At 33.1% G+C, this 72,089-nt stretch overlaps 2 protein-coding genes across 3 annotated transcripts; both read right to left on the bottom strand.

The window, feature by feature from the left end:
* Positions 1–40,653: 40,653 nt before the first annotated feature.
* Positions 40,654–43,248, bottom strand: LOC140014011 (purine permease 21-like). Its single transcript, XM_072064290.1, has 2 exons — positions 43,101–43,248; positions 40,654–41,861 (listed from the first exon to the last, which is right to left on the bottom strand). Exons 1-2 carry the CDS (start codon positions 43,135–43,137, stop codon positions 40,747–40,749), a joined length of 1,152 nt encoding a protein of 383 aa, XP_071920391.1. The 5' UTR covers positions 43,138–43,248; the 3' UTR covers positions 40,654–40,746.
* Positions 43,249–50,092: 6,844 nt separating this feature from the next.
* LOC113709234 (protein REDUCED WALL ACETYLATION 1-like) lies at positions 50,093–63,039 on the bottom strand. Of its 2 annotated transcripts, XM_072064973.1 has the most exons (16): positions 62,601–63,039; positions 61,447–61,538; positions 59,721–59,858; positions 59,577–59,633; positions 59,415–59,487; positions 56,287–56,445; positions 55,870–56,019; positions 55,484–55,739; positions 54,665–54,780; positions 54,490–54,576; positions 54,261–54,349; positions 54,111–54,173; positions 53,912–53,968; positions 51,211–51,307; positions 50,943–51,100; positions 50,093–50,499 (listed from the first exon to the last, which is right to left on the bottom strand). In XM_072064973.1, exons 1-15 carry the CDS (start codon positions 62,634–62,636, stop codon positions 50,945–50,947), a joined length of 1,626 nt encoding a protein of 541 aa, XP_071921074.1. In that variant the 5' UTR covers positions 62,637–63,039; the 3' UTR covers positions 50,093–50,499; positions 50,943–50,944. The 2 variants fall into 2 exon arrangements, with proteins under 2 accessions (XP_071921074.1, XP_071921075.1); XM_072064974.1 differs by lacking the exon at positions 61,447–61,538 and having other exon boundaries at positions 62,601–63,038.
* Positions 63,040–72,089: the final 9,050 nt, after the last annotated feature.

Genomic DNA, 72,089 nt, shown 5'->3' with positions numbered 1-72,089 from the left:
TCGAGCTAACTATCACCGAAAAGCCAGGAAGCAGGTAACCTTCTCCAATCAATCATGTCACGTCTGTGTTTTCCAACAGAGAAGAGAAAAAAAAAAAGGTGAAGGACCACCAAACTTGCCACCAATCTCCTTTTGCTGCGTCACCAGCAAGCCAATCATTTTATGTCACATGGGCAAACAACCAAATATTATGTGGCTGGGTTCCTTCACTCTACCACTGGAAACCAAGTAATAAAAACTTAAAACGAAAACACATTTTCGGACGAACACTCTCCAGTAAATCACACGTCGCCACGTCAGCAACACAAGCACCCTCTTTTATATATAATACTAGGAGGATCGCGCGGTGTAATTTTTAGGTTCGACCAAAAATGCCCAATTATTTAAATTTACATATTAAGTATGAAAAGTTACGTAAAGGTATACTAATATCTTAGTGATTTTGTAATTTAATTAAGCAGTGAAAATAAGTAATTTGTTGAGAAAACACAAGACAATATAATAAGAAGATTATTGAGATCATTATGGTGTTCCTTGTTTCTACATACAATGTAAGATGTTCCTTGTTTCTGCATAAAATGTGAGATGCAACTTCTTTTTGCAAACAATGAAAATCGAACAAACAAAAAAGACATATAATCAAGGTGGAGCAAAATCTTCTGAACAAAGATCTAAAATTGATACAGAGTTGAGACCAAACATAGTTCAACCTCTACCACAAAAGTTGCCTAAGGGATAACCACATACAGATGTACACAGTTCGTAGATATAGTAATAATCCTTTCAAAAAGTTCCAAGCAATCTGTCAAATCTAGAATGGCAAAACAAGAAGACAAAAACTATCAAGTTCGAGTGGTACAAAAGTTGAATATTATGAATTTAGCTTAATCTTGTTTTCTTGGTGGAGTAGCTGTACGTATTTTAAGTGTCATTTCCTTCCACATTATCTATATCATCAAAATTTCCAGCGAGCTGAAGGCAAACTTTTGACGAGCCATTGGCTTCTCCTGCAGTCATGAGTTTCCCTGCAATTTGCTTTTAGGAAAAGACAAGTATGTATTACAAGTTCATTTGAGTGTTTATCTGCTTGGAGTCAAGAGCTCCACAATCTCAGCTTGATGCTTAAGTGACACAGAGTCATTTTTTGCGCTAACTGCTAACTGGACAGAAGTGGCAATGTCATTAGTTTCAGAATACTTTATTGCAGTGTAGTGCTGCCTTGCATCTGTTAATTGTGTTTGCATTGATTTGATATGCACCAGAATGTCTTTGCTTTGAGTCGCTCATGAACAAATTCAAGAGGAACCTCAAAATTCTGTGAACAATACTCAAATATGTCAAGTAACAAGTCCTATAGAGAACTTGGACCTTTTTTCAAAAACCACTACAGAGCCTTATCAAGGACAAAAATGCTTCATACCATCCCCTCTTTCATTTCAGCTTCTTATCTATTTCTTATTGTTGCTTCTCTAAACACTCGTTACCTGATTTCTAATTACTATTAGGATGTGGCAGTGACATGGCTCCTGAAACCTTCTAGCAGAATGTTTATGTTAACGGCAAAAAAGGTTGAAACAGCATGTATGATACTACTAACAAAAAGTTAGCCATTTCATGTCAAAGTAAATCATATCCACTCTCTAAGTGTATAAGACTAATTCAAAATTGCAAACTGACATTCACATGTTCTACTTTGTTGTGTATCTGGGCAGTAATGGAGTGATTTAATCTTAGAAACCTCATTAACTCTGACCACAATCCAATCTATAGCTAATATTCCCCCAGCTGCTAGTTGGTAGCATTTGCTCTAAGAGCAGAAATTATTGTGTATGGGACAAAAATAAAGGGAATGCTGCCACTGCCAAGTAGGCAATGCAGATTTACTTTTATTTAACAGCTTAGTATTGCTCAAAGCAGTGGTTATTGCAGATACAAGCCTCACTCACATGGGAATGTCCAATCGGTAGGCATTTAATGAAGTACAAAAGCAACAAAATGTTTGTTAATAAGCTAATGCTTTGTAACTTTTTAACTTAATTGTTTAGCTTAAAAGATAAGCAGCTGAACATTACATTTATTATATGGCAGGTTAGAATACATCAACAATTGTAGTTGATTACAAGTCCATTTAGGCTGGACTTTTTGCATGATATCTGTGAAAAAAAATATTGATTTAGCAACTACCCATTTACCTAGTCTTTGAGGCTCAAACTAAACAACAACTAATAGTCAAACAGCACAATTAATTGCATGAAACTTTGATTTTTACCTAGCTATATTTCAGTTTAATGAACTTATTTTGGTCTACAAATTTTCTGATGATTTCATATTGGAACAAGCATAGCAAAAACCTAAAATGGAAATTCCTAAGAAGTTCAACTCCCAAAATTTACGTCTAAGCATAAAGTAACAAAATATATGCAAAACAACTAAAAACAATGGGTAGCAGGATAAGAAAAAAATGCTAGAAGAACTGACCTCTATGTATAGAGGAGCAACCAATGGCAGAACTCAAGCATAGCTAAAATTCCCAAAACAAAATGATGCTGTAAAAGTTATTGACGTTTAAGATATGAGTTCAAAGTTTTAGAAAAGGTAATAAAATTTGAAAGTTGTTTAAAAAAAATGTTGACATTGGTACTCTTGAGAACATATAATGTTAGTTCATACCTCACTGTAATTTGTTAGTGTTACAGAATCAATACCACTTTATACCACTTCAAAATTATTTCCTCATAACTATTATTTCATCTGCAATTTTATTCTTTGTATACCAGTGAAAAATACAAAGGCAGAGACATGAACAAGAACCAAGAAATTGATTATTTCAGTTATTTTGGAAAACTCAAGCAACAACTAAACAGGCGTTGAGAAATTTGAGCATTCATTGTCTAGAAACCGTAAAAAATTCTTTGCCTTCCAGTAAGGACCATTCTCAACAAATCTATGATATGTGACAGATTTAACTGAATTCTACAATTTTTTTTTGAAATTGCTAGCTTTATAAGTATTGAAGCATCCTAACAACATAGAGCTCTAATCAAAGATACCCATAAAAGATACTAAAGTCCATTCAACATGACTAACCTTCTTCCATTTCTACATGCTCAGCCTTATGAAAGCAACATATAACCAAAAATCATCATTTTATACAATCAATTTACATGGGTTTTGCAGTAAGACCAGGGGCATAGAGAAACTTAGTAGAACAAATCATCATAAAGAAACTTAGCAGAACAACTAATAGGCACTGAGAGAGAGAGAGAGAGAGAGAGTAAGAAAGCAAATAATAAGCAAGTGTAAAGTGAAAGTCAATCAAACATATTCATCTTAAAAATTGGTCTTAAATTTTGTTTCAGGGTTGCTTTTATTTAATATTCACAAAAATTATATGAATTACAGAGTTTTCTGGTACTACTTGTTTAATCAAAGTTTTGATATCTATTCTATTCCGATTAAAAAAATATTGATCCAAATCCAAGAAAGAAGGCCCCAATATGTAATTTCACCCACATGGCCATAAAATGTTGACCAAAAAGTATAAAATTCTGGTTGTAAAAAGACAAAAAAAATGTCAAAATCATTACCAACTAACAAAAATAATTTAAGAGAAACAACCAATCCACACCCTTGTACTCCGAATTTCTTGATTGTGAAGAGTTGCTGGAAATGTCAAGAGGAAACTAAAACTTTCCAAGAATATGAAAAAACACGTTAAACTATTTCGCCTAAGGAAATAAGCATAAGTTCCAATGCAAGGGTAAAGCATAGAAAAAAAAGGAAGAAACTTTTGAGAGCTAAAAAAAGAGATTATTCGAACAAACATGAAAAAATGCTTCATTTCTCTAATTCTTAAAAATCCATGGAACCAAAAAGAATGCTCTTGAGCTATGAGTTCAGCAAACATTTCTGGAAGAAAACACACGAAATGGTTAAAAAGAAAAACCTGCCATCAGTTGCTGTTCATTCTTCTTCTATCATATAGAAGCCATTAAAAGAAGATGCAAATGGGTTTTAGAAGACCCAAAAAAAGGGGAAAAAAGAACTGGAAAAAAATGACTAACAAATAATCACACGGTGGGTAAAATGAACCTTTGAGGTTAATGTTTTCAGTAAGACATCTGGAACCATAGGGAAATGTCAGAACCTCCATTAAAATCACCTTCACTTCCTCTTCAATTTTCATCATGGTAATGTCTTTCACAATCCAATAAGTCTATGGTTGGGTAAAACTCATTCAATTCTTTGCACGGTACAATAGAATAAAAATTTGAAGTGTTTTTCAGAACATGATCATAGTATGTATAAAGAAAAAAAAAAGGGAAAAAAATGTCAGAGCTATTTCAAAAATAAATATCATACATATTTGAGACAATTTCGAGGTAGACAATTCAAAAGGTATCCACCATTTTAAAATAATGAATGCATGCAAATAATGAAGGACCTAAGGCTGATATTAAAGAACCACCCTATCCAATAGTGACCATCCTTCAATGCAAAAGGCAAAAGAAAAAGGAAAAATACAACATTTTTAACTTAAAAATTTTAGTATTCCATGAACTGGTTTTAGAATGATTGAATCTTGATTTGTTCATGCCTTTAATATAGTAATGTATGTTAATAACATAACCAAAAGTATCGAAAAAACATATAATTTAAGAAAATAGGATTTGAATGCAAGCGAATCCTAACATCTTCTTGTTATTTGAGCTGCAAATAATTAACTATACCTTTTTAACAAATGAAAAATTGGAAAGACCAACATATCATACCAGATTTTTTATTGCCTACAAAGATTGAAACCATTCTAGGGACCAGTAAATCTACTATAATTAAGGCAACATTCTCAAAATGTTATCCCCATTAGATGATTGGAAGCCAATCATAGCTTCTTAGAACCAAATCAACACGAATTTTATTGAAAAACATTGACAGTTTTGTAAACTAAAATAAAATAAATAAATGATGTTCTCGTAAAAGAAAAAGGAAAGGCAACATCTCTGCAAATACACAAGGAAGAGGTATTTAAAACAAATATCTAAATTAATAAAGCTCTATGATCACTTACAGTGCTATTAGATGTTTGTCAAAGAAATCCCATAAACTAAGAACACACAAAATATTTTCTTGTTAAGGATTCAAATATAGAAAGCCTAGAAAATTACAACCACAACTTAATTTAACAAAACAAAACATGAAATTTATCAACTTTTCCCACCTGCAATCACAAAAAATGGTCAAGTTTAGATCAGATAAGTAAAAGGAGAAAACAACATGAACAAAATATTTAATGAAAAAAAATATCAAAATATTCAGATTCAAAACCTAAAAGGATTTCAAATTTGTCTGTACCACTTGCTCATCACATACATAGATAGGAAAAGAGTGAAAGAAAGAAGAGAATTTTGACAAAAAAAAATAAAAATAAGAGAGAAGAAAAGGAGGGGAAGACAACCAAGCAGAGGCAAAAACATCTAGAGGTCTTATATCCTGCAATATAAAAAAAAACAACAACATTAGTTTGGTCAAAAAGCTACAACTAAACCCCCCATTTCGCTAACAAAAAAAGGGAAAAAACTAAAGGGCTAATTATTTTTGGCAGAGGAAGAAAAAACCTTAGAGCAAATTATTTTTCTTCTTACCATTTGTTCTCACCTAGATAGATAGAAGATAAGAAGACGAAGATGATGCTGATGCTGATGATGAAGATGAAAGGATGACGGGCGTTTTGGTTGAATCAAGTTCGCTCTTTATCTACTTATGTTGAAAACAAGATTTCTTAATTATTTTTAAACATCAGTTGTAAGTACTCATGTTATGCACGCATAATTCAAGTTAACCAGAGACGTAACATGTATATTGAGAAATTTTATTCACAAATCCTCATGTCTCTCTTATTATTCATATAACCAAAGAAAATAATCATACCAGTCTACTTTCAATGTCATATATCAAATGTTTTACTCCAGTAGCCGCTGAAAAACCCAAAATTCTCCTCATTTTAAGCAATGGTCCACATGGATACTATTGATGCAGCTAATGCAGATCTGCAAAAAGTCATAATAAAAATTTCTTTGTCCTGTCAATCAGAGAGTCATAGAGAATACAATTTATCTGCAATTCTTCAAATTTCAGTCCCAATTATAGGGCAACATCACTATATTTTGCATGGTAACACTCAGTTATAGATAGCCTTAAGTTCTATTGTAAGATCACCATAAATTGGATGAAATTTTCACTTAAGACATTTTCTCAAACTCAAATGCAATACACAAAATCACAGGATTCTAAGGCTACAACTGAGGGACTACTCTAAGGCCATAACTAAGGTAAATAACAATCTATCAAAAGCTATACCGCATCACACAATACTAAATACATCTACCATTATCAATGTCTTCAAAGAAAAATCTCCAAACACTGTGTAACCCGAGGCATATCTTCTATCACTATCTCAAACTTTATCACAATTCCATGAAAGCCTTCATAATACATATACCATAGCTTTAATAAGAGATTATCCATTTTGAAAAAATGCAGTTCAAGGGATTTTGAGAAATTTGAAAGAATTTATTTTCCATGAGAACAGGGAAATTGATTAAAACTATCATGGGCATGCGATTAGTAGTTTTCGAGTACTCTTGGATCACTTGACGTATCTGTGAATGTTTCCAACTGGATAGGCAAAGACAACACAAACAGCAAGCTTTCATAGACTTTTCACTATAAATCACAATGCAAAAGACAAATAATTCATGTATTGAAATTCAATAGTGAAAGATGAAGAATTAATAATACATAAATAAATAAATATATATAAGCAGAAGAAAAGAGCTTGATTATATTGGATTCCACAACTAGATGTTTCAGTTAACATTAGTCTATATGTAACTTTTGTTTGGTTGACTTATCTTTGTTCCGTACAACCAAGTTTAAAAATAGATAATTAATTCAAAAAAAAGCATCGCATTGGAAAACCCACTAAGAGGAAAATATAAAGGGCAAACCAACTATGAATGAAATTAGCATTAGAAAGTTTTGGATGATGCAAAATGAAACCAAACGTGGAAACTTTCGACCGGCAAAAAAAACTATCCACAATAACAAAACTCAAAGATCACAAACGCTTACAAATACTCTAAGGAAAGCAATGCCAAAGTAAGACTACGAGCAGCAGCAAAACCAATAACTAAACAAGACATTAAAACCTTTAACCTTCAATAAAAAGGAAAAAAATGAAGAGAAAGTAGAAACTTGGAGATCTAGTTTAGCACAGAATTAGAAAAATGATTGAAAAATAAACTAAAGAAAAACTCCTTGAAATGTTTAATCTTTTTTCCTCCTTCCCGTCAATTCTCCTTCCAAAAATAAAAGAACCAGGTTTATCTTCCTTTCTTTCGTTGTGTAAGGATCGAAAATAACCTAAGAGGGGGGTGAATTAGGTGGTTTTAAAAACTGGTCAAGATATGAGTCATTTTTTTGAGATCTTGCCCTCTTTTTCTAAAGGACCACACAAGGAAGCAATTGATGAGAAAACACAAGTGTTTAGAAGTAGAAGAGATAAACAGTTTATATTGCAATACAGTAAGTAAAAGGATAGAATAGCAAACCAAGTTTCAAACTCTACTTGAGTTTGAATACCACTTTATATAGCAAGTTTTTTCAAGTTGATCAACTTACAACCAATCTCTTGTGTACAAAGGAAGGATTACTTCCTTCTCGCTCCAAGCCGCACTTGGTCAAGCAAGGAAGTTTTACTATTACTCAGATAACCCTCACAAAACTACACTATTGAAGAAATACAAACACACTTGAAAAGCTTATTGAAAGTTCCACAACTAAGAGTACAAATCTTCTTTAAAGAGTATTCTCACACTTGAATCACTCAAGATCTGATGTAGTCTCAATGTGCAAAAGTTGTTTGAAGTGGTTGACTTTTTCATTTTTATAAGAGACCAAAAAATTTTTCAATTAATGTTACCAACAGATAGAAGGCAACTAAAGAATTAACTAGCCATTGGTGATGTCGGATTTTCGGTAGGCTAGTTTTCTACGTCCGAACACAGGCAGTGAGTTCAAGAAGTTTTCTTGAAATGTTTAGGACGTCCGGTACCTCCAGAATATGTGTCCGAAGGTATGATGTAAAACTGGAAATTCTCCTTTAATTCGTTCGGACGTCCGGTGTCTCCAATGTTTTGCGTCCGAAGTGTCATAACGTTTATCGGACGTCCGGTACTCAGGTGTTGTATGTCCGATCGAGGTCAATTAGCTTGGCTTATCATCTTCGGATGTCCAAGAGTGGGTTCTACTCAATGGTTGTCAGACGGCCGATGTAGTCTTTATGTGCGTCCGACAGATATTTCAGTAATGTTAGCCTTTGAACCTGTTTGCTCCAATTCTAAAAAGATCTAATCAGAAACTATTAGTAACATCCATTTTTTGTAATCATCAAAAGTTACGGATTGAGATAAACAATCTTCCCCTTTTTGATGATGACAAAATAATGGATGAAGTAAAAAGGTTTTAGGTACCGCTCCCCCTAATTTAATGCATTCAAGGAGTATTCACAACTTCCCTTCAGAATAATGTCCACTCATGATTATTCACAACTCCCCCTTAAAATGACTCCCTCTCACATATAGATTACATGTCCATATCTCCCCTTTTTTGTCATCATTGAATCAACCAGTAAAATTATCCATATTACTAACAATATGGTCGTTCATTGTCTCACCAATATTATCACCAGGTATTATCAGCAACACACATCCAAGCTGAATTTAGCAAAACAGTAAAACAGATTGAAACTAATATTGGCAGAACACAGCAACACTATCCATCTAGAACCAAAATCAAAACATTATCAACCAGAAACTAATATTTGCAGATAAACTGAAATAAGCAACATTCAATATAAAGGATAACTAAATAGTTTTACAGACCAGTAGAGGAGTAAAATCCTTAAGACAGAACGCACCAAATGTTTTTAAGTGCAAAAGATGCAAAAACCTACTATAAACTATTATCCTAATAATGAAGTGCGGTAGCCTAATAGTGCCTATATGGTGATTTTAGAGGATCCAGGTCTTCTTCTAACCAGGCGAAATTGGGCAGGGTCTTCTTCCTCAGTGTCCTCATCCTCATCATCATCATCATCCTCTTCAGTCTCTTCTTCAATTGCCGAAGCTTTTCCCTTGTCCTGTGGTTGAAAACTGGAGGCACGGTACTCTGGGGTAGTTTCAGTGGTTGGCTCAGTTCTAAGCTCCTTTCGGTGTACATTTTCATTTTTTGGAGGAATGGGAGGTACAAGCAGATTTCTTTTGGCAACAAATGTGGCTTGTTGTTCAAAAGTCATGGTCATCATCAAGCCATCTTCAAGAAGTAGGATATGTTGTTTGAGGTTATCAAGCAGAGAGATGACCTCAAGGTTAGATGAAGCATGCATAGAGGCTGACCTTCTAGGATGAATGGTGAAGGGTGTCACATACATAGACTGGTCTCGAGGAGTTCCAGGGGTTACAGGAGTTTCATGAAGATTTTTTCTCCTAAACTCAGAGACAGTTTCTTTGTAGCACCAATGACCCTAAAAAATTTTCAGATTTTTTCTTTCAAAATAAGCCTTTGAAAACACAGTTGATGCACTCTCTTTTAGAGATTTGCCAGTAAAGGAAATTTCAAAATGAGTAGAAATAGGAGTCAGAAATTTTTCATAGGACAGTTTTCTACGCTGTCAGTGTTGATTTTGAACAGAAATTTGCACATAACAAAATCAAAATCAATTCAGAATTTTTCAAGAAAATAGTAGAACAGATAAAGTTCCATTTTATTTGCATCAGTTCTGTGACCATTAATGGGCACCAATAGATTTGAAATTATGGTAAAAATGATCAGGTTTTGAGAACTAAGATCTTTTAATCTTGCCTCAGCAGGAGTATTAAAGTGAGACTAAAAATAGGTCATCAATTTTGCAACATGAAAGTGATGGTATGCAGAGGAAAATTCTTCGTAAGAAAAGAAATTTACAATTTTGCCTTTAAAATCATCTTCAATTTTAGTTTCCAAAACAAAATTGATAATTTCAGAATTCAGTTCTATGTTAACAGAATTGACACATGAAATGAGATCAGTATGTGATTTACCCTTTTCAAGGTTTGTAAAAAACTGATAAAGCATGTCAGGATAATAGGTGTTTGGAATGGTCAAAAGATGGGTCCATTTTTTTAATTCAAAAAGGTTGAGAACAGATTCAAGATCAAACTTACAGAATTCGTAGGGAATGATGGTCCATTGAGTGATGAAACCTTTCTGCGAGATCCATTCAAATCTCTCCCTGATTTCATCATCGATGAACTTGGACAGGGGAGTTGGTTCAACAGCAGTTTGAGTCTCTGGTTGTTCATTTTATGGATGCTTTCTTTTTCCACTATGCTGAGTAGTTGGTGCAGTACCCTGGACACTAGACCTTGTCCTTGGTGACTTCCTGGTAGATGGTTCATCAGTCCGTTGTTCCTCAGTATTTTTCTTTGCATCCTGCTATTTCCCAAAGGGATCAGCAGTTTGCCTTCCCTTGAGTTGAGCAATGCTCTTTCTTTTGACAGTCCTTTTTGCTTTCCTGGGTGATTTCGTGGTGGTTACATCTATATTGATAGGCTGCTCCAGTTCCTCTTCATTGCCACTTACTAGATGCCCTTCAGATTAATGCTCTTCCATCTGCTTATCGGATGGTTCAACAGATGGCTCTCTAATATGCGCATTCTGCTTTTTCTTTGCAGATTGCTTTGTTTTTCCACCACGATTTACAGTTTTCTTTTTGGGTGGTTTGATGGTAGGTTCGATAACTTGAACATCTTCATCCTCTACATCACGAAGCTTGAAGGTGCATCTGGCACTCACAGATCCTCCTCTAATTCTCATCATAATTGCAATGCAGTGTGATTTTGTTGTGTAATATGATACAAATAAGTATCAAACAATGAGGAGTGCAATATGATCTACAGTGGATGCACGAACTGTCCACAGAGGAAGAAATTTTTGTGATTAGGGTTTCGGGTAAGAATTGAAATTTATAGTGCAGTTGACGGTTGGGGGAAGTTATGATGCGCAATAAACTCGCAATAGGTATGTAAAGGTATCGGTCAGAGTGATTTCTTGGTACTTGTTCTGAGAGAAGATGAATTTGAATTTTAAAATTGAGGGAATATGAAGAGTTGCGTCCAAGACAAAAGGGTAAGAATGAACTGAATAATGCAGGGGGCTTCCTTATAAGACACAATTTTTGATTGTCAGACGGATGAATGAAGTAGAGCGTCCAACACCTTCGTCCGAACCAAAATTTTTTGGGTAAATGATCAAGAACACTGTTGGACGTCCGTTCTAACACATCGGACGTCCGATAAAGAGTGACCAGAAAATTTTTTGAGAATTTTTTCTAAAACGCCCAATTTTATTCTCAAAAACACAAATTGATCTAGTGGTAAGGTTTTTGTGAGAATATCAATAATTTGATCTTTTGAACAGACATATTGAACACAAATTTCACCCTTATGGACAAGATCGCGAATGAAATGATGCTTTATGCCTATGTGCTCTATCCTAGAATGTTGTATGAAATTTTTTATCAAATTTATTGCACTAGTGTTATCACAATACATAGACACACAATCATACATTAATCCAAAATCATTCAATGTATTTTTCATCCACAATAATTGAGCACAACAAGCTCTAGCGACAACATATTCAGTTTTAGTTGTAGATAATGAAATAGCATTTTGTTTTTTGTTAAATCAGGATACTAAGCAATTTTCAAGAAAGTTATATATACCTGTTATACTTTTTCTATCAACCCTACAACTGCCGATGTCAGCGTCAGAGAATCCACACAAAGGAAGTTCATGACACTTAGGATACCATAGACCAAAATTCAAGGTTCCTTTTAAATACATAAGAATTCTTTTTACTGCATTTAAATGAGATTCTTTTGGACAAGATTGAAAACGAGCACATAAGCAAGCAATAAACATGATATCTAGTCTACTAGCAATTAAGTAAAGCAAACTACCAATCATACCTCTATATTTCTTTTCATCAACTTTTGTACTTTTTTCATCCTTGTCAAGTTTGGTAGATGTGCCCATAGGTGCTCCGACCTACTTTAAATCCTTCATTCCAAATCTTTTAAGCAGTTCCTTGGTGTATTTTGCTTGGTTGATGAACGTTCTATCTTGGGTTTGAACTACTCGGAGTCCAAGGAAGAAAATTAATTCTCCCATCATGCTCATTTCAAACTCTTTTTGCATGATATTGGAAAAATCCTTGTACAAACTCTCATTAGTAGCACTGAATATAATATCATCCATATACATTTGCACAATTAAAAGATCACATGAACTTTGTTTAGTGAAAAGAGTAGTATCCACAATATCTCTTTTAAAACCATTTTCAATAAAAAAAAAATCACTCAAGCATTGATACCATGCTCTTGGAGCTTGTTTTAATCCATACAAAACTTTTGACAGTTTAAATACATGATTTGGATAAATTTGATTTTCAAAATCAGAAGGTTGATCAACATACACTTCTTGATCAATAAATCCATTTAAAAAAGCACTTTTAACATCCATATAAAATAATTTAAAGTTCTTGAAACATGCAAAGGCCAAAAACATTTTAATTGATTCCAACCTAGCTACGGGTGCAAATGATTTATTAAAATCAATTCCTTCTTCTTGAGTATATCCCTTGACTACAAGTCTGGCCTTATCTCTTACTATCTCACCTATGTCATTCATTTTGTTTCTAAAAATTCACTTTGTGCCAATGATAGAATGATCTTTTGGTCTAGCAACTAATGTCCACACCTTGTTCCTGTCAAATTGATTTAGCTCCTCTTCCGTAGGTAAAATCCAGTTCTCATCTTTCAAAGTATCAACAATATTTTTAGGTTCAAAGTGTGAAACTAATGCAAAATTATCCATTAGTTGTTTAGAGGAGGAACGAGTTCTGACCTTCTCGGATGGATCACCAATGATGAGCTCCTTAGGATGGTTTTGAGCAAATTTTCAATCTCTTGGAAGATCGTTAGATGTACTAGTGTCTCTGTCATTGTCTTCCCTTATTGGACTGTCTTGAGTTTCATCTTCCTTTGAATCATTTTCTGATGAAGAATGCCTTGGTCAGTGATTGTGAGTTTCTTTAGTTCTTCTTGAAAACCTGCACCATCATCTTCACCACTACGTATGAAAATGTCACCATTAGATTTATTAAAAGTGATATGTATAGCTTCCTTTATAACCAAAGTCCTTCGATTGTGGACTCTGAAACCTTTTTTATTTTCATAATATCCTAAGAAAATTTTCTTATCAGATTTTTTATCAAACTTTTCGAGATGTTCCTTGATGTTTAAAATGAAATATTTGCAACCAAAAACTTTAAAGTATCCAACTACAGGCTTTTTATCAAACATTAGCTCATAGGAGATTTTGTTCAAAATTAGTCTTAAAAAAACTCTATTCATGGTATAGCAAGCTATATTTATAGATTCAGTTCAAAAGTATTTTGGTAAATTACATTCACTTATCATGGTTCTAGCAGTTTCTTGAAGATTTCTATTCTTTCTTTCAACAACCCCATTTTGTTGGGGAACTTTTGCAATTGAAAATTCATGTGTAATACCATTGTTGTTACAAAATTCTGGAAAGCCACAAAAACGATTGTCACTTCTGATTTTGATGATTTTCAATTCAATTAGATTCTGAACTTTTGCAAATAGTGAAATAAAGTTTTTGAAAACATCATCTTTGTGTGCAAGAAATATCACCCAAATGTATCTATAATAATCATCAACAACAACAAAACAAAATCTTTTGCCACCTAAGTTGGTGGTTTGTGTGGGACCAAATAAATCAATATGTAAAAGTTCTAAAGGTTTGTAGTAGAAACATATTTCTTGGGTTTAAAAGATACTTTGACTTGTTTTCTAAATTGGCAAGCATCACAAATTCTGTCCTTTTCAAATTTGATCTTTGGTAGTCCTCTAACAAGTTTCTTTTTGAAAATTTCTTTTAGCAGATCCATATTGAAATGACAAAGCCTTCTATGCCACAACCACGAGTCCTCATTTGCAACTTTGAGACAACTAAGGCTAGAAGAACCAACTTTTTTAAGGATAACTACATAGATGTTAGTAACTCTTTTTCTTTTGAAAACAGTGTTGAATTTAGAGTCAAGAACAAGGCATTCATACTTTTTAAATAATACATACAGATTCCTATCACACAATTGACTAACACTTAACAGGTTATAACTCAAATTGTCAACTAAAAGAACATTGTGAACAAAGGTTTGACCATTCTTACCAACATCACCAATTCCAACAGTTTTGGCTTTGTTGTCATCTCCAAATATTACCTTTCCGCTTGCTTTTGATTTGAGTTTGATGAACTGTGATGGATCACTAGTCATATGTCTTGAACATCCACTATCTATGAACTATTTTGATTCCTTAACAATGTTCTCAGGTTCATCTACACAAAAATCCACAAGATAATATTTGGTACCCTTTATTTTTTGGATGCTTGAGAGTTAGCATTATATCTAACCATCCACATGCATCTCATGCCAAATCTCATATTTTTCTTAACATAACAATTGCTTTTTATGTGGCCAAATTGACAACAGAAGCTACACATAGTCAATGAATTATTCAAATGAACAGATTTAATAAAGCTGATTTGCCTTTTTCTATGGATAGCAAACTCATTTGCACTATGATTTAGCCTTTTCTGATGAGTACCAAATTAAGTTTTGCGTCATTCTTTTGAAAACAGTTTTATTTCTTATGTTGAAGCATCCGACTAAGATCATCCATTCTTCCTTTCAAGCTACTTTGTTCATTTTTTAGCATGTCACAGAAGTTTATTTTTCTATCAAGTTCAGCATGCAAATCATTTCCAATCCTTTTCAGGTTCTCATTTTCATTTCTCATACATTTGTTTTGTCAAAAAAGGCTTATATTGTCTTGAATCAGAAAGTTAATTTTCTGTTTTAGTTCCTTATTTCTAACATAGAATTCTTTCAAACTGTTATGTATTCTTTCCATAAAAGAGTTAACATCATCATCAGATTCGTTATCACTATTAGTTTGAGAGTTACAAGTAGTTACCTCTTTATCACCAATGGCCATGAAAGCTATTTGGGCAATCTCCTCTTCTTCTTCGACTTCACCTTTTAAATTGCAGTCATTCTAGGTGATCTGAAAATTGTTAAATTTTGGTTTTCGTTCAGCCTTGCTTTCCTTCCTTTTCTTTATTGGACATTCATTTGCGTAGTGTCCAAATTGGCCGCATTCAAAGTACTTATCAGTTTATTTTTTGTTGAACTCTAGCTTCCCTTTGTTTCTCAAATTGTTGAATTGATTTGAGAATGAATTGCTGGGTCCATCTTTTCTGAATTTCCTCTTGTTGAGTATTCTTTTGAAGTTTTCTATGATGAGTACAATATCACTGTCATCACCTTCCATGTTACTTCATCTAAAGAGGCTAAATCATTTTCATCTTGTAAGGCTTTTAGAGCAATACTCTTTCTCACCTTTGTATCTTCTTCCTTCTACACCTTGAACTTGAGTTTCAACTCATAAGAAATTAGAGAATTAATAAGAGATTCAATAGGCAAGGTATTTAGATCCTTAGCTTCCTCAATGGCAGTCACTTTATTCTCCAAATTCTTGGATAAAGCATTCAGAATTTTTCTATTTTTCTCACCTAGAGAGTAATCCTTTTCAAATACTTCTAATTCCTTAATAAGATCATTAAATTTGCAATACATCTTGTTAATGTTTTCATGATGTTCCATCTTAAAATATTCATACTTAGTGACCAGAATGGATTTCTTTTGTTCTCTAACATCTCACTTCTTTCATGGATTTTTCTGAGTTTATCCCAAATCTATTTTGTAAATTTACAGCTAGGGGTGAGCAAATTCGGTTCTTACCGAATTCATAACCGATTTCAAATTCAATTCGATAATTTAAAATCAGGTATTTGGTAATTTGGTACAAATTTGGTACGTACCCAATTCACCGAATTCTAATATGGTATGAAATAGGTAATGAAATTATGAATTAGGTAATAACCGATTTCGCATTCAAATTCGGTAATTGAAATTGGGTACCGCATTACCGCATTCGAATTACCAAATTGGTATATAAAATTATATAATATATAGATAAATGCTATTTAGTATTAGTATATACTACTAATACTTTATTATATTATATAGGTAAATGCTATTAATAATAATTAGTATATGGTATTATCAATTTATCATCATATCATGTACTTATAATAATAATAATATATAATAATGTACAATATATTATTTTAGTATTTGTTAATTGTTATATGACTATAATAATACAAATATCTAGTAATACATAACAATATAAGATAACTATAATACTTATTATTTTATACATGAGTAACATGACTAGAATTAGATAATAATTAACACATATATGTATAATACTAAATATTAAACAATAAACATAATTAGTAATTAAATTTAGATATTGGTAACTTGACACATCATTCATGTTTGAATTATTGAATATTTGAATGCGTAATCTCTAACTTGCAAGTATTAGTGTACTCTACATATTTAACATAAAAATTCATATTATCTATTCACTAATCTTAATTTTTAAGACTTTAAGTATAGATAAGACAACTAAGTAGTTAGCAGTGTAAGTGAATGCATATGAATTGCAAATCAATGTGCTAGTGTATTGACTTTCACAATAATATATGTAAGTAAATAAGTTTTATTTTGATTTGAAATAAATTATAAGTTTGTAAGTAATATAACTTATCACTACTCATTGTAATTTGTAAGTTTGTAACTAATATTACTTATTATTAATCATTGTAAATTATAAATTCATAAATTATCACTAATCATTGTACAGTTTAAGGTTTATTCTAGTTTAAATTAATCACTTTTTATGTGTTCCTTAAACCATAGACTAATGATTTTAGGCATAAGTTATCAAATAAGTTAAAATTCATATTATCTATTTACTAATCTTAAGGCTTTAAGTATAGACAAGACAACTAAGCAGTGTACGACTGTAAGTGAATATATGTGAATTGCAAATCAATATATTAGTGTATTGACTTTCACAATAACATGTGTAAGTAAATAAGTTTTTATTTTGATTTGAAATAAATTATAAATTTGTAACTAATATAACTTATCACTAATCATTGTAATTTGTAAGTTTGTAACTAATATTACTTATTATTAATCAGTGTAAATTATAAATTCATTGTAACTACTAACTAATATTGTTTATTATTAATCATTGTAAATTATAAATTCATAAATTATCACCAATCATTGTATAGTCTAAGGTTTATTCTAGTTTAAATTAATCACTTTTTATGTGTTTCTTAAATCATAGACTAAGGATTCTAAGTATAAGTGATCAAATAAATGCCAATTAAACCACAAAATGATTAGAACATAAGTAATGTGTTCAATTATGAATAAATTTGGGGATCAAATCAGTAATAATTTATAAATCATAGATGAATTCGGTTTAACCGAATTCATTACCGTTTTCGAATTTGAAATCGGTTACGGAATGAATTCGGTTATACCCAATTCGGAATTGAAAGCGGTTTAAATTTTTACAGGTAGAATAACCGAATTCAGTGCACCGAATTACCGAATTTGCACCGAATGCACACCCCTATTTACAGCCATTGATTCTAATAGACTAACTTGAATCTAAAATATTGTATAATACATTCATAACCTTGACATTTAAGGTAAGATGAGTTCTGTCATCACCAGTTAACTCACTTCTTATTTTTGGTCTCGATTTATGAGTAACTTCATCAATAATAGAGGCATCATATGAATTTTCATTCATAATAAATCACAATTCAATATCAATAGATTGTAAGAAAATAATCATTCTTTCCTTTCAACTCACATAATTTGATCCATTGAACATTGAAAGTCTAGTGATGGATTGTCCTTCAAAAAACATGACATTGTTGGTTGTCATTTTTACTTCAAAATCGATTGAGCTTAATCTCTAGGAGACCAAACTCTGATAGCAATTGTAAGGATCAAAAACAACCTAAGAGGGGAGGTGAATTAGGTGATTTTAAAAATTGGTCAAGATATGAGTCATTTTTTTGAGATCTTGTCCCCCTTTTCTAAAGAACCACACAAAGGAGCAATTGATGAGGAAGCACAAGTGATTGGGAGTAGAAGATATAGGTAGTTTATATTGCAAGACAGTAAGTAAAAGGATAGAATAGCAAACCAAGTTTCAAACTCCACTTGAGTTTGAATACCACTTTATATAGTAAGTTTCTTCAAGCTGATCAACTTACAACCAATCTCGTGTATAAATGAAGAATCACTTCCTCCTCGCCCCAAACCACACTTGATCAAGTAAGGAAGTTTTACTATCACTTGGATAACTCTCATAAAACTACATTATTGAAGAAATAGAAACACACTTGAAAAACTTATTGAAAGTTCCACAACTAAGAGTACAAATCTTCTTTAAAGAGTATTTTCACACTTGAATCACTCAAGATCTGAGGTAGTCTCAATATGCGAAAGTTGTTTGAAGTGGTTGACTTTTTCCTTTTTATAAGAGGCCAAAAAATTCTTCAATTAATGCTACAAACGGATAGAAGGCAGCTGAAAAGTCAACTAGCCGTTGGTAGTATCGGACGTCCGGTAAGCGAGTTTTCTACGTCCGAACACAGGCAGTGAGTTCAAAAAGTTTTCTTGAAATGTTTAGGACGTCCGGTACCTCCAAAATATGCGTCTGAAGGTATGATGTAAAAATGGGAATACACCTTTAATTCATTCGGACGTCTGGTGCTTCCAATATTTTACGTCAGAAGTATCGCAACGTTTATCGGATGTCCGGTACTCAAGTGTTGTACGTCCGATCGAGGTCAATTAGCTTGGCTTATCATCTTCGGACGTCCGAGAGTGGATTCTTCATGCGTCCGAAATTACTCAATGGTTGTCGGACGGCCGATGTAATCTTTATGTGCATCCGATAGCTATTTCAGCATATGTTAGCCTTTGAACCTGTTCTGCTCCAATTGTGAAAAGATTTAATCAGAGACTATTAGTAACATCCATTTTTTTATAATGATCAAAAGTTACGGATTGAGATAAACACGTTGACACTATCTGCTCTCTCTACAGTAGAGGGGAAATTGTGAAATGAATGGAATAAAAGAGAAAATATTCCTTTCACAATAATAAAAAAAAAGTTCTCAATCAAATCTCTAAAACCACAAATGAAAATATAAAAATATGAAAAGCAAGTATGTCAAACATGGAGGTCTAAATTCTTTGCTAAAAAAAAAGCTTTATTATCTTAGATCCCTTTCCTTCTTCTGTATTATCACCCATCTAAAGAACACTTGCTTCAAACCTAAAAAACAGCAAGGAGTAAAATACATAGTTAGATAGAAGACTAAAAAACAAAAGAACTGAAAAAAAAAGAACTTGAAGGCCTTCTTTGATACAAATAATGATTTACCAAAGCAAATGGAAGTGTGAGTATTTTTTTTTTCAAGAAAAAAAAAAGAGGAAGAACTGGAAAAGAGAGAAGCTAATAAGAGGAAGAGAAGAACGAGAGGGACGGCAGAAAAATTGAGAGAGAGAGAGAGAGGTAGTAAATTTTGTAACTCTAGACATTTTGTGACAAAAAATCGAAGAGGGGTGGGTGTGATTTGGCATGGGCCGCTATTTGCAAGAGCAACTCTCTGGCAACAGAGGAAGAAGCAAGAAACGAAGAGATGGAACTCCATCCTTTCTCTTGTGCTATTGTCAGTCTCATGCTATGCACTTTTTCTTGTTAGAAGAATAGAATTAGAATGAGTTATTATTACTTTACCCTCTTAAACGTTTGGTGTCACTTTCAATTTCCCTCATAATGTTAGACTAACGTCAAATTTAACGGAGTTTGTTCATTAAAGTAAAAAAATAAGTTTAGCCCTTAAAGTTATTATTATTTTACCCCCATAAACTATAGTCTCATTATCAATTTATCCCATAGAGTTATATTTTAGGCAATTTATCGCACCATTAAACCAACTTAGCAAATTAAAAAATTTTAGAAGAAAGTACCCTCCTCTTTGTATAATAAAAATAATAAAAAATTTAAAGTGATTCTTCTTCCCTTTAGTATCAAGAAAAAAAGTCAAAATATTAATTTATTTCTTCTTGACAATCTTATTAATATTAAAAAAAATAGAAAGATCGAAAAAGGGAGGAAGAGGGTGGGGAGAGAGATAGAAAAAGAGAGCTCAATTCTTTTTTTCAAAAAATACAAATAAGAAAGAATTAAATACTTTTATTATTTTAAAATTATTTCACTTTACTGTTTACCACTAGATTTCAATTATAATCCCAACAACCTTAAATTAATACGATAATGTTAGATTTTTTTTCTTTGCAAAATCTAATTTTCTGTCTCTTTCTTTCCTATCTCTTTTTCTTTTCATAGTATTAATAAGTGTGAAAAAAGAAATTTGAAAAAACCCTTTTATTTTTATATTTTTGGATCTTTTAAAGTGAAAAAAAAAGAAGAATAATCATTCTAAATTTTTAATTTTTAATTATATATATAAGGGTAAATATATTTAAAATTTTTTTATCATAGTAGTTAGATTAACGATGAAATAAAATGCCAAGAAAATAATGTTAGGAATTAAATCGATTATATCACTACAAGTTAAAGGAATAAAGTAATAATAATAGTGTAGTAATGCTATAGAATAAACGGGTATTTTTGTCCAAAATTTCTTAACATGTTGAGTTGAAGTACTTATGGGGATAAAGTGATAATAATCCAATTAGAATTAGTTGTTATCATCGGTTAGAAACAAAAAGAGACAAGCAATAAAAGAGGAAAATGCAAACAAGTTGGACGAACACTCTCCAACCAATCACACGTCGCCACGTCAGCAACACAAACACTCTCTTGAGGAATGGCATTCCCCCTTTTATATATATGTTGACTAGTATTTTGACCCGTGCTATGCACGGGAGTATATTTCAAATTAAAATAATATTATATATATTTATATATTGTGGTACAAAATAATAAATATATATATATAGACTAAAAATTTTAAAGAAGCGTATGCTTAATATTTTGGAAAAAAATTAATCTATAATGATTTACATGGTAAAAGAATTGTTAACGCATTTAAGGAAATAGTTAGGTTGGGTGGTAAGGTGAAAAGAGTTTTCTGAAAAAAGGTCAATTTATCAATATCTTACAAAACATATTATGTTATATCCATATATCAAAACTTATAATATAAAAAAATAAATTATAACCAATTTATTTTCTTTCATTTTTAGAAAAAAAATATTTCTCCTATGTTGTGCCCCTAAAATTGTTGATTACATTTAGATTAGCATTTTTCATAAACTTTAACATATATTTTTTTAAAAAATCTCCGTAATATGTGCTTTTAGAGTTCTCAAAATTATTAAAAATTACTATCATTTCCCTCTTCTCTTATACACCAGATAGTCATCAAAGGCCTTTCATATCTTCTATTATAGTATCACTCTCTCTATTATTTTTTTTTGTCATATCTGTCATATTCCTGCAATTCTCTTTTTTCTTTTGTCCCTTCTTCGCCCATCCTTGTAGCCCATGTTTCTTTTTCAACCTTTCCTGCTATTTTTTAACTTCTCACCATTTTTCTCCCTCCCTCCTCCCCCTTTACCTAACCACTAAATTCATATCTCTGCGACCCAATATATTTAACTTTACCTATCATAATGAAAATATAAAATTAAAAATAATTAAAATGGTTGCAATTATTAGTATCTAAAAATGGAAATGGAAAACTGATAATATCTATAATATCCTCAAATACTACAATCAATATATATATATATATATATTTAACATAGCAAATACATATTTACATATGAAGACAGTAATAAGAATACATAAAATAATTAATGATACCAAAACTTATCCTTAGTGTTTGGGTTTTGCACTTTTATTCAAATCTAATGTCAAATTTGGGCTAAATATATACAAATTAAGTAGTATTTTAGGGTTGAATGTTCTATATCTTTCTCTTAAACTATAATGTTACTTTTTTAAAAATTTTTGGTAGAATTGGTGTTGTTATTATCATTATTTTTTTTATCAAAAATGAATATTTCAAAAAAAAAATCCACGTTAAAAGGCTAGTAGTACTTTGTTTTTTATTTAGTGATTTCATGAATAGTACCATTCTTGATTTTTTAAATCCACGACATTATTTTCCTTTTGTTTTCTATTTAATTTTGCCCTTTTACTTAGGATTACTAAGTTAAAAGATAAAATATTATCATTTAATTTTTTAATTTTACTAAGTTTGGCACTATTTTTTTTTATTTACCTTCCCACTAATAAACTTCAAACTGAATTCTTATATAAGCAGAGCCACAACTTTTTTAAATTGGAAAGGCATGGAAGTCACTTCTTATTTAAGAAAATGTTATTTGCACTCCATTTTTTATTATTTGCAATTCCACCATTTGTTTTATCATATAGTCTAATTAATGAAAATGATATGATCAAAATGATTATTGAAGTGTGAATAACAAAAATGGAGTGTAAATAATCTTACTTATTTAAATTAATAAGAAATATGAAAGGATGTTATATTTGTTATCTCTTCTTATGGTCTTATAGAAGTTTTAATTGTTGTAGAATCATAAATAATGTAAGGCAATCGGAAACGTGATGGGTTGAAGTTCAAATAGGATAACATGCATATTAACCAATAATTTGAAATGAAATGATTTTAAAAAGTAACCAACAATTTCAAATGTGAAGAATAGATGTGGAAGTTAAGAGGAATATATTTTATGAATTAAATTAAATGTGAAATGCTAGAAAAATGGAATTGGTAGTGGGAAGATACGTGGAGGTCTGTTGCTAAAAATCCCTTCTCAAATTTATATAGATATAGATGTTAATAATTTGTGCATAGATATTCCAAGAGTTGGTAATGTGTTTCTTACTGGAATGTTATTGTTGCGGTGCTACTAGAGCAATTTATTATAGGGCCCAGTTGACTGGCTAATTCCTTGATGAGAAAACAAAAAATCTGGCAATCGTAACTGGCAAAAGAAGTGGGTACCGAACTATGCGTGTCGAGTTGACTCCGCGTAGGAGACAGAAATGAAATTTTTTTTTTAACATTAGAACTGGCCGTCGTGTTGATATAGCAGTTTCCTTTATTTATTTATTTATTTTGTGGCTTTCCATTCAAAGTTTCATTTGCTCTCTCAGTCATTTGACTCATTTCAGGAGCATCTTCATCAGACGTATCAGAAGCATCGCTACTTGGCTTTTCTCAAACTTTAAAAAATTTCACTTGTCTCCTTACTTTAAATTTTTTATAACATTTAAAACTTATTTCAAAATATAATATTAAAAAATTCATTTTAAGAGAGAGAATACAATTTCATTTCAAATTTGTCCTTTTCTTATGATTTCTTAATCGCCACAACACCAAATTTATCTCTTAATTTTTGTAAATTGATCGATATATTTCTTTAATGAAGATATAAAAATAGATAACAAGATCGAAATACGCCTTAATAGTTTTTGTGCTACTAGTTCGAACAAGAAATGTTAAATTACTTAAAATTTTGAATGATTTACAATACTCTTAAAAATTACTTGCAATAATTTACCACCATGATAATATCTTTTTGCATTAACTTTAAAAATAATGCAAAAAATGTAATATTTATTATCAAATAAATGAAAGATTTGATAATATATTTTTTTGCTCTAATTCGAACTAGAATTTTGCTTAATGAGTCAAACACAAACACAGATTTGAAATTCGAATATTATCGAATGAACACAAGTCTTGTTCGAATAGCTTAACAAGCCAAACACGAACACAGATTTGGAGTTCGAATATTATCGAATGAACACGAATCTTGTTCGAATAGCTTAATGAATAAACCTCAAACATGAGATATTCGATTCGACTTGACTCGTTCACAACTCTACAAAGAATTGGAGGTAAAAATGCTCAACTACATATGGGGGGAATCACGAGATGAAAGGTATTAAAAATGTGAAGAAAGAAATGCAACATAGGCTCTGTTTGAATTAGTTATTTTTTAGGCATTTTTGAAAAAAATTTACTGTTCATGTGAATGCTATTATTGGTTAAGTGAATGCTATTATCTTGGCTAGTTATGGTGTAAGTTCCTAATATATGTGAAACCTACTCTCGTAGTGAATTCACTATACTTCTAACTAAACCATACCTACTTTCGTGGTTATGAATTTAACTACAAGCTTATTTCTTCTATGAAATTACATGAAACAAGTCACTAAAGCCACAAAGGTGCTCCTCTACTTTTGTGAGTGAACTCCCTAGGTTTATCACTTCCTTGAACTAGTGTTAAATCCCAATTCTCATTGCAAACTTAACACCTTTAGATAATCACAACTAATGGCCGGTTAATTATGATTAGAAAAACAAAAGTGATAAATAACTTACTCAAAATAATATCATTCAATAACCAAATAAACATCACGAACAAGATATAACAAGTTCATCCATAACTCTAAGCATAAAACCATGAAAACAAGATCCAAACTTTTATTATAGCTAAACATCAACTTAAATACAAAAGAGAAAGTGATATGAGAGATGTCACTCTTATCACATGAGTTTCAAACTCTCCATCTTTGTTCCTCAATTTTCATCCAAATCTAACTACAAATACAAGAAGGAAACACTACACTAACTACTCTATACTACCCTAACTAATGAACTAAGGAAACTCTAGTGAAGACTATATATTTTATGAGTTTCTTTAGTCTTCCAAAGTTATTAAAATATCCTCCAAAGGCTTCTATATATAGAGGAACTTCTTGCAAGAGACAAAGTGTTAAATCATGTTTTGAACCCATAAACAAGATAGAAATGAGTTGTAAACCTTTTTTGGCAGTTGTATTGGGATGTTTTCACCGATATTCTTGCAGGAAAATGGGTCAAAAAAGCTTGTGTGAACAAAACACAAGTTGCTGAGCAAGTTGCAGCCGAAATTGAGGAATACGTAACTTGATAATATGCGACTTCAAGCCACGTATTCACGAAGTCGCGTTTTCACTTCTGCGCATAAGACACCACTTCAACTGCTCTTTTTTCAATGATGGAGGCCGAACTAACTCTTGTATAAAACATAAAAGTTGTATCTCTTTAAGTCAGCTTTCCAATGCCTCAAGAATCATCCAATTTGGAGCTCTGTGAACCGATATATGATCAAAATACCCAAGACTAGTCAGAGCTCTGTTTCAGCTTATGACAACAGAGTTTCACTTCTGTATTTCGACTTTTTGACAAGGTAAACAACTGAAATGGACTTCGATGTTTTCATACCAAATGTGGATATGTCTATTAGATTCAAAATGGTGTAAGAATTACCTCAATCCAATGCTTGTAACTTAAGATATAACCAAAATACCACAATGTATCAAAGCTGTGAAACTTGCTTCTTTTTGTTCTTGCTTGCATTTCCTCTTTTGCACTTGACTTCTTCTTTAAACCACTTCAAATGATCATCAATTATCCAATTATCTTCTCAAATCACTCCATTTGATGATTAAATCATTAAACCTACAAAAACATGAAGTTTTTACCATAAAAATGCATTTTCCCTCTTAAACCACAAAATGCATATTTTCACTAAAAACTTAGTTAATTAGTTGTAAAAGTAGTTAAAACATACTAAAACTAGCTAATCAAATACACTTAAAACAAGTAAAATATGTACCTGTCACACCCAACTAGCATCAGAAGAAACTAGATTAATGATACTATCATAAAAAATAGTAACAAGATCACCATCTGTGGTGGTGGCAACATGATCAGCACTACCATCTCATGACTTTCCTGCATCATTGCTCTTATGTTCATTCTTTCACTTAAACCAATTCTTCTGGATGTGACCTTTCTTATGACAATAATGACATTCAACATTCTTGTATCATAACTTGGATTTGCTTCTACTTCTGCCTTTGTCATCACCTCTATTCATTTGTCTCCTCCTCTACTCTACAATCAAAATCTCGGTCTGCGAAGATGAACCTTAAGTTTTTCTTCTCATCTCTTCATTCAAAAATTTTACTTTTAGTATAGTCTATGGTCATCACACTATTAGGAGCAGAATTGGTACGTGAGACCCAATATGTCTCCCACAAATCAAGCAAAGTATTCAACAACCACAGTCCAAGAATCTCATCATCAAATTTTACTCCAACATTAGACAGCTGATCCAATAAACCGTGAAACTCATTCATATGGTCAGAGATAGGAGTGTCTTCCTTATATTTAAACTGTATCAGTTGCTTGAGTTAAAACAATTTATTTTTACCAGTCCTGGAAGCATAGAATTGTTCAAGTTTATTCCACAGTGTTCTAGCATGTGTTTCATTAACAATATAATTGAAAACATTATGTTCCACCCATTTTCTGATATAACCACACACCTGTTGATGCTCAAAATCTCATTTTCATTAGATTTGGATTTTGGCTTTTCCATAGCAAACACAGGCAGGTGCATACTTTTCACAATTAAAAGGTCTTTCATCATACCTTTTCATTTGTGATAATTCAACCCATTCAATGATATCATCTTGCTTGTATTAACCTCCATAATTCTAACGAATCAGAACAAGCTTTGGTATCACTCTATTGAGAGGTACCGGATTTCAAATAACCACAACACACAGCGAAAAACCTCCCCAATTTGTTAGAATAGCTTAGGAGCATTAAGCAAGACAAAAAATCACCAACTAATGGAAGATAAATCAACCCACAAACACAAAAAAAAAAAACAACAACAACAAGAATACACAAGAATTTTTACGTGGAAAAACCTCTCCAATGTGAAGAAAAAAGCCCACGAGACTCTTGAGTCCACCACATATTACTCCACTATCACCAATTAAAAATAGAGTACAACTTTTAGCAAGTACACAATTGAGATATGGCCTTAAATAATCAATAAAGTCACCAAATCCCAAATAAAGAACAAAGGCTGTGAAAAACTTCACCATAAAATAGTAATAGTCTGAAATTTATAAGTAAATATTGAACTGTTGAAATCCGATCTTCACCTTTCAAAATGTAGAAGTAGATGTCCTCTAGCTTTAGTTAAAATTGCAAGCCGATTAGACATTATTTTCTATGTCAATTGGGCGATTTATCACAACTCCTCAAACCAAAAACTTGCTAAAATTTCTCTGCGGAATTTTATGCGTTTTCCCACTTTTCTGCTAATGGAATAAATCTAATTTGACCTATAAATAGGTAGGACAACTCTTTAATGGGTCTAGACAATTTTCCAATAATTTTAAACTTTTCCACTTATGTTGGGAGCCCAAAAATCCAACATAATTATATGTTTTAATTGATTTATCGGTGCTTGGATGGTTGAATTATGTTTTAAATAAATTTTGATTCATGAACCATATTGATAGAGCAATTATTTGGCACATTTCGCACTGTTATTTTGTCCTAATTTTGGCTATTTACTGTGCTAAGTATTGAGATTGTGCTCATATTTCATATTTGTATGAATTGTAGGTGATTGGTGTAAAAAGTGTGTTCACGAGGCAAATTTCCAGGAGACTCTCTATTTCATGGCGTGCCCACGCCAGAAACTGAAGAGCTATACCAAAAAGCCGGACTCGCGGGATTGGTAAAACGAATGAAGCATCAGGAAACCAAGTGTGGTCAACGTGGACTAGATGCATGGGATTAAAACCCCAAAAGAGAAAAGCTTTGCTCCTGACTCTTTGTGGACTTCTACGGGCGGCGGCTATAAAAGGCAAAAGAAAGCCAGATCCAACGGAGAAGAATTAGATTAGCTTTTTGTTTACTTTTTCCTCTCTATCAGAGATTGAAGACTTTTCCCTTGCTTTTTGGACTCTGTACGATTTGGCGAGTGCTTTTCTTTTACTTTTTGCTTCGGTGCGAACCCCAACGGGGAGAATGGCCGCGGCAATAAATTCCAATACTTCGTGCATGAATTTTTCCATAGGAATGAGCTAAGCTTTCCTAGTCGAAAATCAATTTGAGGGCTCGGTTTCGAACATCTATGAGATCGAATTAATTTTACTTATTTCTTTTATTCATTGGTATTTGTACGTTTCTTGATTTAATTGCTGAAGCTTGTTATGTTATTCGAATGTCAAGGGCCCGATATTCAAATTAACCTAATGATCCAATGCCAAATTAATTGATTGAATCCATAATTGTTCAATTGATTAATACCAGTGGTGACTAGCGTGATTGGTTTCATGTTAGGGAAACGTATGATCTAATTTAAACAAACCCTCGTTGCGTATTTGTTGGTTATGGTTGAAATTTTCTAATTATTAATGCAATTGAGAAATTAAATCCTACGGTCATACCTAGGGTTATTTTTTGGTTAAAGAAATAGTCAACGGTCATAGTTTGGCTATCGATAAAGTAAGGAAAAGTTGATTATCAGAGCTTGTTGATGGCTATAACCAATCTAGTAATGAGTAATTGAATTATCTTTGCATCGATGATCAGTTGAATGGACCGTGTCTGAAAAGTTGTACTTTCGTCTAGAGTCGTATTGGTTATTGATTACTTTCTATTTATTTCTATTAGTTGCTTTATTAGTTAGTTAATTAGTTATTTTATATTCTCCAGAAACCCCCCCATACTTCAGACTCTAAAAGAAATAAATTATCCCCAATCCCTGTAAATTCAATCCTACTCACTGTTATATACAAAATCTGTATTTTTCTCGAGTAGGTAATTATTATTGCACAGTCTCGACACCTATTAATTTTTGGCGCCGTTGTCGGGGACTAGTGCTTTAGTGCATCTTGTTGATATATATATATATATATATAGTTTATGGCAACTAGCATTTCGTATTTTGGTGATAGAGTGGATTTTATTTCTAAACGGGATTATGAGATTCATGCTTTTTCTAATGATCAATGGGCTGTTGCGAATTGTGGAACTTATTTTGTCTCAGGTCAATCAACTGACATATATACCGCATTTCAAGATGGCCCAGGTGCTCCAATCGATACTTTTGGAGATTTTCCACCTCAATATCAAATATGGTATATGACCCTTATTCAAATGGGTATGATCAAGGATGGTGGGATGATCTCAATTTTAATTATGAACAAAGGTCAATAGGTTTTTAACAGCAAGAGTCTCAATAACCATTATCTATGTCAGGTATGTCTCTTGAAGAAACGATTGAATTATTAGCTACTAACACATATCAATTTCATCAGGAGACACAAGCGAGCATGCTTAACTTGGCAAATCAAATAGATCAATTGACATCTAGAATAACGCAATTGACTTCTCGAATGAGTGAAGAATTGCTCTCACAGATGATTATCGATCATGATGAAGATGATGGCATAATTATCCTGACAAGTAACAGGGAACTGCAAGAGTCTCAAGAAGAAAAATCTAAAAATGCAGTTGACAAGAGAATTAAAGTACAAGAAATGGAATCCCAACATCCGATGGTTCAAGTGGATGAATCTAGTGAACAATCTCCAAATGCGGTGACATCTCCTCCAGTTCTTAATCAATATTTACCTAACTCTTATTCTTCAATTCCTATTAGTGAAATTGATTTTATTATACCAGAAAATTTTGAGTTTCATGACAGGAATAAGTTAAGAACTACGATGAAAAAATATCTCGAACCAATAAGTGCTCGTGATTGAGAAATGAGTGAAGATTTAAGATCATCATTTCTTTGTTTGGCGCCATCGACTAATTTATGAAAGACCATATCTCTTGTGCTAAAAGATTACTCTATTTACGAGAGATATCAATGATACATAGAAAATGAAGCACCGAGACGAGCTACACAATTTTATCCTCCGTGAATAAACATGACAATATTTAGCCAACGACATTAAAGAAAGGTGCTGCTTGGGAGGCAACCCAAGGGTTCTTTTGTTTTAGTTTTCTTATATTTTTGAAATTTTTGTTAAGTATTAGTGTCATTTAGTGGGTTGTTGTTTTGTGGCAGGAAGCTGGCAGTTAGACATGCCCACGCTAGTTGGTCACGCCTAAGGAATGAACATTTGGAATTGACGTTCAGAAGACTATAGCTTCCAAGGCGTGCCCACGCTTTCCAGCCTTTGCGCCAACGACAGTCAAAAATTGACCAGGATCCTCTCTAATCCCACTTCTACTTTTCTCTTTTTCTTGTCTTGTATGGTCTTGTCAATTTCCATTGTCTCAGCTTCTACTTTTCAATTTTCTTTGTTTTGTTTTAGTCCAAGGTTTCCCTCGTGTCCACCGCCGCTAGAAACTCTCTCTCTCTCTCTCCTCCTTGCGCCATCCATTGTACGCCGCAGCCTTCCCCACCGTCACTATCTCTCTCATCAGACAGCTTTCTTTGCTCACATTAGATTCCAGCCACCTCACCCTCTTCCGCCTTAGTGTCTCACTGCTCTCTCTCGGTGGTCAGGGAAGTTTCTCTCCTTTTCTCCCTATACTTCATTTATCTTTTCTACATTGAGAACAATATAGGTATTAGGTATGGGGAGATGGCTTCTATTATTATCTCCTTTTGCTTTGCTTTAAAAAAAAAGAGAAACACAAAAAAAAAATGAAAAAAAAAGAGGAGGAAAATGAAGAAAAAAAAGGAATAAAAAAAGAAAAGAAAAGAAAAAAGTGTAGTTAGTTGACTTCTCTAGTCCTACATTTGTTAACTGCAAGATCATGATGCTATAATAGATTGCACAATCAAGGTGCACGGGTATGTGGTTATATATACTAGCTATGCATTTTGTTTTTTCCTTGATAATAGTGTTGAATGTTGAATATGCTGAACGTGACCCATTCTTGAAACTTTTGGAAGGTTTTGAGTCATGCATGAGCACATTATTCTTGTTTGCTCTATTTTTGTTTGATTGAGTGGGTATCACACATGGTATTGGCATTCTAGAACTTGTTAGTTTATGCATGTCGAGACCACATTTTTGTTGAATTGGATGCATTTGAAATGATAAGGGCATTTAGGATTTAACTCTCTTTAGCTATCTAAAAATCAAGCCCTCATCTTATCTCTCAATAGTGAATTAATTTGAGTTTTTATCCCTCTCTTTGTTTGTTAACCATGTTTGATAACCCAAGACCTTATTAGACTTTCTGGTTCAACCTTGTATCGTAAGAGATGTCTGAAATTCATTGCTTGTGCAAGGCAAAGGAATCGATGGTAGCAAGTGTTGGCAGAATTGATGCCGCATGGTGCTGTTTCTGCGTATCTGAGATCGAAAGAAAAGAAAAGAAGAAAAAACGACAGAAATTGTCAATAAGATGGAGAACAGCATACTCTGGCTAACAGGGCATGCCCACGCCTTATAAGACTTCGCCCCTTTTGAAAAAAAAAAGAAAAAAAAAGCTTTGGCGACACTTGCACAGTGAAAATAGCAAATGAAAATGCCTTGTTGTGAAATTTTTCCAGTAAAGCGTTGTGGTTATGTAGTTGATATTGGACATTCTCTTAACACATTATGCCTTATTTTTACTTTCTTATCCCGTCTCTTACCTAAGCCCCATTACAACCCTCTTAAAGTCCCTTTGATTTGTGTATTTAGTTCACTTTTGAATGGTGGAGATGTGATAAATGTGCAAGCCTATGGTAATGCCATTCCGTGATGTTGATTTGATCGTTCCTAATATTCATATATTTTCTTTGAATTACCACCTGTCCGGTGTGTTCTAATTTTGATAATATTGTCAGGGATCTGAGATACTTGTATTAGTATATATTACTATATGACCTTTGCTCTCTTGGTTGTACTTCTGAGTTCTGAAATACTTGAGGGCAAACATTGTCTAGGGGTGGGGGGATTTGATAGAGCAATTATTTGGCACATTTTGCACTGTTATTTTGTCCTAATTTTGGCTATTTAATGTGCTAGGTATTGAAATTGTACTCATATTTCATATTTGTATGAATTGTAGGTGATTGGTGTAAAAAGTGCGCTCACGAGGCAAATTTTCAGGAGACTCTCTATTTCATGGCGTGCCCACGCCAGAAACTAAAGAGCTACACCAAAAAATCAGACCCGCGGGATTGGTAAAACGAATGAAGCATCAGGAAACCCAGTGTGGTCCACGTGGACCAGATGCATGGGATTAAAACCCCAAAAGAGAAAAGTTTTGCTCCTGACTCTTTGTGGACTTCTACAGGCGGCGGCTATAAAAGGCAAAAGAAAGCCAGATCCAACGGAGAAGAATTAGATTAGCTTTTCGTTTTCTTTTTCCTCTCTGTCAGAAATTGAAGACTTTTTTCTTGCTTTTTAGACTCTGTACGATTTGGCGAGTGCTTTTCTTTTACTTTTTGCTTCGGTGCGAATCCCAACGGGGAGAATGGCCGCGACAATAAACTCCAATACTTCGCGCATGAATTTTTCCATCGCCGCTAGAAACTCTCTCTCTCTCTCCTCCTCGCGCTATCCATTGCACGCCGCGGCCTTCCCCACCGTCACTATCTCTCTCATCAGACAGGTTTCTTTGCTCACATTGGATTCCAGCCACCTCACCCTCTTCCGCCTTAGTGTCTCACTGCTCTCTCTCAGTGGTCAGGGAAGTTTCTCTCCTTTTCTCCTTATACTTTATTTATCTTTTCTTCATTGAGAACAATATAGGTATTAGGTGTGGGGGGATGACTTCCATTATTATCACCTTTTGCTTTGCTTTAAAAAAAAAAAGAGAAACACAAAAAAAATGAAAAAAAAGAGGAGGAAAATGAAGAAAAAAAAGAAAAGAAAAAAAATGTAGTTAGTTGACTTCTCTTGTCCTAAATTTGTTAACTGCTATAGCATGATGCTATAATAGATTGTACAATCAAGGTGCACGGGTATGTGGTTATATATACTAGCTATGCATTTTGTTTTTTCTTTGATAATAGTGTTGAATGTTGAATATGCTGAACGTGACCCATTCTTGAAACTTTTGGGAGATTTTGAGCCATGCATGAGCACATTATCCTTGTTTGCTCTATTTTTATTTGATTGAGTGGGTATCACACATGGTATTGGCATTCTAGAACTTGCTAGTTTATACATGTCGAGACCACATTTTTGTTGAATTGGATGCATTTGAAATGATAAGGGCATTTAGGATTTAACCCTCTTTAGCTATCTAAAAACCAAACCCTCATCTTATCTCCCAATAGTGAACCAATTTGAGCTTTTATCCCTCTCTTTGTTTGTTAATCATGTTTGATAACCCGAGACCTTATTAGACTTTCTGGTTCAACCTTGTGTCATAAGAGATGTCTGAAATTCATTACTTGTGCAAGGCAAAGGAATCGATGGTAACAAGTGTTGGCAGAATTGATGCTGTATGGTGCTGTTTCTACGTATCTGAGATCGAAAGAAAAGAAAAGAAGGAAAAACGGGAGAAATTGTCTATAAGATGGAGAACAGCATACTCTGGCTAACAGGGCGTGCCCACGCCTTACAAGACTTCGCCCCTTTTGAAAAAAAAAAAAGAAAAAAAAAAAGCTTTGGCGACACTTGCACAGTGAAAATAGCAAATGAAAATGCCTTGTTGTGAAATTTTTCCAGTAAAGTGTTGTGATTATGTAGTTGATATTGGACATTCTCTTGACACATTACGCCTTATTTTTACCTTCTTATCCCGTCTCTTACCTAAGCCCCATTACAACCCTCTTAAAGTCCCTTTGATTTGTGTATTTAGTTCACTTTTGAGTGGTGGAGATATGATAAATGTGCAAGCCTATGGTAATGCCATTCCGTGATGTTGATTTGAGCGTTCCTAGTATTCATATATTTTCTTTGAATTACCACCTGTCCGGTGTGTTCTAATTTTGGCAACATTGTGAGGGATTTGAGATGCTTGTATTAGTATAGATTACAACATGACATTTGCTCTCTTGGTTGTACTTCTGAGCTCCGAAATACTTGAGGACAAGTATTGTCTAGGTGTAGGGGGATTTGATAGAGCAATTATTTGGCACATTTCGCACTGTTATTTTGTCCTAATTTTGGCTATTTACTGTGCTAAGTATTGAGATTGTGCTCATATTTCATATTTGTATGAATTGTAGGTGATTGGTGTAAAAAGTGCGTTCACGAGACAAATTTCCAGGAGACTCTCTATTTCATGGCGTGCCCACGCCAGAAACTGAAGAGCTACACCAAAAAGCCGGACTCGCGAGATTGGTAAAACGATGAAGCATCAAGAAACCAAGTGTGCTCCACGTGGACTAGATGCATGGGATTAAAACCCCAAAAGAGAAAAGCTTTGCTCCTGACTCTTTGTGGACTTCTACGGGCGGCGGCTATAAAAGGCAAAAGAAAGCCAGATCCAACGGAGAAGAATTAGATTAGCTTTTCGTTTTCTTTTTCCTCTCTGTCAGAGATTGAAGACTTTTCTCTTGCTTTTTAGACTCTGTACGATTTGGCGAGTGCTTTTCTTTTACTTTTTGCTTCGGTGCGAACCCCAATGGGGAGAATGGCCGCGGCAATAAACTCCAATATTTCGAGCATGAATATTTCCATGGGAATGAGCTAAGCCTTCCTAGTCGAAAGTCAATTTGAGGACTCGGTTTCAAACATCTGTGTGATCGAATTAATTTTACTTATTTCTTTTATTCATTGGTATTTGTACGTTTCTTGATTTAATTGCTTAAGCTTGTTATGTTATTCGAATGTCAAGGGCCCAATATTCAAATTAACCTAATGATCCAATGCCAAATTAATTAATTGAATCCGTAATTGTTCAATTGATTAATACCAGTGGCGACTAGCATGATTGGTTTCATATTAGGGAAACGTATGATCTAATTTAAACAAACCCTCGTTGCGTGTTTGTTGATTAGGGTTGGGCTTTTCTAATTATTAATGCAATTGAGAAATTAAATCATACAGTCGTACCTAGGATTGTTTCTTGGTTAGAGAAATAGTAAACGGTCGTACCTTAACTATCGATAAAGTAAGGAAAAGTTGGTTATCATAGCTTGTTGATGGCTATAACCAATCTAGTAATGAGTAATTGAATTATCTTTGTATCGATGATCAGTTGAATGGACCGTGTCTGAAAAATTGTACCTTTGGCTAGAGTCGTATTGGTTATTGATTACTTTCTATTTATTTCTATTAGTTGCTTTATTAGTTAGTTAATTAGTTATTTTATATTCTCCAAAAACCCCCCATACTTCAGACTCTAAAAGAAATAAGTTATCCCCAGTCCCTGTGGATTCGACCCTACTCACCGCTATATATAAAATCTATATTTTTTTCAAGTAAGTAATTATTATTGCACAGGCTGGATACCTGTCACATATGACGTGGGATTACTTATTCTTAGATTTCTCTTCCTTGGTTGAATCATCATTAGATAAATAATCTTATTAGCTACTATTTGGTTGGTTTTGGATTAGATGGGATGTCTTAGAAAATAACTCTCATCCTGTGTTTGGTTGGAGCTCCTATAAGGTAGGATAACTAGTTTATAACGGACAAGAGTATAACCAATAAGTAAAGGTATAAATTGGACTTTATATATCGGATTTTGATAAACCCAAACTTGGCTCGTCAAAAAGCAGAAGTTTTCGGCTTGGGGCTTTGGATTAACATTGTATGACTAAACTCATAGGTAGATTGAAATTTTAGGCCTAGCACAGAATTGGCCTAAGTTCACAATTAATACTTGATTATGTATTTAATACTTGCTATTAAAAAAATGCACATAAATCATAAATTATTTTAAAATTATAGGGCAAAAAGCTTATTTAGCCCTCAAACTTTAATGATTTTTATCCTTTTAATCCTTTAACTGTTATTTGTATATTTTTAGCTCATGAACTATTAAAAATGCATGCTTGTAGCCTTTTCGTCAGTTTGAGCTAGAAATGTTGACCGGAAGAGCATCACCATGATGTATGAGGAAAAATACAAAGTTTTTCCATCACAATTGTAAAAAAATAAATAAATCCTAATTTAAGATTTTTATAAATAAGTCATAAATTTGGAATCTTCATGACATGAGTAGTTCACTAGTCTAAAGTATTGGAAAATTTGACATCTATTGAGTATTGAATTAATTAGAAAAAATTAAATTGAAAAATTTTCAAGTATTTCATGCCAAATTCTTTGTCAATCTGAACTTTCTACGCTTTAGGGAATATTTTGGTGTAAAATTCAAAAGAATTACTGAATAATGTATAAAACAGTGATAGACATGTCATCCTTGACTTTATATCTAGTTATATCTAGTGCAATTCATTAAAAATAGAGCATGAATTTGAAATCTATGCGAAAATTGAAGTCCTAGATGTGATTTGATCAAAATAAGTATCCTTTTAATAGTTCAAGGGTTAAAAATGTATAAATAATGATTAGAGGGATAAAACTATAAGATAGTTAAAGTTTGAGGGCCAAATAGACCTTTTGCCATATAATTTATTAAGCTATACACATTATTATATACATTTATATAAATAATTATTTGAGTTAGGCTTTGATTGCAACTAAATCAAATCTTATATTGGGGCCCAAACATTGCCGAGCCCAATAGTACATATAGCTTGGTCCTAAATTTTTCAGGTTGAACAGGCCGAACTTAAAGGCTTGACCCGTTTATCAAATAAACAGTTGAGGCAGGCCTTCATATATATGAGCTTTGTGTAGTCCGGAGTCTCCGGACTCAAGCTAACATGTAAATTTTTGTCTTGGATGGGATTCAGCTTATTGAATCCCCAGTTGACAATGCGCAATATACATGCTTAACCTTTTATGAACCAAATTATCAAAAAAAAAAAAAAACTTTTATGAACCAAAATTGACTAAGAAAGTATGGTTGTATAATTAACTAATAGGGCTAAATTAGTCCAATAGTTAGTTTTGCTTTTAGTAGGGGTAAATTATTCCAATAGTTATGTTATTAATAGAGACAAATTAGTTAAAAGTTTAGTTTTGTTACTGGTAGGGACAAATTAGTACAAAATTTAGTTATGTTATTAATAGGGGCAAAGTAGTCAAACATTTAGTTTTGTTATTAGTAAGGATAAATTAGTCCACAACTTTGTTATGCTATTAATAGAGACAAATTTGCCAAACAGTAGATTATATTCTAGTGAAAGAGTGTGGTTATATAGTAGTCAAAATTTAGCATTATTTTATTAATAGGGATAAATAAGTCTAAAATGCTATCATTCCACATCTCCTCATTCCGGGAAAACTAGTTCCACTTTCCCCATGTGATTCTTTTATCCCCCGTATGGGGAATTCATTATGTTAGATAAGATGTCTAAATCTATGGATGGCAATGGGGCGGGTTCCGCGGGTATAGGTGGCAAATCAACACATTTAATTGAATTTACCTATACCTATTCATGAATAGATGGGTATGGATATCTTAACTTTTTACATATGGGTATAAATGAGTTACCCAATAACACCCATTTAATAAATGGGTATTATTGGGTAACCCATCAAACCCAATTAACCCATTTAGAATTGGTTTCCCCCAAATCTCCTCTCTTTCCCCACCCATATTTTTTAGATTTTTTATTTTGTTATGATGTTAACTACTTTTGTTTCATTATTATTATTATTTGTTGGTTTTATTTTATCATTTTATTTTCTCTTAATTTGTTAACTTACTCATTTTTTAGCATTACCAATTTATGATAAGTTTTAGCCTCTTTTCCTACCTTTCCAAAATGAAAATTTAAATTTACATATGAAAAAATATTAGGGGTTCAAAATTTTTGGATTTGGATTAAGTTTTTATGTTAATTTTTATAGTACCTAATTCAAATTTTTATTTTCTTATTATTCAATTATTAAATAGTATGTAATTTTGTGACATAGAGTATGGATAGAAAAAAAATTGATAATTAGGCTTATTGAACATTATAAGTAAATATTTAAACTAATGATAGGTACAAAGAGTGGTATAAATTGATAACTTAGTTTGCAAAAATGAATTTAAATGAGTTTACAAAAAATTAAAATAAATAGGTTATAAATGGGTAATTGGGTTATCCAATTCATTTTTTGACTTATCCATTTATACCAATCTAATTAAATGGGTATAAATGGGTTGACTCACTTATATTCTTTACTCATTTTACCCAACCCAAACCCGTCCAAATCACCCATTTTGACACCTCTACCTGCGGAGGTAGAAATGGGGCGGGACAGGGCGGGGGATGGGGCAACATACACTCGCCTCATTCCCCGCCCCATCCCCCGCATAAAAAATATATATATATATACATATACATATACACACACACACACACACAAGTGAACTGAATTTCTGGTCTAGTAGCAAGTTAGAAGAGCATTTCTGTGGAAAGTTTGATTTTCCGTCGACTTCTATTGCGCGAGGATATATTAGTCTTTCTTACATCATTATTCTTGTGGGCTGTGGTGTAGTGGGATATTGTTTCTTATCTCTTGCCGCTCTTTCTCAGATTTTCCGTTAATTCTTTGCTTCCTCAAACGAGAAAAGGCTCAGAGGTATTTCATTGCCAAATTTTGTTATTTTTTCTTTGTTCTTTCCTCTCATTTACTCGGTGGAATATTCTTGCTCAGGCCACTTTTTGCTTTCCTCGCGCGGACTGCCGGGGGAACGGGGCGGGGGTGGGGCAGGGGAAGGATCCCCCGCCCCACCCCCGCCCCACCCCCGCCCCTATCTAAATCTATACATAAAAAGCAATCAAATATGAGATGACATATAATTAGTAATTCAATTCTGTGTCATTTCATGAATCAAATGAACCATTATTACTTGATTTATCATTGCTTGGTATTTAAAATATTTGGTTTGGGTGAAAGCCAAGAGAAATCAATTAGAAAATTAGGGATGGCAGCGAGTCAGGTACTCTAAAAAATCTCTCTTATCAAGCCCTAACCCGCATATCTAAATCTTTTACCAAACCCTATCAAGTAACCGTACGGATTTTAACTTCCATTACCCAATCCTCTCAATCTCGAGTTCATCAGATATCCTCTGGCCGCTTATTTGAATAGTTTAAAAAAAGGTAATTAACTCTTGTCAAACTAAATTAATACATACATCATGTTAAATCGACACATTATGTTATTCTCTTACCAAACCCTATCAGATTATTTATCGATGAGCCCTTATTAATACTAAATCCTAATGGATTATCCATCAATCGTATAATTAGATTAACCATTGGGTCGAGTACCCGTGAGTATCAGATTTTACCCTACTCACTGCAATCCCTATAGAAAATGGAATAGTTTTAGAAAACCTCACTCAAGATTTCGATCAATTTTAATTGGCTCCCTATGGTTTCAAATATTACACCTACTTTTACCATGCAACAAAGTCAGTCTATCTATCTAAAAAAAATATTAAAGCTGAAAAGCATTTTCTCTCTCAAAATACCCTTGCATACTAGCATTAGATATTAAACCAAAAAAAAGGACTAAAAATATGCAATAAAAAGGAATTGAATTGATCTTACAAATTTATTTTGTGCTAACATCAAACAAAGTCAATGAGAGAATTAAATATCTAAAATTTCATTCAAAGAAATCCTTAAGAATAATATCAAATTTTGCTTGTCAAATTAAGATATTTTTTTAGAAGCTATTATGACTTGCAAACAAGCTTTGACAGATTTCTTGAGCCATCTTTTGAGCATAACTTCTTGAATCATCTAATTTTCACCAACTATTCCTCCTGCAGCTACCAATATCTTAAGATGTGACTTATCACCCTTACATTACAAATCACATTTTAAACCATAGCTGCTTCATCAACAGTATTTCTAAGAGGATAAGAGAAAGGCGGACGACAGATATTCTTCCTAGTTGATTACTTCATCAGCTTAATTATGTTTTAGTCAATCGCTTAACCTTTTAATGTTTATTAACAGATTATACGTTTTCATTTGATTGCGCATTATGAGGAAGCAGAAAGAAAAAAAAAAAAAAAAAAGGTTAGATGTCAGCTTACTCAGTCACTGTTTATAGAATAGACCGGCCTATTTGGTTTGGAACTTGATTCAAGAATTCATGTTAAAGTAATTGTCGTTTAATTTTTTTCAGTGATAAAGAAGTAATGAAATCTTTAACATATAAAGTTCTAGTGGATTTCTTTTGTAGAATATAAAGAGTTTAGCATATGAAATAGAATTGGACAAACGTCCTAGAAGAGTTCCTTAAAAAAATCTCGCAAGGAATAGGAATTGGAGAAAACGAAAGTAAATTCCTTGAAGATGCTAAATTCATAACCTTGTTCAATTACTAAGGAAAGTAGCTAGGAAGGAAAACGACTTCAACTTCTAGGAAAGTAAATATTTCTGTTTGGTTTGTGGATTTTGTGAAGGAATTTGAAAACAAAAATGAATAGTTAAAAAGAAAATTTATCTAAAAATAAACCTTTTTTTTTTTATAATTAACAAATGGCAGACAAAGTCATTAAACTCTCTACTCTAAGATATATTGCCTTGACCAATTCATTCTCGAATCTCTGAAGGACATTCTTGAGCAGTTTATCCAGACTTGTCGGAAAGACTAATGTTGTTCTTTCAAATTGACAACAATGTTGAAGAATAATATGTCCTTAAATGAACAAGAACATTTAGAAATTCTACAGAACAGTACTACTTGATTCCAACTGGGGAAGCTTCAACAACTTCATTGGAAGTTGAATTCCTGTCAGCCTTGGCCTTCATATCATCAAGATACTGCTGATAAACATATGATATAAATCCCCATAATGCTAAGAGTAAGGATAAGACCTTAGCACCAGTTACCTTATCATGGAAAAATACCACAGCTAGAACTGGAGCAACAGGCAAGCCTACAACACTAATGACATTGGAGAATAGAGATGAAACTTTGAAAATCAGTCCGTTGCAACCAAGATCAAAAACTTGCCATGATACCGCAGTCCAAAGCAAGGTCATGATATACGACACTTTCCCCAGCTTAAACTCCTCCATTTCTGACTTCAAACTCTTCCATTCTCCACTGACAAAAATCCCTATTGTGATTGCAACTGTTGCAACTAAGGACTTATAGATTGTCAGATCAATTATCAGTCTGAAAGTTTCTTTTTTGAGTATTTTTTGAATGATGAGTTGTGTTGCAGAGAGCATAAAGGAATACAAGGCAGATGCAGCAATAGTGCATATGACCCCAGCTTTGTATTTGTTGTTAGAGGTTTTGTTGGAATCTTCAGAATCATCTTGGATTACGAGGACTACAGAGGAGAGAGTCAGCAACACGAGCGAGTTTATTATGAAAGGAGTAAGCTTCTGTGAGTTGAGGAAATATGCAAAGAGAGCATTGAAGGCTAATTGGCTCGCGTTGATTAGAGAAAAAGTGGAAACTGGAAGGTATTTTAGACCAAGTGAGTATAACAGAGATTCCCCTGCTAGACATAGACCAAGGAAGGTATAAGTTGAAGCTAAAACCACAAATGATGGCCGGACAATGCCAGTTTCTTGATTTCGAGTTTTGGAGGGTGAAGAAAGCAGGAAAGGAAGAAGTACTGGAAAGCCTATGTTTTGCACCAATGTAGCCATCCATTCACTATTTCCACCCTTGTCAAAATACAATCTTCCCAAGAGAACGCCAACTGTCTGGCCAGCAAGTGTGAGGATTGTATAAACGGCAACTTGAAGCCACCACGTATACTGCCTAAGGCATGGCGCATCTGATTGAAGGTCACCTTGGAAAATTCCAGGCGACATCATTTCTTTAGCTTCAGAACCTGGAAAACATAATTAAGAGGATTCTGCATCTCATTCCTGACATTCTTAAAACCAAGAAAGTAGAAGGGATATAGCATTGGATATCCGCATAATTGCATTACTTCCAGATAAGGCTATCCATATGTCACTTAAGCTGAAAAAATTCGGTCCGGAGTTTCCAACAACTCTTCAAATTGTATATGACATAACGGTTAAAAAATATATATATTTATATGACATATTGGTTCACCTTTAAGCTTAGTCTAGTTTCAGTACTTGCTGACCCCGTATCCTACCTATCCTATCTGCTGGTTTCTATCATTAACAGGTAGTTTCAGTTGGAATTCATCTATGAGCATTAATTTTGTGCCAAACTGGTTAGCAAAATCTACCAAAAGTAGCATTATTATCATGCTTTATACCATGAAAAGGTGCAAGGTAAACAATTTCAGAAAAATTCTGTAAGAATACAGGCATCAAAGATCATAAAACTTGCACCAGAATGTCAAATTTGGTACACTATTCCTGATATTCACTTACCTGCATTGCAAGAAGAAATCTGCCATTACCAGAGCACATAGGTATGCAAGTTTCAATTCAATTTTACTACTCACAACTATTTAGGGCAATCACGAAACAACAAGAACTTAATTTCTAACTGAAGAAACTGCAGGGTTCCTCAATGGGAATAAGAAATGCCTGATATTCTCTGCCTGATCAGCCTTCTGAATGATACTTGGAAAAAGCATTTATGGTTAGAAAAAAGATTAGTCCTACTGATATAGATGTTTGCCATAAATATTGTAGTACAGAAAAGATGTCGTTACAAAATTAAGCCCCTGAACATTTCCATGAAAGAAGAAAATTAATGAATCTGGATAAAACCTTGACATTCATATAAACCATACACAAGTAACTAAATCTCAAAATAACCAAATGCAAATATGGAGAATTACACCAACTTCTAAATCCTGACTGAAAAACAAATCACAGTCAAATACATGCTAAATACTAAATATTAAGTTCAGAGAACAAAGTACCACCTTATCTGATCATGACATCAACCTGTCTAAAAGAAAGAACATGCTGATGATTGCACCCCAACAACCCCCCACTCCAAAAAAACTAAAAATCAATGCAAGAAGCATAGTATGGAAAAGAACCAAGAACACTAATTTGTAGCGACTGCATACTATGGAAAAGAACCAAGAACACTAATTTGTAGCGACTAACCAATTCATATTAGATAAGTAACTTACCTTTGATGATTGATGACTGTTCTTGAGCTTCCTCCATCTTGCAAAACCTCCAAGACCTAAAAAAAAATTTCCACAACAAATACAGCACAATGGGGTAAAGATAAAGACGGAAAGCTGTGATATTATTGCTTAAAAGGGTTAAAGAGTAGATACATCAGCAAGCACTAGAGCACAGTACTCTAAAGCAAGCTTTTGGTATCAAAGTTGAAGACTACATATAATTGCTTGCCTTTTTTTCTTTTCTTTTTTTTTTGTTGGGAAACGTTTTGCATATGCAAATGGCTTCAAAATTAACAGTCAAACCTGCCTTGAAGTTGTGGAGCTTGCATCTACAATACTGTTCTGCATTACAAGTTTTTACCATTAAATTCACTTGGTTTTGTCCTCATAGAATGAGCTAGCATTTAGCCAGTAGTGTATATTGAGCTAGTAGACTAGTTGCATAACATACTCCGGTTTCATTGAATGTGGTCACACTCTTTTACAAATCTCAAAATATTCTTCATTTAAACAAACGAAAGCATAAGTTATGCAACATCTAAGTTTCATTAAAAATGCCATGCTCTTTTGTACGTATGAAATTGATTGTCATTTCAAACAAATCAAAGCATAAATTAAGCTACATCTAAAGCTATATGAAGCTATTTTAGAATTTAAGGCAATGCAAATGTTTACACCGCCTAATTGTGAACCAAGAAAATTGTTTGTTAAACCAAGCAATAAACAATTAGTTTTCATCCATATTTAAAAGTGTCAAAGTAATTTGTGCAACTGCAGTCAAAAGTCTCACCTAGCTTTCAGATGGTAGCAGCAGCAGTTTAATCCTAGGATAATTTTTGTCTTTCTTTCTAAAGAAGGCAGGACCATGCAAAAGACCTGCTCAATCATGAAAGCAACCCCACGATTATATAAAGGAAATTCTAGAATAGCATTATATAAAGTTGATTGATATGATAGGAATCTATAATTAGGTAACTTCAATGTCATTAACTTCTCAATCCTTTAATGTGGTTAATATGGGATCGAGTAAGTTTAGTACTTCCTTCATTCTAAGTTGTTGGTCATGATTTACAAAGGAAATAACAAAATGACTTATATGTCGATTTACCTTCATGCAATTTCCAAAAAGAACATTAGGATCATTTAGCAACATTGTATACTCTTATGACAAGTCATTCAAAATTTAGAACTCAAAAAGAACTAAACAAAATTTGAATCTAAATTGAGAAGCAATAATGACAAGAACAGTTTATTAGATTGTCAAATATGAGTTGTTCATAAGCATCACAGCATTAAATTTAGGGAAAAGATGAATCACTATCATCTTTACACGGATGATAACATAGTTAATCAAGCTGTTTGGAAACTATACTAGTTATCATGAAAAGTTAGTTAGTGACTTCTAATCATGTCGGTAATTGATTTTGGCTACAGATACGTACGATGCTCCTCTTTCATATCACGAGGGAATTGTTGTATTGTAATCTCTTACTTTCTTTTTAAAAAATCCAGAGACAGATAAATCTGAGTAACGGTTAAGTAAGTTTAGATTGAACCGGATTAGTAAAAACAATGGTTCACCCCAACAGTAATAAACCAAGTGATGTGAAATAAAATATGCCAACCATCTTCCTCTCTGTTTTCATTTTTTCATTTTGGATAACGCTGAACTTTCCTACGTATCAATCTTGCAAGCAGGGGTCAAGACTTTAACCATATGTAACCAAAATTTACAGTTCTTTAGTGTTACTTTTCTTTTCTGGAAAAAATACTTTAGACTGCATCGTTGTGGAGAAGTGGTCTCTTTTCTAGCTTTTGGTAACTAAATGTTTTACCAATTTAACTATTCAGCCAAGAAAAAATGATATATAAAACAAGGAGGGCATGGAGCGAGCACGGTTGTGGTTTGCCACTGTTGTATCAGGTTATTGTACTTCTTACAATATTTGGTTTACAATTATATAAATTGTTGTACATTTTAGATATTTGGTTTACACGAACAAACTGCACTTCAAGCAGATAAAAAGAGAGGAAAAAAAATCAAGTATACAACAAAATAATGTAATTATGTAATAGGAACTCACTGCTCTTTGAGTGTAACTTCAAGAATGAAGATTTTACCCATATGGAACCAAAATTCACAATAACAGCTCTTTAAAGCTTAACTTCAATAAAAAAAAAAGAAGAAGAGAGTTTAACTTCACTTATTGTAGAAAGCAGATACATCACTTATCCCGGATTACCAAGTTGAGACAAGAAAAATTGAACTCTCAATCCATCCTTCTAGTTTTAATGGGATACCAATAGCGTTATAAAACGTACAAATCTTAGCCAAGATTTTTTAAAATTGTGATCCTTCGTTAATTCATCTTGGAAAACATCCATCATATGTAAGATCCTAAAAACCTGCAAAAGATGCACAATATAGACTGTTCTTTGTTTTGCAGTGCTCAACATAAAGTACAAATACAGAATTAGAATACTCAAAGTTTAGGTACCATTCACTTCATTTTATGTTTGGACTGAAAATTAGAATGAATAATACGAATGGTTTAAGTTGTTCATATAAAATATCTGATATACAGATTATGCTAATATTCTCTTTTTTTTTTTAATAAATTATAGATATGCACTTACGTTATTTTTGTGGTCCAATTAACATTTAAAAAAAATCTAGCGATCCTACTAGGATCATGAGCGAATTTGTAAGCTTTTGTAAAATAGAAGGATTTCATGCAATGAATCGAAATCATAAAAAAAAAAAAAAAAAAACCATTTTAGGTATTTTTCTGCAACGTGGATGGTTTAATGCATAGATTCTGCACCAATAGTGGAAAAATTTTTAAGAAGGATATTCTGGATAATGTATTATAAGTGAAAGAATTTGAATACTTATGAAATATTCTATAGAAGGGGCACTATCTTTTCTTCATAATATTCTTAAAAAGCTTTTAAAAATGAATAATTTGTGTGTTAAGTAATTAACTAAATCGACTACCTTTTATTGAACAGGTTCCATGATGATGGTAAAATTACCTAAGCATGGGACATAAGCACTAGGTTAAATTTTCTAAAAAGGCAATGTTTAATGTGTAGTGAAATATAATGCAAGTTTAGGACATTAAACATGTAGGATAAATAAGTAAATAAACTTCACAAAAATTTTAATCTTGCATTTCAAAATTAACTTGAGGAACTTAAATACTTCTTTATTTCCGTTTTTCAACATTACAAACATCCGTATATTTTTCTTATTTTCTGTTTTTTCCCGTTTGGATACTTGGGTGGCAAGTGTACTTCTAGCTGGACAAAATGCAACCTAATTTTCCACTCTAGTTTCATACCAAAGTATGATTATCTTGTTACTCAATTGTTCAAGAGAGTGGCAAAGTTAGGTTCTTGCAATTTTTTTTGTTTTCGTTTTTTTTTATTGTTCGGGGGGAGGGGGGAGCTGAAAAACTACGCAATATATAAGCCGGCCTACAGTTTAGTTTAATTTTGGAATTTTATGCTTCTCAATTTAGATTAATATAGTCAATATCTAAATTGTCTATTTGGAAAATTAAATTTGATGCAAATTTAATTAGCAAAAAAGCTTATTATTTGTGCTTAAAACACAACATTTGCTCCCAATTGAATTGTTAGACAAATTTAAGTCTTTTTTTTTTTTTTTTTGCTTTGCCATATACCGTTTAGCTGTTAACATATAATAGTTACAAACCATAATGCTGGCTGATAAATTTGTCCTAAAAGTGATGGCTATCCGTCCTACGTACTTCTGTTACTTGTTCCGAAATCATAAGGGGTAGCCAAATTGGAAGCACAAGTCAAATTATATTGTTATATTTTTTTCAGTTTTACCTTTACATAAAAAGTCTCAACACTTTTTGTAGGCTAAATTTGACCTTAAACAAAAGCAGAAAAGAAATAAAAGCAAATCACAATACCAATTTTTATTCACAAATAATTGATGCAAAGGATCAATATTATTAAATAAGAGGAATTTTTTTCCTAGGAGCAAAAAAATGCAAAAATGTGGGAAAAATTAGGAGGAAATCGAGTTCATTTTTTTATGGGGACAGGGGAAAAAAATAAGGACTTCACGTATATTTTCCCATAATTGTGCCGTCCATTCGTGCTTGGATTTTTCTGAATGCATTAAAGTTGTGCTTGCTGCACTGTAAGTGTACAAGTGTGCCATAAAACTTGCACCACTCTTGGTTTCCCTCTTATTAGTGCTAAATTGATAAGTGAAGCTTGGCTTAGCAATGAAAATTTTCGTCAAGTTTCGTGATCCGATAGAGGACCGAACCGGTTCCTATGAAACTCGAGGACCAATCTGGTCAATGCCCCAAAAATGGCTACCTTAGAGGTAAATAATCCACATAAGATTAGTAGGGTAAATTACACAAACCTTTCGTTTGATTTAACATCATCATAGGGTTTTTTTTTTTTTTGGGGTGGGGGGGGGGGGGCGGTTTTAAAAAATTTAGAATCAACTTTGAAGTGTACCTTGTACGTACATACTAATTCTCCTTGAAACCCTGTCCCTCCTATGCATATTTTTATTTTTATTTTATGTTAATAGAGGAGAGATAAAATTTAAGAAGCGAGAAAGAAGAAATTGAATATCATCTACATACATATATATATATGCTTGCATGCAATTTTTTTTTCTCGGATACCATGTACGCAGCATCGTATTGGTTCTAAATTAAGGGAGGTAATTCCCAAATAGTTGCTAAATCCTAAACAGTTGTAGTTTCGAAAAGAGTTCTCAAAACTTTTGAAACAATCATGCATCTTTTAAACAATGCATTTGTTAGATATGTTTTTTAAGAAAAGAAAAGCCTAGACAAATAAGGGTCCATTTGGTTCACGGATTCGATGAGATAAGATGACTTATTCTCGAATTATTAATCTTGGGTTAAATCATCCTTGGATAAATAATCCAAGTTATCTAGTGTTTGGTTGGTTCTAAATTGGATAGGATATGTTGAAAAATAATTCTACCCTATGTTTGGTCGGAGATTGGATGAGGTAGGATTACTATTTTAATGACCAAAGCACCCCTTAATTTGTAGATTCTTTTAATAAAATAATTTAATGTTTTATAAAATATTGATAAAATAATTTAATATTTTTTTAATAAAATAATTTAATAAAAATTTTAATATTTATAACTTTTATTAAAATATAGTAGTTTGAAACTTTAGAATTATAAAGTAAATCAAGGGTTTTGGTATATAAAAAAATTTTGCATTCACTCAAACACAGCCCATTTGGGCCCTTAAAAATATATTTTGACCATATTTTTTTAATCTAAATTTGAAATTCAATTAAATAATGGGCAAGGTTTTGGCTAACTTAGAATTAAATCGATTAAAACCTAATCCATTTAAAAGCGTTAAATGAGCCGAACTCAAACTAATATGGAAGATTTTTCTTTGGACCTAGTTTGAACTTATTGAAGTCCTCAGTCACAAAACCTAATTGATAAGGTTATGTATTTATATAGAATTTGGTTTAGAAAATAAACTTAGTGAGGGTAATTTAGTCCAAGGGCAATATAGTCCTTCTATTATGATGTTAGTATGACAAGTTAGTTAAAAATATTTAAATTAATTAATAGGGATAAATTGGTTATATTTTTTAAAATAATGAATAGGTGCAAATTAGTCAAAAATTTTAATATAATTAGTAGGGGCTAATTAGTCCGTTTATTATCATATTATTATGTGAGAGTATGATTATATAATAGTCAGCATGAATTTGAATCATTCATAAGGGTAAATTAGTCCAAATATTGTTACGTTGGTAATAGGGGATTAATTCGATTGGGTAAGATTTGTCATCCCATGGATAAAATGCAACCAAACATAAGATGACACAGAATAATTGATCCATTCCTATGTCATCCCATGAACCAAACGAAACCTAAAAGAATTGCATTTGGTCACCCTATCTTTTAAGGAAACATCGAATGTGTTTTTTTATCCTTTGAGAGGAGATTTGAAAAACACGTCTTTTCAAACTTGATTTTAAATAGTCTCGCCTTTTGGTAATTTAGTCTAAGATAATGTCACTAACAAATCTTCGTGGAACTCGGTACGCTGCACAGAAAATTAAGATCAAGAAAGTTACAAGAAATTGATCAGAAGCTTCTGCACTAGTGTGGAATGGTTCTCTTTTATCCAAGATCTAGCGGATCAACTAGTCATAAACGAAGAAAATGATAACCACCATCCCGACTAGGGCTGCAAACGAATCGAGCCGCTCGCGAGCGGCTCGAGTCAAGCTCGAGTCGAGCTCGAGCTGACTCGAGTCAAACTCGAGCTCGAGCTCGAGCTCGAGCTCAGATTATTAAGCTCGTTAGCTCGCGAGCCGGCTCGCGAGCTTGGGTATATATATATATTTTTTATTTTTATTTTTATTTAATAATAAAATTACGTATATTATATATATATTTTTTATTTTTTATTTTCATAGTAAAATTACGTATATGTCCTTAATATTTTATTATTTATTAAGAAAAAAATATTATTTTATTTATTTATTTTTTAATAAAATATTTATTGTTTATTTTTTTTTCGAGCTCGAGCTCGGCTCGACTTGATTCGAGTCGAGCTCGAGCTCGAAATTTGCCGGCTCGTCGAGCTCGAGCTTAAAATTTAGTCGAGACTCGGCTCGATTAGCTCAAAACTCGACTCGACTCGTCTCGTTTGCAGCCCTAATCCCGACAAATGATATCCGTAAACACCCACTTATATATGTTTACATCATTTTGAATCCAAAATCACAACAATAGAGGGGAAAAAAATGGAGTCATCAAGGCCCAACTTAAAGCTCATATGAATATCAACCAAGTGACTGTGGATCCCGGATTCGACTCTCTCACAAAGCTCTCCAACCCCCCCCCCCCCCCCAAAAAAAACACAAAAACAAACACACACACGCCGTACACACAAAACAAAACGTAAAAAAGGCAGACAGAAATGGAAGTCATCCAAAAATTCCATAACCAATTACAAGCTGTTGCTGGAGAATACACATCTAAACCTACATGCCTACATTTTTCAGACCAATAATTGCTACACAAGATTTATCAAGGGCAAAAAATAGAAAAATATAAAAAGAATATGGCACGTTATAGTCCAGAATTTTACAAGGATTTTGTTCCTATATTTGTTTATCCTCCGCCAATCAGTTGTGGGGTAAATGGAACATCTGTTCGGAGTCTTCAATGGAGCAATTGTATGCGCTGTTCCACAAAATTGTTGGAAATACAAAAAGCTTTATAAGCTACCTTTGTAGCAAAACCTTCCATCTCCTAGAAATTTACCCCATACGTTTCATCTGTATGTGCAAATGTGGAAAGAACTTTCTAACAGTTTCAGACCTGTTAAAACAAGTTGCAGAAAGTATAAGCACAAGTAACTTAGCTTAAAAAGCATGAAGAACAGAAATCTTGATTCCATAAAGGTCCATGGCCAGGTTTTATATTTAAAAAAAAAAAAAAAAAAAAAAAAGCCTTTGCACGTGCCATATGCTAATTGCATACTCGCATAGCATCACTAAGTACAGTGAGACACAGACCAATGCAGAAACATCATAGACAAATATGTCCTATATGAACTCCAAAATGTCAAAAGTTAAGTGAGTCACAGATCAATGAAGATAAATTAACACAATAACTGCAAGCAAGGATAAGCATACTTTGCAGCCAGTAGGTAAAGACATACTTTACAGAGACGATTGACCCTGAATTTGATAAAAACTCTCTCTCTCTCTTGTGTGGAGGTGTGTGTCTGCAGCATCTTTTAAAGCAGGAAACAGACTTACAATTAATGAGGAATCTGAAGAAGAATGAAAGAAATGATGTATAGACACACAGAAATTGCAGCTCCAGCAACCAAGTTGTAAAACAGCTTCTGGTTGTCTCTTGTGGGAACAAAAACTCCCTTCAGAGTATTCGTTAGTTCAAAAATCCTATAGGATATCTGAGATGCCAAGTACAATTAAGCCAAAAAAAAAAAAAACAGTTTAGATTATTCAGAAAATTCAAGTACTTCAATTGTTTATATGACAGAAAAAGAAGATATCTGCTCACCAGGACATAAATTGCAGATGTGAGCATGAAATTGAGCATAGGGTAATCTGGAATAAATGACAGTAGCCACTTAGGCTGTCCATTAGGCATATTTGACCTGCAGACAAAAGAAAGAAACGAGATATAAACAGAAAGTTGACATAATGTAACGGTAGAAATCGCATATCAGCTGCAAAACTAAGAAAATCTATTTTTTTAAATTTTTGCCAAAGAAACTCAAATACTTATCTCTGCACAATGCATATAAGAAACATTTTTCTTGGCATTTGACATCCTTCTGATGCAGCCCAATTGTGAAAGAATTCATAAAAGAAAAAGACATCATGCAGACAGGGCTAATACATAGAAAAATAAAACCGAATAGAATTCAACCAAGTTTTATAAAATTCACATAAACTTTTATTGCTCAACATCTTGAACAAATTAAATTTACTAGGACTCAACTCCACTTGGACCCAAAGGTGACTCCATGAGTATTTAAATGAGTTTCACCACAAAAACTGTGTTTGACCCATATATACAAGACAGAATAAGAGAAAGGCAAGAAAAGCAATTCTTACAAATTATCTGCACAGCTTTTAAACAAGCACTTTTCAACTTTCACCCATCTCTACAGAAATGTTTCAGCAAAAACGGTAACTCTTCGTTGAACAGAGAATTCTATGTGTCCTCCAATTCAATTCATGCAATCCCATTTAGTGCCTCCACACACACACAAACACACACACATGTGTGTTGTGGGTGTGTGTGACAACTATTTTCTTTCAACTATACTGTATATCATGCAGATGCAATCTTCAGGGAGATGCTAAGACTACCTTAAGTCATAAAAACACCTAGTTGAGAAATTGGCTCCATTGTATATACTGAAAAAGTTCAGCATCTCTTCGAATTAAAACCATAAATGTGTTGAATTTGAATGTCTTTTACATGCCATATTTGATCATTATTAATGACCCTTTTTGGTTATGTCATCAATTTATATTTCCAATAAAAATGATTGATTCAAACTTCTAAGCCCACGGTTTTCAAGTTTTAATTAATGCACATTACTATGATTATTTTGCTATGCCTAATTAGACATATTAGCTTTTTTCTGTCATTCTTTTGGTTTTCAGATGAATTACTAGAATATAGGCTTCACAATTGGCCATTCAGTTCCACTGATAGATGTATAATATTCTTTCAAGTTCAGCAAACATAACGAGAAAGAAAAGTTAAGCATTCAGCAACAGTGTTTGTCATTTCTAGATGAAGGCAGAGGTGAGTGCTACGATATTCAATTTTTGAGTAGTATTTAGAACTTTTCAAATGAATATGTATCTTCCAATTACTTCTGACAGTCGTAATCCTCAGTTTCTTGAAAAACCAAATAAATAAATGGCCCAAACTCAATATTCTAACTGAAAAGAATATCAGACTTTCATAACAAATGACTGGTTAAATTCTCGTGTTTTTCACAGAGGATGAGCACAGATCATTACTATAAGAGTAAACTGCTTGACTATAGTGTTACTTTAACACTTGTTGACACAAGTTTCAGATCCAATATTATGTCAGAAATCAGAACAAGCACCAGTTGGTTGACAAAGGGCTAAGTAGCCAATGCACGAACCAAATTGTCTCTAATATAAGTAACCCACATTCACCATTTCCTGAAATTAATGCAGTATCTGACCAAACCAAACAGCAGTTGGCTGATAAACAAAGCACGGACCAATGTTTTCTCTACTTTAAGTTACCCACATTTACCATTTCCTAAGATTGATTCAGTATCTGACAAGGCAGAATTATCGGTGCTGGTTTCTTCACTCTCCTTTCTCCTTGTCCTTCTCCATATTTTTCATTTTTCTTCTATTTAATTGTTAAAAAGGATTTCTTGAGGGTATATACAAATGAAAATAAGGAACTTCTGAGCTAGTACTAGAATTTTCACCAAATTTGACACATATTTCCCTTCTTTTCTTCCTAGCATTCCCAACTAAGTCCTCCCCAACTAGACCAGAACTACAGCCAAAGTATGCCCGAAAAGGTATGAAACCATGATTGGTAATCTAATGGGGAAAAAGGCATAAACAAGAGTAATTACCATCAGGAAGAAGAAAAGTACATCAAAGATTATCATATATCTACATACCACGACAAGCAACAATTCTTCAATTATATACTTATCCAGTCTATTAAATTAAATCTTACATTTGAACATTTTCTATAAATCAAAATCATTGCAAATCTCTCAAACAATTTGTCCACTTTAGAAATTTTTAATTGAGTGTATTACTTCTTTGATCAGTAAAAATTTTTGCCCATAGATGATGATGGTTTCTTAAAATGCAGTAAACATGATCGATTCTAGAAATTAGCTCTTATAGCATGTTGATTTCTGCAATTAACTTGTTCTCATAATCCATTTCCATTACGGCAGAAGAGAAAGAAGCATCCAAAATGTTTGACTGGTTTAACTAATTTGACTAGAAATATGAAGATTAACCTGAAAACCGGGAATGGATAATATAAAGAACACATTATGCATGAAAAAGGAAAGCTGTTGGACCCGTCCCCTATTTTTTCACATAAAAAATGACAGTAGAATGAGCCAATAAAAATATTCATTCATAAGAAATTTTGTCAGTTGCTGCATACATATAGGTGACATGTATCTTCCTGTACAAATTGATGCAAAACAATTAAAGACCCGTACCTCAGCCATATGTGGAACTGTGAGATGTAAGTTTCTAGAGTAATTTTGCCAAGCCACCTAGTATAAAAGCAATGGAACGATCAGAGAAGCCTGAAAGTAAATGCTTGGCCTCATTTAAAACCTAACAATTTGATAACTTGCAGAAATACACGAGCGCACCTGCATAACCAGAGAGAGAGAGAGAGAGAGAATGACTTACGCAAATAGAGTCAATGAGAAATTTCGAAGCTCCTGGGTAAAGTTCCGCAAACAGATGTAAACACTAGCAAGAAAAGAAAGAGATGTCAGTAATAAACTGAGACAAAATTGCATAGTAAAGCTCAACTATAGTAAGAACAGTAATACACACGTTATGGGAATCCATGATGTGTATGGATGGAGCTTGTTGTAAGCAACCTTGTCCAGCTTGTAAATATATTCATACCACAAGTACCCAACCTTGAAAGATAGTTCAAATGTTAAATGTTAATTCAGAGCAACAAATTAAGAACATGTAATAGCCTCAAAAAAAGGGAATTAAAATTCCAATAATTGGTGGTAGAACCCGCCCCTCCCCCCCAAAAAAAAAGGCAACTTACAACTACTGAAGCTGTAACAATGAATGTCTTGATAGTTCGTCTACGCTTGGGTTCAGACTCCTCCAATTTCTCCATCAACTTTTCAACCTATGACAACATAAGGTACCACAATGTAATTGCTCCAAACTGAAAAGCATAAGCTTGCTCCAGATGTACAATATACATTGGACATTACATTGGGATGAAAGTAGGCATATATCATTCCAATAATCCATATATAGCGATCAAGTCCAGATCTGAAATGCCATTCATGAAGTCGAGGAAGATCAGGCTTTGCAGGATCAGTGTACTCTGCCAGGGAGCACAAGAATTTTCAGGTTCTCAACTCCCAATGTACTATAAAAATGCAGCTGGTGTCTCAATTTTTTTTTTTTAACTGTCAATTAACACTATTCATGCTGCTACCACTAACTATCAGTTATGCAACTGTCATTCTTTCAAATACTACTACTACTGATGTCATTCTTCTCCTTTCTACTTTCAGTTATAACTTTTGCTGTGAGAATAGAACAGTCAACTACATTTTGCAGTCTGACATGGCAAGATCTCTGCTCATGCATTTGTCAAACAAACAAACAAGTCTCCCAGCCTTTACAAACAGGATTACAACATTCCCAGATTACACAATCAAAACCCAGATTTTAAGGAACGACATGCAAAAAAATGTTTCCTGTAGCTAAATCTGTCTGTTACGCAACTGGCAGTTTCCCAAATTAACAAGCAAAAGACAATGTACCCCTAAATTCTCCTCTCCACATTTCCTCAGGGTACAGTGCACTTATAAAACTAGTATGCAGTAAAACTCCCCACAGGAATGTATAAAAATCATTTATAAGTGATCCCAAATTTCTCAGACCAAACAAATTGGAAGCTAAAAGGTTCAGCATTCTCTTATGTCTATCTACCATGTACATAACAAATTATCCAAGTGCACTCAAGCATAAGAATGCAGAGAAACAAAAAATAGCAGATAAATGCTGGAAGAGTTACCAACCTAGTAGAAAAGTGAAAGGACTCCATATGAGGTCAAAAACTCCAGGAATTTCCCATATCACAATTACCACAAGAAAGCACATAAAGATTTTCAAAGCCATAACTGATCTTATCTCGTTATAGTTATGGCCAATACCCAGGGCACCATACACCATCAGAGTGAAAAGCGTGTGCATGGGGCAAATATAGTACAGCATGTAGTCATTGTTAAGGATGATGCAACATAATGCCACAAAAAAGTTTAGCCTCCACATCATCTGCATAAAGGAGATAAAAAAAAAATCATATATTTAAAGATAAAAGGGAATGCAATAAGATACACACTCATAGCTACTTTAGTAGTATGATACATGAAAACAAGAAACGTTAGTGTAGGAGGTTAGTTACCTGAGCAAACCGAGCCAGACTAAAATCCTTCTTGATGTAATAATAGGAAAAGTTACCAAAACCAGTCATCCAGACGTATGCAGCAATAAAAATACGAATAGCATTATATATCTCAACTGCCGCAAAATAGTGATACATTAAGAATAGGACCTGGTTAGAACATGAAGAAACACACTTAGTCAAAACAGTATGGATGGTGCATAGAATGCTAACTATTAAAAAAAAACCAAAGTTGTATGCGGCTGAGAAACTGCAAAGAGACCACTAAGCTAACAGGAGGGAGCAGAGATTTCGCACAAGTAGATTAACTAAAAGGACCTAAGGGGAGTAATGGAAGAAAGAGAGTGAGAGGTTCAGGAACATTCTTTGCATACAATCTAGAACAGCATTGCATGTACACAGAGCGGAAGTACTTGCCTGCATCCATCCTTTCCACTCCTCTGTCTGATGGCGATTTAGGTAAAGCAAGGTTTTCCCAGAGAATGCCGACTTGTCATGATGCTTTTTCAGAGAAGTCATTGCTGAAGCTATGATAAGAAGAATGTAAAGAAAGAGGAAAAGATCCCGATTGTAGCTCTGTTCATAGAAAACAACCAACAAACAAAGAAAACTGATTATGATGCATGCATTAATAAACATGTGCACAACAACCTCAAACCTCGCGTGTCCAAAGAAAAACCATCACACCAATAAACTAGATCTCCTTAAGCAAATAACAACCATATTTCGATTCTACCAGACAAATATTGATACAAATAAAAGTTCCCAGTGAGAAAGCCTCAAAATTCACAAAACTTGCACAGTTTGATTAAAAAATGGCAAAATGGACTTGAATGCCAATTCAAAACCAAAATTTCATAAATAAGGCCACAATAGGATGTCCTGGGTCTTTAAGATCAAATCATGGGATCACAAGATCATGCAATATTTAGATACAGCTTCTTTCAATCATTTAGGTGTAAGAAATTCATAAGGATTTGCCTAAGACATGTTTAACATAGTCAACAAGTTTAGTTTTCACACCAAGCTCGTAGCCTGCAGTGGTGGATAAGACATGCCAAATGAAGCTTACAACTCTCTTGAGAAGGATATGCACAAAACCCTCCTAAATTTAGTCCAGTTGCGCTTTAACCAGCCACCTCCCCCACCCACCCCCTTAACACCCCCCTCCCCCCCCCCCCCAAAAAAAAAAACTATTCTTGATACGAATTTAACCCTGCTTGAGTTGTTTGGAAGAAGTGCCCCTACCAAACGAAAATTTTTCCTATTTATTCTGCCTTTTTTTCCATTTTTTTCTTTGTTCTTTTTCCACTTTAATTCTTTTTCTCCCTTTTCTCATCTAAGTAGCTGTACTTCATTCCCTTTACTATTACTTTTTGTACATTTAGAATTAATATTCATCTAATTTTATTTATTCTTTTAGTTTATTCTACTTTGTTCAGTTATTTTTGCTAGTGACATTAATCGCAATATCTATATCATAACAAAACATATGGTACCTATTAGAAAGCCTATTCCATATAGCAGTTTGATATATTAAACCAAAAGCAAAGTAGAGCTTAAAAATTAACAAATTAATTAATCATAATATAATGTTTCATCAACTATTTTTCTTTGTTAAATAGTAGAGTATCAAAAGTAAATAAAAATGGCAGTTAGACTCTTTGCTTACTTTCTTTTGCTATAAAAAACTGATGGTGTAAGTCCCCGTCTGCTTATATTTGCTTAAATACTTCAATTTCAAAATTAAATATGCTTAGCAAAGCAATAAATATAAGTACTTTGTTATGCTATGAGTTTATATGTGTTAGTAGTTCCAAAAAAAAAAACTTACAACAAAAATAAAATAAGATAAAGCAAAATCTAGAAATTTAATCATAAGTATGCAAACAATAATAGGAAAGGAATCAAGCAGCTGGTAGCATGAGAGAAAGGAGAATAAGCAAAAGTATGTACCAAAAAAAAGGAAGAAGGAGAAAAGAGAAAAACAATATAATTTAGATTACATAATCATGATATAAAATTGCAACGGCAGTTTTGTCCAACAATATTAAGCAAGGGTAGCATCTATTAAAAAAAAATTTTTTTGTTTCGGTTGTTGTGGGGGGGGGGGGGGGGTTTTGGTGTTAGTGCATTCAGCCCTTTTGCGATATGCACATCATAACATCCTTGAATTAGTAACAATTATAAAACAGTCTCTAGTACTAATTTTGGTTCACTTAAGAAACTATGATCGACTTTACAAGAATTGGCAGCTGAAAACTCGGATACATATATTTCAGTCAAATAGCTTGCTAGATGAAAAGGAACACAATAATTTCAGAAACAAGAAAAAGTGCAGAAGGATTCCCACTCCTAAGGGTGATAGAAAGAAGGAAAGAAAGGTTTAAAAGTAAAATAAAACTTGAAAGAAGAGAAGATGCAAGGGGTTGCTGGTAGAACTGCGATACCAAAAACAAGAGATACCAAGAGGATAGAGCTTGAAGAAATTATAGCATAGTTTCAAATGCCACATGTCTCCAACACTTCATCACTTATTCACCTTGAATTGAGGATGGAAATATATGAATTTGGAAAGTTTAACCATAGCCTCACATTCATAGCAATCACCGACAACAGATCTACAGAGCATTGCTCTCGTAGTCAAAGAGAAAAGGAATTAGTTAGGAAGGAACTTTATGAGATCTTTTCCATAACCACTAGGCAATTCAATTAGCATAACATACCTAGCATTGCCTTTCCTGAGTAAGTGAACAAAGATAAGAAGAGTTCAATTTTCCCAAGCTAAATCCTCTAAGACATAGAGAACAAATTGAATTACCACTTTCTCACTAACCAAACATGTAAATTGCAACATAACTACTGAAAGGATGCAGTAGATTCTTATAAAATATGAGCAAACAGAAGATAGCAAACCATTAAGCAAATTAATCATCAGTTTTGACCATTTAAAACAAATTTAAAATCTAAAAGTCAGTAAAGACTGTTTTGGATATAACTTCTTTAAAATCCAAGAACAGATACACCTCTGCCTGGCATCCTGCAAAACCACACAAGTGCTGAAAAGAGGAATACTGTAATCTAGTGGTCCTAAAACAACAAATTTCAACAAAACACCTTGTCTTAAATTCCGATGCTCTAAAATATAACTCACATAAGGTCAAAGTTCTGAGGAGATAAACAGGAATGTACCAGAAACGTTAACAGTGAGATGCCAGATATTTATAGAATCCTTAGATAGTTGCTTGCACATACACAGAAGACATACAAAAGGAAACACCAAAACTTCAGTTGAATCATATTTTCTCTTCTAAGTTTACATATGAGCATCCCATTTTCCATAGTATATAAGGGTTTGTAAGGATTTATTTTGGACTGAAAGTTCCTGAAACATTTAAACCTCCAAACATTGAGGACAGGCATACATTGAAATCAACCAAAAGTTTACTTAGCAAACAATTAAAATGACCATCTGGGACCACCATACAGCAATGACAATAAAACTTAATGATGACTACACAGAGAAATGAAAAGATATAAAGCACCTTCGTAGAATCTGCAAACAAATTTGTCCGGTCACACATGTAGAAATATATCAAAATTCCCCCCATTTCGGACCTAAATCAAATTGTAACATCATCTGTGAGACAATTAAGTCAAAGTCATACACGTCACAAAAAATTGCAAAATATAGCCAAATTGATTACATTGCTCTAAGGGTTGCTCGATTATCTAGCAAAAACGAGTCCTCCATTGTTAGGAACCTAGAAAATTAAGCACTCAGTCAGATGGTTCAAAGATTATGAAATTAAAAATGCTCCAAAGGGATATAAACATCATAAGAAATTGACCTAATTAAGTTCGTTTTAATGGATGAACTGGACAACTTCACAGATGGTGATTTAGTGAGACCTCCTTCCAGCAAGACAGCTCGATCATCTTCCTTGATCGTTTGACTTTCCATTTCCACTAGATTATTGTCTGAATGCCTGCCAACCAAAAAGTCAAAAATTCAACAAATGAAAGCATGAAACTGAAATTTTACTATATTTTGCTTTGATTGGATACATAGAATAGCAGTTTTGGTAATTATAAATAGACAAAAGGTTCAGTTTCCCAATGATCGTGATGGCGCAAAAAGGTAATGCCCATTGCCAAAGACACAAACATGACTGCCACATATCCCAAATGTTAATCACATACACTTAGTTTGAGGTAAGCAACTTTTTTCTTTTTTCTTTGTTATTCTGTTTTATAGAGTTCTGAAGAATAGTACAATAAGAAAAGTAAATCAATGGCCTGGACTCTAAATGATTACTACTTTCTTCGATTTCAAATGTGAATGGTAGAAACCAGCCTGAAATAAGAGTGGATTCAGAGACAGTATTAACACTGGGGCTACTAAATTACAAGTTGAACTTGCTCCTTTTATGCAATTCTGCAAAAGTAGAAAAGGAAGCCAAAAAATTTCAAAGCTGGTTCCTTAGCTGTAGACATAACAATAAAGGGCAAGGATTTCCATGTACTGGAAGAACGCAATATAACTGCTATAAAATGAATGGTTCTGGAAACATTTTACAATCTTACAACTTGTAAATAAAATTCAAGTTGATGAAACGACCTTAAGAACTAGCTTCTACAATCTCTATAATGTAATGGGTGAAAGTTCAGCTACCCAGCATCATATTGTAGAAGACTATAAAGATTCATGTCTAAAAGTATTAAAGGATAATTCAGGCCAAGACATAAATTTACTTTCGTTCTCCTGTATTCCCCCACTTTCGCATTCAATAGCATATGATAAGGTTGCATAATACGTACTCCCGCTTTCCCATTGTCAATTTCATATTCCCATTTTGTCAATGTCCCAAAGTAATGGTCATGTTTTAAAAGTCAAGACAAATATTACTAAGCTGCTCATTTTGCCATTCAGAAAGTAAAAATACCAAGGCACTCCAAACAACTTGAATTAAAGGGATGTGTAGCAAATTCATCCAAAGCCACCACATACAGACACAATGATTACTTGTCTCCATAAAAAATTTGCATTCCCAAAAACCGACTGTAATTTTTGGGGGTTATAAATACATATCATGTCATATCCGACAACCTCTGAAAGAAAATAGTCTTATAATCACCAACTTTATTTCATTGGTAGTAAATGAAATTTCATTAGTAATAAATGAAACTTATAAGTTTTTTGCCATAGATTTCTGCATACGTAGTTAAATCTTTAGAGAAAAAATGATGCATGAAGATATTTACACTCCCAGTGATATGAAATAACAATGCATGAAAAGAAAGTCGGGACTTGGGCATCACAAACATGGATAATAAAGAGAGAAAAGAAAGGCAAAAAAAGCTAATATTTCAAAAAAAAAAAAAAAAAAAAAAACTAGTTCAACTCCTACACATTGTGTAAAAATCGTAACTTTATTTGGCAGGTGTCTATTTATTTGACAAGTGTCCTTTGTTTTCTCTTTCACAAATCATTATCTAGTCCAACTATATGTTATTTCCTATTTGGTTGTTTCTCAGACTTAGCACAGCTATCAATGTTGATCAAGTATAGCTTACACTTTAGAGGGAGATGATGACTTCTTATACTCTAAACGCTCGGCATATATCCATGCTACGATAACAGGAATAACTCCAAGAAGAAATGACACCTGAACCATGAGGAACAACCTTGTTAAATGTGTAGAGCAAACAACATAAAGAAAAATGCTACCAACAGGCTAAAAGAGGTAAAAAGAAATATAAGTACAAGTAAAACATTTACCAGGCAGCCTATGCAGCTGTAAGAAATGACATACCAAACTTAAGACCAAAGTGTATTCATATCTACCCAGCATGGTAAGAACAGTGTGTCCGAATACAAGAATACAGTGTTCCTTGCAAAATGACCACATAATACAATAGATAACCTGTTACTCTGATTTGTTTTGAAGGTAAAATGTGCCAACAACACCGCCGAAAACCTCACTTTTTTCCTAAAAGTATGTCTCTAATATTTGTCACAAATCAAAATGGCCAGTATAATTAGTTAGCGCCGAGCTACTTTTTGCTGACAACACACCAATCAGTCACTTTTACACACTAAAACTAAGTAAAATGCCCTCTATTTCTTGCAACCAGTTGTTAAAAACAAGATCAAATAGTTTCTAAACAATAAAATCTTTTTTAGATTATATTCCTAAAAAAGAAATTAAATCTATTTCATTTCCAATTGCTTCAGAGCTTACATAATCCTTCGTACACAAGTTCATACTTCCAACTTCATCCCTCTTAAACCCACAATCGTCATTCTCCTTAATCGTTCATCATTTCTTATCTGATCATCCACTTCGTTATGTTCTACGTATGAATTCCACACCTTCATCTTCTTTTTACTAACAAAAATGCCAACCACTTCCAAATCCTTACCAATACTTATCAACACTAAAATCAACAGCCAATCATTCAATACAATTCCACTCCATCAGTTCGAGTTCGAGCTCATGTTCAAGTTTCATCCAAGTTAAATCTCAAAATACTTCAGCAAAACTAACTAATTCAACTAAAACCAAGCTCTATATACCAAAAATTTAAATAAATAAACGCATGCAAATGTACATATGCATCTACAGGCGCATGTAAATTTCAATGAGGAAGCCAAATTTACAAAAATTTCAAATCTCAATAACGACTCAAATTCTCCGGCGGCAAAATAATTAAAACTGGAAACTAACCTCTCCAGGCGTCACAGGACCAGCAGCCACCGCCATTTTTCACAAATCTGGAGAAAAAGAGAATTTCCAGAAATTTACAGAAATGCAACAACAGGCGCCGTTGAAGCAAAGCCCTTTAAGAAAAGTTAAATCGGAGTAGCATTTGATTCAGGAAAATGTTGTTGTCGGATCCAGGAGTATTTATGAAGATGAGGACAAAGATGGAACATAAAGAAAGTTAAGGGAGAGAAAAGGGAAATAATAGAAGGAAGGAGAGATCTGAAGCAAGCAAGGAGTGGAGAGACTAGTATGTTGTCGACGTCGTCGTTTGCTTCAAGATTTGGGGAAATAAAATAAAGAATCGAACAGATGTCGGAGGAGACGTCAGCGTCGTCGTTTTGCTTTGTCACGGTCAAGGAAGTGGAGGCCAACCGTTCGAAACTGGCGTAATGGTGGGGTTCGAAGGTAGTTGTGGGGTTTGGAGTGTTGGCCAGTTGGCCTTAAACGCGGATTCTGATTCAAAATTCATTCGTGATTTCTTTGATTAGTTGCTCCATTCTTTTCATTTTCGTTAGCAACATGGAAAGGCTGTTACTACTAACACTGGCTAGTACCAACTCGTATTTCATCCAAGGATTTTTGCTAACTCATGGACCGTAGACACTCGCTAATACGTCGAGACTAGTATAAATATCCTTGCTATCCACGATGACGACATTATTGAAAGGAATTAAATAGGAAGGTGAATAAAAAATAAGAAATTTGTAACAAAATAATTAAAATTTAATATTTGTTTAGCAATAGTTCAAACTATGATAAAATATGTACATTATTTATGAACTACCTTCTTATGGAAGTTAAATCCTAAAATAAAAATAGGAATGTATAATAGAAAATAAATGTAATAGCATGCCTATTTTGATTTGGAAATGAAATACTTACAAACATTATGCATTTGATTTGATAATTTTATATGAAAGTACGAACATTCTTCACACTAATCAACCTTAGTACGAAAACCAACATTGATAGATTAATTAACTCTATTGAATTTTGCGAAGTTCATACTACAAATGAGAAGGCACAATTTTTGCATAAATTGATCCGTTGGTTAAACAACATACCTTCATTTTCCTAAGAATTAAGAGTATATAGAATTTGAAATCAGCGTATCTTTTATATAGTTTATAAATAGTATTATATAAAAATAAATAAATATATATATATATATATAAAGAAATTCTACAATCCTTTACAATTCTCTAACATAAGAAGTATCACAATGAAATACAATTTGTGCATGTTTGTATGCATGTCTTTCTTGGAATTGAACTTCTTGAACCTTTTGGAGTACTTCTATGGGATCACTTCAATTTAGTTTCATTTTATGATTAGTTATTTTTTCCTTTATAATCTTACAAGTTTGAAATTGAGGTGTCATTGAAATGCTTGCAGGTGGGATTCCTCCATACTTATAGGTGAGAATAAAATTGACTAGAGATCATTAGTTTTTTAGAATGATTTTTGTAAGGCCTAGTGCAACCCAATGAGTACAAACAATTTCACAACGATGCACAAAGATATATCAAATTTAAGCACAATAAAGAAAACTTAATTAAAGAGAAAATATAAGAAATGCAAACCAAATATCAATCCAATAGCCTCTTCAATTGATGGCGATGCTAACCAAGATGTACAAGTGAAGGCTCACTCCTTCCTCACTCCAAACACACTTTGGCTGAGCCAAGGAGTTTTACAACAATTCTATTTAACCCTCAACAACCTACACTTGAAAGATCACTCACCCAATTAAGAACTATTTTATACAAATGAGGCAACCTTCACCAAGATTTTACCACTTCAAGTGATAGGTTCACCTTCACCAAGGTTTTACTCCTCCTAGAGAGTAACCTTCACTTGAACAACCTCACAACCCAACTTTCCCAACCCCTTATACAACCAACAAAGAATCTTTCTACTCAAAAATCTCACTTGTAAGCTTGTATTTTGTGTTGACAAAAGTCCCTTGTCTTCTTGTGCTTTGGGGTTTTTATAGAAGGTGAGAAATGGCTCCAAAAGGCTCTCCAACGGTCAAATATTAAATGCTGTCAAAACTAGCCGTTGGCCTGTCGGACGTCCGAACCACCTGTCGAACGTCCGAACCCTGCGTCCAAACCACCTGTCGGACGTCCGAACCCTGCGTCCGAACGTCGTCAGAGAGTCATCAAATCTTTGCGAAATTTCTCGGACGTCCGATGCGATCGATGTGCGTCCGAGGCGTGCGTCCGATCCTTCCGGACGTCCGATGCTTCCTCACGAGCGTCCGACAGAGTTTCCTTCTTGATGTTCTTCATCCTTTCGGACGTCCAATAGCTTCCTTTCGGACGTCCGACATGAGTGTCATGTTTTTGCTTCTTCTTTTGTGCCACAAGAATCTGTTCTAACAAATTGCTCACATAAAAACATTAGCCCAAATCTACATTTTGGTTTGTTAATCATCAAAATCAAGGATTGATCGACCAAGGTCAACAATCTCCCCCTTTTTGATGATGACAAACAAAATGAAGATTTTTTTTATCAAATAAGTTCAAATAAAGCTCCCCCTTAGAAAGTGCCAACATACAAAGAAATTTCAATAAATCCTACTCCCCCTTTTGGCATCAATCAAAAACAAACTCCCCCTTTATTTTTCAAATCAAGACCATATTGAATATCAAAATTTTCAATTGTACTTACAACCATATAGCACTTCTTGGATCAAATCTTCATGATGTACCTAAATATGAGAAATTTCATTTGGTACCCTTTCTTTATAGGGTCCTTGGGAGTTAATACAACATGATCTAGCAATCCACATGGATTTCATACCTTTTCTCATATTTTTCTTTACATAGCAATCATTTTGCATATGTCCAAATTTGCAACAAAAGTAACACATGATAGAAGTATTTTGCACATAGGTGGATTTAATACAACTAATTTTCTTACTTCTTATCATAGCAAACTTATTTGTACCTTGAAAAGATTTACTTTCTTTTGTTTGAGAAAACTTTTATTTTTCATTTTGGAGAAACACGTTCAAGTCATTAATTCTTTTCTTTAACAAATTTTGTTCCTCCAACATTTTTTCATAAAACTTTGTTTTCTCTTCCAACTTCCTTTTCAAATTATTTTTACAATCAAAAACACTTTTTTGATTTTTTAAATCATCATTTTCCATTCTCAAACATTTGTTTTCTTGAAAAAGTTTGGAGTTTTCTTCCAACAAATCATTTATTTTTGTTTTCAAATCTTTATTTTTAGCATAAGATTTTCTCAAACTTTTATGCATTTTAATCATAAGAATTTTCACATCATCATCTTCATTATCTTCATCACAAGAAGAGTGATAAGAACTTACCTCATCTTCTCCAACGGCCATTAGTGCCATTTGGGCCAACTCTTCTTTTTCTCTTTTTGAATTGCATTCATCCCATGTAACTTTGCAATCTCCTCTTGAACATCTCTTGTTGAAAATTTTCTTGAAACTTTTGATGTGAGGAGTTATATCATTGTCCACTTCCATGATTTCATTACCCATGAAGGATGGGTTATCCCCCACTTAAGATGCTTTAAAAGCTATGCCTCTCTTATACATTCTTGCATTTTCTTCCTCTTGCACTTTGAATTTCAGCTTTAATTCATAAGAGGTTAGGGTATCCACAAGAGATTCAATGGATATAAAATTTAAATCCTTTGCCTCTTCTATAGCATTTATTTTGTTTTCCCATTCTTTTGGCAAGGCATTCAAAATCTTTCTATTTTTCTCACCCAAAGAATATTCTTTTCCAAGCAATTTAAGATCTTGAATAATGTCACAAAATCTACTACACATCTTATCAACATTTTCAAGAGGATGCATTTTGAAAAATTCATATTGAGAAACAAGCAAAGATTTCTTTTGTTCTTTAATATCTTGATTACCTTCATGAAATACACACAATTTATCCCAAATATCTTTAGCTGATTTACAACCTTTAATCCTACTAGATTCATTTACATCTAATGCATTGTACAATATACACATGGCCTTGGCATTCAAAGAAAGGTATCTCTTGTCTTTTTCATTCAATTCTTGTCTAGTCTTTAATCTACTCAAATTGGTGGTGGAGTCAACTATTCTAACTTCATAAGGACCATCTTCTACCACATACCATAATTCAATATAAACGGATTGTAAGAAAATCATCATTCTTTGTTTCCACATGCTAAAATGAGAACCATTAAACATAGGTGGTCTATCAATAGATTGCCCTTCTAAAAAAGAAACTTTTATGGTTGCCATGATCTTTACTCTAAGCGGTTAAGCTTGATCAAAAGAGACCAAGCTCTGATACCAATTGTAAGGCCTGGTGCAACCCAATGAGTACAAACAATTTCACAATAATGCACAAAGATATATCAAATTTAAGCACAATAAAGAAAACTTAATTAAAGAGAAAAGATAAGAAATGCAAACCAAATATCAATCCAATAGCCTCTTCAATTGATGGCGATACTAACCAAGATGTACAAGTGAATGCTCACTCCTTCCTCACCCCAAACACACTTTGGTTGATCCAAGGAGTTTTACAACAATTCTAGTTAACCCTCAACAACCTACACTTGAAAGATCACTCACCCAATTAAGAACTATTTTATACAAATGAGGCAACCTTCACCAAGGTTTTACCACTTCAAGTGATAGGTTCACCTTCACCAAGGTTTTACTCCTCCTAGAGAGTAACCTTCACTTGAACAACCTCACAACCCAACTTTCCCAACCCCTTATACAACCAACAAAGAATCTTTCTACTCAAAAATCTCACTTGTAAGCTTGTATTTTGTGTTGGCAAAAGTCTCTTGTCTTCTTGTGCTTTGGGGTTTTTATAGAAGGTGAGAAATGGCTCCAAAAGGCTCTCCAACGGTCAAATACTAAATGCTGTCAAAACTAGCCGTTGGCCTGTCGGACGTCCGAACCACCTGTCGAACGTCCGAACCCTGCGTCCAAACCACCTGTCGGACGTCCGAACCCTGCGTCCGAACGTCGTCAGAGAGTCATCAAATCTTTGCGAAATTTCTCGGACGTCCGATGCGATCGATGTGCGTCCGAGGCGTGCGTCCGATCCTTCCGGACGTCCGATGCTTCCTCACGAGCGTCCGACAGAGTTTCCTTCTTGATGTTCTTCATCCTTTCGGACGTCCAATAGCTTCCTTTCGGACGTCCGACATGAGTGTCATGTTTTTGCTTCTTCTTTTGTGCCACAAGAATCTGTTCTAACAAATTGCTCACATAAAAACATTAGCCCAAATCTACATTTTGGTTTGTTAATCATCAAAATCAAGGATTGATCGACCAAGGTCAACAATTTTATATTATTAGTTAGTTATTATAGGATTATGGTAATTGTAATTCAAATGGGTTGCTAAAAACTTGCACATATCCATCTGCGACTAGGTGGACTAATTTCCTGTGATGTTTATCATGTTAATTATATAGCATATCATTTTGATTAGGTGTTAGAAAGTTGGCTTAATTTCTTTTAGGTAAGTTTTTTGTTTTATGTAGAAGTAACTAATTTCCTAATTGGTTTAAGTTATTTGAAATAGTAACCAAGAAATTTTATATTTTATTTAGAATTAGAAGTTATTTCTTATTCTATACAAATCTAGGAATTAGAACTGGTTTCCTATTGTTATTTGACTTTTTGGATAGATAATATTCCATATAAATAGGTGTTGGCATACTACACAAAAACACATAAGGGCACACAAAAGGCGATATTTAGCCTTATACATAGGGGTGAGAGAAGGTTCTTGGGAGATGAGAGATGGTATACAAAGGTTGGATTTGGTTTCAAGTTGTATTCTTGCATAGGATTTTCCTCTCATAATAAAGAACGGGTTTCTTTCCCTGGACGTAGGTTCAATGGTGGAGTCGAACCACATTAAATATTATGTCGTTTATCTTTTATACTTGTGACTTGTTTATCATTAAATTGTTATGTACTTGATAGCTCAAGAAGCAACTATTTCACTAGCTAGAACCATATTTTTGAACAATTCTAACATAATATTAAATGTCTTGTTCGTCATATAATTTATTACTTTCACATTCAGTATGTTAACAATAAAATGTAATAGAGAATATTTTTCACTACCTTGATATAATTCTTATTGAGCATCAATTAAAAGCCTTCCAAAATTTTTTCCATCCCATTCACATGAAGAATAATATTCCTGTGCATTAGTGAATTCTCCCAACAAAGTTTCTAATTCATCCTCAACTTCTTCATTACCACTATTAACAGCATTTGCCTCCACATTATAACTAAAGTTTTGGTTTATGATGCACGGTGGTACACTCAATGATTCTCCGCGGAAGACCCAATTTTTATAAGCTCTCCAAAAATCATTATTGTGTATGTCCATCTAAACTTGCAAATAGTTTTGTTTAGTTGAATTCCTACATATAGCAAAGGGGCAGAAAATTTTATTTGAACTAGTGGAGTTCATCCTAACAAATTTAATAAATTCTAGAACACCGTCCTTGTATGCCATTGAATATGAACTGCTATCATTAATCCAACATTTATCCATTTCAAGTACCTAAAAGTTTAAAATCATTAGTGTCATAAACATCTTAGGTTTTATATTGGTACTTAATTTTTAAAGTTTTGGACTCATGACACAACAAATTAGCATATCACATGCTTCAATTATGAAAATCATGCAATCTAGTAACAAGCTTTGAAGCATAGAAACAAGTGGACATGGATTAGACAAATTATGAAAAAGAATAAAGTATAGCTAACAAAAATTGAAATGTAAAATGGCAAAGTACTTAATAGAATATACCCAAAGCAGCAAAATTAATAGCTTGCCTTGTAGGTAAAACTATATCTCACTATATATTGGTAGGAAAATTAGTGGATTTGAATAACAAGATCTCAATTACTAATTTTAATAAGTTATTTAGAGAAAAAATAGCGAAAAGCTGCCAAACTATATATCCAAGCACATAATTTATCTGCCTTCAAGTCTTATAATTACTCAAACTAAGTGGAGAATAAAAACGAGGTCTTGGATTACGTTGCAAACAATCTTTAATTCTGAAAAACCGTTATCGCTGCACACCTTTAGTCACCACGTCATGTTCACAATAAGTGACGATGGAATCATCACACCTTAAGTATTTTTAGTGACGATGGAATCATCACAATGAGTGGTATTTGGTCATCACCTTATGTTCTACTCGTCACAAAAAAAGTATTGAATTCCAAGGTTTGACATGAAATTTTGTGACAATATTTTCATCATAAAAAGTCCACATATTTTTGTGATAGTGCATTGGCACAAAATAATCGCAAATATCCATTGTTGCTTGTAATAAATGTTCTAATTTTGTCATCACAAAAACATTCAATACAATATCACTATTGTTAATGACAAAAAGTGTCGTAAGAGTTTGTATCCTATTTTAATAGTTATTAATATGCTAAACATTAATTCAAATTTGAAACACATCATACAATTAATGGTCACTGTTAAAACTACAAAATGAAAAAGGCCACCATCATATTGGCCATCATATTAAAAGTCAATATCTAAATTTGTCATAGTATCTTTAAACATATACATCCAACAAAGCAAGTTCCTAAATTATTCTACCAAGTTACTAGTGCTTCTAAGTAACAGTGAATTTCAAAAGATTCAAATCCCAAAAGAGTGCTAATATCCATAATATTTACTCCTAACCACGTACATTCAGTTGGATATTGCAAGTTAGGAGAGAAATCCACAAAATGCGAGCCAAAAAAACTGGACAAAAGCAGTGAGCTCAACCTAAAAAAAGACATAGAAACTGAACTTCTTGTCCATAAAACCACTAAGAATTGAAGAAAAAGGGAATGTGCATATCGTAAAGAATTACATTTACTGCAAAGAAAAATACTGCCAATAACTACATACACAATTAGAACCATCTATCTTTGGTATATTCCTGAATCTTGAGAATATGCTAGGTTGTTTGACAATAAAGAGTATTATGCACCATATTTTCAAGAGCATTAAAATAGGTTGTGATAGAGCTGATAACCACATTTAAGAATTTAACAAAAGTCATTAAAAGAGTTGGATTAGTGTTCAATAGTGTGAGTGCAAAGAGTTCTGATCAACAAAACATTTTAGCATAACCAAAATTCAACATCCTATCAAAAGAAATCTAAATCTTGTATTTATTGATAAAAATCAGCACCCTATCAATTTTGATTGATTTTAGCATAACCAACAAAACACTCGTTTTAACCATTGACCAAGTTAAAAATGTAAACTTACATCAATTAAATGGGCAATTTTGGTTAGATCTCTAAGCAAGGAACTCTTCCATCTTCTTCTCCAGTGCCTCTTGATTCTCTTTAAAACTTTTGTTGTGCCTTTCAAAACGTTTCTCATATCGGCATATTTGTGGTTGTTGGCTCTCAAGTTGCACTTTTTGTCTTTCATGTTGATCATTGGTATTGCACAAATCTTCTTTACATTGGCTTAACTCTTCCTGCAATTTTCTTGCTGCAGAGAATGAAGTAGCTTTACCATTCTTGGCAATCAAAGGAACTACAACTCCATATCCCATCCCATTTACTTGAGGTTTTTTACTATTTCACTTAGTTCTCTTGTTATTTTAAAAATTACACTTATTTCGTTCGATTTGACCCTTTGGTAACCAAACTTTAAAATAGAGTAAAAAATTTAATAAATACCATAAAATGTCCTTATCTTACAAAGTTTAATTTGTTCTTCTCAACAAAAAAAAAAAAATTGTCAAGTTTTTCATACTAATATTTGTTATTTAAGTAATCAACTATAACAATAAATCTTTTGCTATAATACTGTATTTTTCATAGTGCTTTATTGAGAGTATAAATTCTTTTTAAGATAGAGAAGAAAGTGCTTTTTTGTTTCTTTTAAATTTTATGGACTATTTTTTTAATAAAAATTTATGGACTAGTTTAGGGCTGGAACTATCATAATTTGGCAGTGATTTTGGGCCTTTTATTTTTAATCATTGTTGACTTATCATTGATTTTGATACCCAAAAAAAAGAGTTACAAAAAAAAAATTGCAGGATATTAAAAGCTATAAAAAATATTATTAGTTTAACGTTTAATTTGGATAGATATTAGGGACAATATTGATAGTTTTTCTATATTTCTAATGAAATATAAGAAGGAAATGGTAACAAAAATATAAAATCCATCCTTTGCATATACATGACAACAAGAGTGTTTTATTAAAAATATTAAAGTTAGTATTGTCATTTTAAATGGATAAGGGAGATAAGTATAATTTTGAAACTTTGGGAGAGCCAAGCAAAATTATTAAAAACCTCAGGAAAGGTTTCTTAAATTATCCCTTTAAGGAAAGGAAATCCCATTTTCCGAAGTCAGCGCAACTTGTCAAGCCTTTCTTAAATGACAGGTCACATTCCAGTGC

Source organism: Coffea arabica, chromosome 9c (assembly GCF_036785885.1).
Source record: "Coffea arabica cultivar ET-39 chromosome 9c, Coffea Arabica ET-39 HiFi, whole genome shotgun sequence".
Classification (NCBI taxonomy): domain Eukaryota; kingdom Viridiplantae; phylum Streptophyta; class Magnoliopsida; order Gentianales; family Rubiaceae; genus Coffea; species Coffea arabica.
The sequence above is the reverse complement of the archived record's forward strand: the minus strand, read 5'-3'. Positions and strand labels throughout refer to the sequence as shown.

Excerpts from the sequence above, each read along its gene's own strand:
- LOC140014011 (XM_072064290.1), bottom strand. The coding sequence starts at position 43,137 with ATGGAGGAAGCTCAAGAACAGTCATCAATCATCAAAG. Across the intron at positions 41,862-43,100 it reads ACAGTCATCAATCATCAAAG|GTTCTGAAGCTAAAGAAATG; the intron begins GTAAGTTACTTA and ends TATGTTTTCCAG.
- LOC113709234 (XM_072064973.1), bottom strand. The coding sequence starts at position 62,636 with ATGGCGGTGGCTGCTGGTCCTGTGACGCCTGGAGAG. Across the intron at positions 61,539-62,600 it reads GTCCTGTGACGCCTGGAGAG|GTGTCATTTCTTCTTGGAGT; the intron begins GTTAGTTTCCAG and ends CTCATGGTTCAG. Across the intron at positions 54,174-54,260 it reads ACATCATGGATTCCCATAAC|TGTTTACATCTGTTTGCGGA; the intron begins GTGTGTATTACT and ends TTTTCTTGCTAG.